The sequence below is a fragment of the Rhineura floridana genome, chromosome 3, assembly GCF_030035675.1.
Source record: "Rhineura floridana isolate rRhiFlo1 chromosome 3, rRhiFlo1.hap2, whole genome shotgun sequence".
In the NCBI taxonomy this organism is placed as follows: Eukaryota; Metazoa; Chordata; class Lepidosauria; order Squamata; family Rhineuridae; genus Rhineura; species Rhineura floridana.
The window spans coordinates 73,188,696-73,260,380 of NC_084482.1; the positions used below are offsets into that span (position 1 = coordinate 73,188,696).

General features: G+C 43.0%; 2 protein-coding genes across 11 annotated transcripts; both read right to left on the reverse strand.

Annotated features, from left to right (window-relative positions):
* Positions 1–8,419: 8,419 nt before the first annotated feature.
* Positions 8,420–43,218, reverse strand: ELAC2 (elaC ribonuclease Z 2). Of its 3 annotated transcripts, XM_061616533.1 has the most exons (25): positions 42,881–42,970; positions 42,316–42,390; positions 42,008–42,058; positions 41,837–41,907; positions 40,384–40,448; positions 39,239–39,296; positions 38,775–38,843; positions 37,870–38,022; positions 37,159–37,217; positions 31,663–31,721; positions 31,494–31,566; positions 30,844–30,956; positions 28,605–28,703; positions 23,380–23,518; positions 23,208–23,293; positions 22,103–22,221; positions 20,005–20,101; positions 17,190–17,328; positions 16,456–16,494; positions 16,193–16,302; positions 14,029–14,128; positions 13,830–13,950; positions 13,610–13,688; positions 9,911–10,055; positions 8,420–9,229 (listed from the first exon to the last, which is right to left on the reverse strand). In XM_061616533.1, the coding sequence occupies exons 3-25, from the start codon at positions 42,031–42,033 to the stop codon at positions 8,987–8,989; spliced, it is 2,262 nt and encodes a 753-aa protein (XP_061472517.1). In that variant the 5' UTR covers positions 42,034–42,058; positions 42,316–42,390; positions 42,881–42,970; the 3' UTR covers positions 8,420–8,986. The 3 variants fall into 3 exon arrangements, with proteins under 3 accessions (XP_061472517.1, XP_061472515.1, XP_061472516.1); XM_061616531.1 differs by lacking the exon at positions 42,316–42,390 and having other exon boundaries at positions 42,881–43,218; XM_061616532.1 differs by lacking the exon at positions 42,316–42,390 and having other exon boundaries at positions 9,018–9,165; positions 42,881–43,218.
* Positions 43,219–58,512: 15,294 nt separating this feature from the next.
* FN3KRP (fructosamine 3 kinase related protein) lies at positions 58,513–70,824 on the reverse strand. Of its 8 annotated transcripts, XM_061616535.1 has the most exons (9): positions 70,577–70,633; positions 69,953–70,331; positions 69,503–69,523; positions 68,926–68,999; positions 68,031–68,182; positions 65,582–65,673; positions 64,461–64,543; positions 63,740–63,862; positions 58,513–60,206 (listed from the first exon to the last, which is right to left on the reverse strand). In XM_061616535.1, the coding sequence occupies exons 2-9, from the start codon at positions 69,975–69,977 to the stop codon at positions 59,868–59,870; spliced, it is 909 nt and encodes a 302-aa protein (XP_061472519.1). In that variant the 5' UTR covers positions 69,978–70,331; positions 70,577–70,633; the 3' UTR covers positions 58,513–59,867. The 8 variants fall into 8 exon arrangements, with proteins under 8 accessions (XP_061472519.1, XP_061472521.1, XP_061472522.1 ...); XM_061616538.1 differs by lacking the exon at positions 69,503–69,523 and having other exon boundaries at positions 58,514–60,206; positions 70,577–70,632; XM_061616537.1 differs by lacking the exons at positions 69,503–69,523; positions 69,953–70,331; positions 70,577–70,633 and adding an exon at positions 69,297–69,354.
* Positions 70,825–71,685: the final 861 nt, after the last annotated feature.

Here is a 71,685-nt window from a genome sequence, read left to right on the forward strand (position 1 = left end):
TAAAAGCACTTTAAAACATCATAAAAACAGACTTTAAAATATATTAAAACATCTTTGAAAATATTTTTTAAAAGCTTTAAAAAAGTTTTTTTTAAAAAAAGAAAAGGCTTAAAAACATATTAAAAAGCAATTCCAACATAGACTCAGACTGGGATAAGGTCTCAACTTAAAAGAACAAGTTGAAAGAACAAGTTCCTTATCACTTGAGGCTGTAGTTCTCTGCACACTTCCAAGTTTGAGTAAGCCCCATTGAATACATTGGGACTTGCTTCTGAGTAAACAAACATCGGATTGCACTATAAATATATTTACAGATTGTGTAATTCATAAACATATTTGAGAGTCATGTTTATATAAATATTTCTTCATACTGTGTCCCAATAAGTATTTGATTTCACACTATGGTTGTAGATGATTTTTCCCTCTACATTTTAAGTGTGCCCTTCTCCATTGTTTTCATCCTGAGGGGAAGATAGGCTGAGAGATGGTGAGTAGCACATTTAAGGTCTCTTCACCTCCCCCCCCCTTTTTAATTTGTATTTATTTTATATTTCTCCAATATCTTCCCCTGGCTGTTTTTATGTATTTTAAATATTTTTAGATTAAATAAATAGGAAATCATAATTTTGAAGCTCCCTAAAAGCAATTTACCTATCCTTATGTTTTGGCAAAGTGATGGTGTGAAGGCATGCTAGTAGAACAAGAGACCATGTTTGAGGCATGTTATAAGGTGTTTGAGGACTTTGTCACACATTACTTTTTGAGACCTGTAGATTCATGTTGGAAAGAACATGTGCACGTATTGAATGGTGGCTTGGGTGCTGTTTTTTCAGTCTACGCTGCATCCGTAGGGAAGGTGATACATCATCTGGCAGCTAGCTTCATAACGTGAGAATGAAAAACATTTGGATCACCATTTACTTGTTTACTTTTCTCACTGTTGAGACCACTTCATATATTACTTTTTCATACACAGAAATTTAATCTTTGTATAGGAAAAAGTATTTTGTAAAACATGAAGGACACTGGCTGCCCAGTCAGTATAACCACTGTACAAGATCTACTCAGCCACTGTAATTACCTTTTTGTTTTGAGTGCCCTGTTGTCTGGGTCTTGGTTCAGGTGTGTATCCAACTTTGATGTGCTTATGGGAGGGGTGTGCAAGTAGTACCCCCCCAAGTGTGGAGGCTTGGACAAACATTGTGTTATGGAAAACCAGTCTGTGTGAAAGTACATATTTGGGAATGCCATCAGTGTAATCCTAAACACACTTAATAAATAATATTGAACTTGCATGTCACAAAATATATTACGGTCATGTCCATAAGCACCAGGAGGGCAGTCACCCAGGGGATCTTAGTCCCTCTGCTTTTTTGGGAGCAGGGTCCCTATGTCTCCAAGCATCCTACAGTCAACATGAAAAGGGAGTGTGTTAGTCACTGAGGAGAGTCTTCTAATATGCTTCCTTGCCTTTCCCGCTGATTGGAGCCAATCAGAGTGAAAGGAGGTGAGTCAGCCACTGAGAAGACTCTTCTCAGTTGCTAACGCTCTCCACTTACATGCTGATTGGCTCCTAGACATGTTTGTTGTTGTGAGAGAATGCATTAACAAAGATCTCATTTTTAATCCAGGAGTAAAAAAGGGTGTATGTGGCTGCAACTATCATGAAGGGACTCTGCACTTCTGAATTTTCTACTAAACAACTGATAAATACCTATGTAACTTTGTGTCTGGAGACTTATTATAAAGAATCACTTTCTATAACTGTAAGGAGGTATGTCCACATGCATGCATCCCAGGAACCTAAATGAGGGGTGAGAGCAGCATAGGGACATAAGCAGATGTCTTATACCAGGGATTCCCAAACTTTTCTTCTACATAGACCACTTGAAAATTGCTGAGGGTCTGAAAGTATCTGAAAATTTACTATGGGCATATGCAAGATAATTAACTCCCATTAGTGATAAGAGCAAGAATTTGGGCTGTGCGTATGATATTGTAATTTAAAGGTGTAATTTTAATTTTGCTAGTTGTTTATGTCACTACTATTGCCATTACATTCAGTGATATACGGGAATTACAATTTACGAGTAACATTAGTACAAAAAACATTACTAAGGATTCTGTATGGTCTGGTACAGGAGGAGGTCCATGGGGGTGACACCATGAGTTACTGCACCAGGTGACACCAACCCTAGTGACGCCACTGCCTGAATATTCAATAAAGCTGAATGTTGGAAGATTCGGGACAGACAAAAGAAAGCAATTCACACAGCACATGGTTAAACTCAGGAGCCTAGCTTGATCATTTTCATTGGGGGGGGCAGAGACAAAAATTGGGGGCAGAAGGGTTGGGGCATTGGTCACTATAGAAGAGGTTTGGGGAGAAGTTTTCATAGATAATAACAAGAAAACAAAACCCCAGTTTGTGAATTTTAATTAGGAACTATTACTTGTGAAGTTTACAAAAAAGCAAATCAATTTAAATACAATATTTTCCACGTGCAAAATAGCTGTAAACTAAATAACAGTGCCTAGGAAGTAAATGTATATTGTGCAAGTTATCATACCATAACGAACTGAACTGTTAATAAAGTCTAATGTGCCGTGATTTCTCTCCATACTTGCAGAGGAACTGTTCACTTGAAATTCCTTCAAATAAGTTACTTTCAAAGGCCAGTATTACTATGTTTGCTTTTCTCTGATGAAACATTGAACACCTGTATGGTGTAAACAGATGTCAATTAATTTTTACACACAGCTCTAGATTCACCAAAGATGAGTCCTGCAGCATACAAAGTTCACATGTATGGAAGGCTTCCTTGTGCAGGTACAATGTTTTAGTAAGCTTGTGAACTGGGAGTTCAGTTCTCTTGAGGCAGCTGCTTCCCAGAACTAACTACCCTGGTCTCCATTGCCATGCCACGAAAGCAATTAAGAGATGTTTCACTTTCAAAATTAAATTAATAACTATAAGCATCACTTTTCATAAGGAAATGCTTGACAGCATGTCACATAGGAACTATATGGCTTTCTGAACTACAGGTGCTAGAATTAACTGTACAAGCACACAATCTCTGTTCTACAGAAAGGTCCTGGGCCGGCCAGCTAACACTGCTTCTGATAGCTCTACCAGCAAATGTCACACCCTATTTTGCTAGTACATCAGTTCACCTGAGAAAAGTTAAATAAGGTAAATTATTTATAATGATTTGGACAGTTGGGTAGAGATCTAAAGCTGTTGCAACTAAAGGATTATACAACATTATACTCTTCAAAACCATTTTGAAATTGAACCAGCTTGAAAAGATTAAAATATCTTTTTCTCACCTTTTTTTTTTAACAAACAAGGGAATGTCTCCCAGACATGCATGCACACAGGACTGGTTCTAAAGGGCGGCCCATGGAGCAACAGGGGGCACCTCAGCCACCCCTCTGCTCCCCTTCTGCAATCCATGGCCCCCCACACACCACACCTACTTGTCTGCTGTCTTTTACCATTGCCCTTAACAAAGATGGCAACCGTGGTTTCCCTAAGGTACTGAAGCCCCTGCTGCCATCTTAGTTGATGGTAGAGATGCACGTGCATAGCACGCACGCCGCGTGCCATCAACAAAGATGGCGGTGGAAGCATCATCCCCTTAGGGAAACCACGGCCGCCATCTTCATTAAGGGCAATGGTAAAAGACAGCAGACAGGTAGGTGGGGAGGCCGCGTGCATGCACGTGCAGTCGTGCACGCACACGCACGCACACACACACACACACCAGGGCCCAGGGCAAGCTGATGCTCAAGGGCCCCGGCATTTCTGGAGCTGGCCCTGCATGCACACATAATATTTCAGCTCCCCATTGCCTGGTCTAAGTTAGTAAGGTCTCATTAGGCTTCCTAGATCTTGGAGAGCCAGCTCACTCTCCTCTCTGCTTCTTCTTGGGACCTGTCCTGGACTAGGCCCGGCTGCTGTACAGTCTAGGCCCAAAAACCTAAGCACACCCATGAGATGCACTAATAGCACCCACCAGTTTCAGAGGCTGCCTGAGCACTAGAGGGAATGGGGATATCAGTGTGGACAATAAGAATTTCCCCCCCACTAGACCCATGTCCCAAATCCACCAAAATCTGACCTTAACCCACTAACACCATGTTTGATAACATTTTTGTGTTATTGTGAAATACTGTTATGAGGAATTGCTTACCAAGGTGGATAATAGAATTTAAAAGTACTAGCAACCATTGGTGTATTGCAGATGTAAATATGTGTGTATGCCTTTTAGATCCAAGTATGGAGGTTTTGCATTCCTATTTTTATAAGGTTTAAAAATGCTGTGTGTGTGTGTGTGTGTGTGTGTGTGTGTGTGTGTGTGTGTGTGTGTGTGTGTGTGTGTGTGTGTGTGTGTGTGTGTGTGTGTGTGTGTGTGTGTGTGTGTGTGTGTGTGTGTGTGTGTGTGTGTGTGTGTGTGTGTGTGTGTGTGTGTGTGTGTGTGTGTGTGTGTGTGTGTGTGTGTGTGTGTGTGTGTGTGTGTGTGTGTGTGTGTGTGTGTGTGTGTGTGTGTGTGTGTGTTGATACAAAGGATACCCCTTGTGGAGTCACCTTATTAAATACAAGCAGAGGTTCCTCATTGGTGAGGCAGGTGCATTCTGTGCATGATCAAGCCATTTTTTCCTGTGGATTATAGTTCCTAGTCATCATGTCTCCTTCGTGGTGCTTAGGCTGCAACACACTTTAATTAGGTACAATATTGCCTGTACATTTTCCTTCTCAGTCAGCCAATTTAGAACTTCCTTCTCTTTATACCTTTAAAAAAACAAGCTCACCAGAGGATCTGGAGACTTGACTTAAATATCCTTCTCTCTGTCACTGGCTCATTGTGTTGTGTTGTATAAAACACTCGGGTAGCCAACTAGCCATGATGGCTTCAGCAGAAGTGAAACAATAATCAAGTAGCACTTTAGAGACTGTACTTAGGAAAGGAAATGCAAGCAATAAAAGCTACAAGAAAATATCCCAAAGTAGATTTTTTTTTAAAGGCTAGACAGTTTCATGAAATACATAAAGGGGGGGGGGGATGAAATTGGAAGTATTTGTAAAAAAAACATCAGATTCTGACCACAAAATGTTTGACATCCACTTGATTTCCCACTAGGCAGGAAAATTCACCACCAGATATGCACCTAAAAACACTAGATTTTAATGGGGAAATCGTTACATTGGCAACAATGGGAGAGATGCTCTGCAGTGCGTAACAATACTGTCCTTCCTGCCTTGCCTTCCTCCAATTGCAAACCCTTAGATTTACCAACTCCCAACTCCATCCATCAAGATTTGTGCTCACTCCACTCTCACTTTCAACTCTTATATTTGCTGTGTTTGGTATCTATCCCCTTTTATCCATGAGACAAAGATACTGTGGATTCTTTAGGAAAACTTTATTGATCACATCCAGTCACATTCTTGGCCTAATCCCTCCTACCCCTTTTTCCTCCCCTCCCAGCTCCTCCCCTCAACTACTGGGGCCTGCTCAAGACAAGCTTCTTAAACTCAAACTTATTAACAACAGAATATGACACTGTGCTCCCATTCCCTTGGTAACTTTGCCCTGCCCCTCTCTTTGGATGCCTAAACTGTGTTTCTAAAAGCTCAAATGAAATTTTAAGTTACTGCAATGCTAGAAATTTGGGGACTGAAGGAAAATGTCATTGGGCAGGCAATGCCCTCATTCCCCTTCCCCCATCACTACACCCCTGGTTACACTGGAATTCACTCCCACAAGAGACAATGATGGCCACCAACTTGGATGGCTATAAAAGAGCATTAGACAAACATGGATAAGGCTATCAACAGTTACTAGCCATGATGGCTATAGTCTGCCTCAAGGTTGGAAGCAGCATGCTTCTAAATACCAGATGCTGGAAACCACGTGAGGGGAGAGTGCTCTTGCACTCAGATCCTGCTTGTAGACCTCACATAGGCATCTGGTTGGCCACTGTGAGAACAGGATGCTAGACTAGATTGGCCATTGGCCTGATCCAGCAGGCTCTTCTTAATCTTGAATATACTTGAGAACAGGCACTTCAGGCTTCCTTCAGACTCTGGCTTCCCTACAACAGGCCTGTTATTAGGGAGTACACCATTACAGGTGCTTTGCTAATTTTCAGTTAAAGTTAAGAATATGGGCATGAACGATACAGACAGCAACAAGCCTTTCACTTACTTAGAAACAGAACTGGGGGGTGGCTGTTAACCCTATCTTACCTGATTTTCTCTCCCACACACACACCACCACCAAAGTTATAGTACCCAACTGACATTTGTGTAGCATAATCCTAAATATATTGACTCAGAAATCATCAGTACTAAATCTTATTGTATAGTAAGCACACTTATGAGTGCAACCTTCAGCTCAGCAGAGATGACTCAACTGCAGATGGTGTCTTTAAGCTGCAGCTCACCCAATGTATCTGTCACTTCCCAAAGTACTGCAAACAGTACCCAAGAGGTTAGCTGAGGAAGGAAAGTAGCAACTTGCAGCAGCCTGCTCCAATTCTGTGGTTATTTTGTGCAACACTTCTAAAACTGAACTGGAATGAAGGGAAATCTGTATTTCTTATTCAACATGTAGAAACAGACCAGCACAGGAAGAAAACCAGATTTCCTTTTACCAACAGTAGGCTATGGCTGATTTTTCAAAATCTCTCTCATAGCTGCAGTCCAGACCCAATAGGAACACCTTTCATGCAGAATACCTCAATTGCTCCTACATGCTGTTTAGGAGCATGCTCTCATGTAGATCAAGGAGGTAGCCTTCCTGATGTTGCAAGACTGACTCCCAGCATCCCTGTTTGGCCATGCTACCTGAAAATGATGGAAGTTGAAGCCCATCAACATCTAGAAGACCACATCTAGAATTCCCAATACAGGGCAGGAAATCTTTGGCCCTCCAGGTGTTACTGGACTACAAGGACCCATCAATCCCTGCCCGTTGGCCATGCTAACTAGAGCTGCAGTCCAGCAATACCTGAAGATGTGAACAGGTTCCCTCTGCTTGACCTAGATCAGGTGATGGGAACCTCTGGCTCTCCAGATGTTGCTCAACTTCCATCATCCCTGGCCATTGACCATGCTTGCTGGTGCTGCTGGGAGTTGTAGTTCAGCAACATCTAAAGGGCCAAAGGTTTCCTGCTCCTAACCTAGATAAATGGCTACTGTTAACACTATTTTAAAGTCAACATACCTGCTTTAGTATAGGTATCCGAGTTTTCATATTTTTGCATAGCTGATGAGAATGAAAAGGGACTTTCTCTACAGTCAGTCAGTGCAGGGAGGTTACATCTATAGCAACAGACTAGGTCTTTCAGCCCATTGCAGTTATTGTGGACTTGACTTGGTAACAGAAACCATGATTCAGCTTCTCCATATTTCCCACAACACATCTCAACCTTTCTTTATAAAGTCTCTCTTCATAAAAATGCAACCAAATTTGGTGTACAGGAGAAGTTTATGTCATTGTGATTTTTTCCCTTACTGCAGACCTGTCAATAAGGATAGCTCTCTCATTAAATTACATAATCAACAATGGGGCCTTTCAAGGACAAGCTTTTTCAGAAATGCTACCATGACTACAGCTCTACTGCAATTGAAACTAGATGCCTGGAAACCTTGCCTCCCTAACGTTTTCTATCCTAGCTAACGAGGAAGGCATGATGTGGTGGAAAGACACCTCACAAAGAATAATGTACAGCTGGAAAAAGTGCAGGAAAGGGCAACCCAAACAATCAGGGGGCTAGAACAAGTCCCCTATAAGGAAAGGCTACAGTATTTGGGCTATTTAGTCTACAGATAAAATAAGGGAGGACACGGTAAAAGTATATAAAATTATGTATGCTGTGGAAGAATAAAGTTTCTCTCATAATCCTGGAACCAGGAGTCATTCACTGAAGCTGGATGAAGATTCAGGACAGCAGAAGGTAGTAGTTCTTCACCCAGGGCAGTTAAACTATGAACTCTCTACCACAAGGTGTGGTGATGCCTACCTACATACTTTAAAAAAGAATTAGACAAATTGGAAGATAAAGCTATCAATGGCTGTTTCCATGACGACCATATAGTTACTACTTCCAAAATAGCCAATAACATGTCTCTGAATACCAGTTACTGCAGAATATTAGCAAAAGATGGCTATTGCCTTAATGTCCCATGTCTGCATTTTGCAGAGGCATCTAATTGGCCAGCATCCTAGCTGGAAACAAGATGCTGGACAAGATGGACTTTTGTCTGACTCCTCTTCTAACATGTTTACTCTGTAATGAACTAGCAAGAAAGCTGCGTAGACTACCATAGTCCCACATCCAAAATCTTGTTCTACTTTGCAGTGACAAGACCTGAAATAGTAGTCTGGGACAACATGCACACACATCCATGTAATTAGTAAATTCCATTTACTGGTTCCCTGAACTTAAAAAAAACACAAGTAAAAAGTACCCACAGCATTAATGCTGCAAATACCAAAAGCAATGAGGAGTTCTGCAAGATTAATCCTAGATATCTGGTATTACTGCTGGAGGCATGCATGGCTACAATACAACACATCCTCTTCTACTGTGAAGTGGTCACCCCCTAACATTTATAAATATTTATTGCAGAGATCCTATCCCCAAAATAGCCTGATTTACCTTGGTCTAATTCATACTTTTTGCCATGTGCCTCAAATTTAAAAAAAAGGGGGGGGAATATTTCTAGCAAACAATCAAGTGTACCATTAGAACAGATCATGTTTCTGATACATTGTAGCCAGGAAGCATGTTTTGCTAGCTGTGCTAGTAATGTGTCCAGCAGGAATTGCACCTGTAGAAGCAGAGGCCAGCCAAGTTTGGCTAAGTTCAGGTGTGTGGATGTCTCCTAGAATCTTCAGTGCTGTGCACATCACATGTTATGCATAAGTTATTCTTCCTGGTTAAAAGGCACAAAGGCAGCTATTTGCTGCTTTGCTCAGTTGACAGTTTTTAGTTTTTTGTTCGGTACTCCATGGGAATCTTCTGTGTGTCCCAATTTCATTTTGGCTGGTGCCTTGTTTGCAACAACAGTCTGGGCCTCAGAAGCTCTAATTGCCTCTTTCAGAAGACGCAGCTCGCGTTTCTCCCTTCGTTCTTCCATCTCCTCAATCTCATCTGCAAACAAGGCTTTCAATGGCAGGATCAGTTTTGGAATGGCAGCAAAATCACCAAAACACACCTGATAATGAAGAGTGACATTAGAGTAGCAGTAATTGTGCAGAATCTCCACCCACCCACCGCCAACAAACCAGCAATAGCTACCCTGTAGCCCTCCAGATGTTACTGAACTACAACTCCTGTCATCCCCAACAGTTGGCCATGCTGGCTTGGGCTGATGGGAGTTGGGAGTCCAACAATATTTAGAGGGCTACAGATTCTCTTTCTCTGTAATACACTCTTGTAATAGAGGAGATGGATGTACAACATGTGCTGTAACATCCTCGGTGCTGGATGATCACTGAGTTTCTTTTCCAACTTTCAGCTCCCCTTGACCTGTGTAAGGCACATAAATGGACAGTTCAGTGCAAACCAGAGGACTGCCACTGTGCTTGACAGTTTCTAGTGCTACCACCTATTTCTCCCCAACATAAAGAAACTGGGACCACCAGCAAGGAACATCCCACAAAAGCTGCAGTATGACTAGGGCATGCTAAGGATCAGTCAGATGTAGGTTTGACAAGGGAAGTCTTGGGCTCCAAAAAGGAAAGTGAAGCAATCCCACATACTCCTTTTCAGCATACAATTCCCGTTTTGCAGTTGCTAAAAGTATGACTTAGAAAACTTTTTCAAGGGGAAAAAATTCCTCAAAGTGCATGTAAATGTGGAGCCCTCTTACTTTAAGCTCAAGTTCGTAACTCACCTGCATGTGATCAAATGCAATTCCAACCCTCTCACTGAAATCCTCACTGAAGAGAGGGATTTTAGCATAACGCTGGCTGAAGTGATTGAGCATAATGAATTCTGCATTCATCTTCATCCCAACTTCAATTGCTTGGGAGGTAGTGCTATAGGAAGGAAGAATAGTAAAGTAAATAACTACACAATATGAACTGAAGAGAGGGTTCCCTCAGTTCAGACTAACTGATATCCTGCATAAAAGAAAATAGTAAAGGGGAGAGGGAAACACATTATAACCCTCAGGAACAATATTTTGTGATCCAAAGCTTCCTCTGAAGTTTAATTATTTCAGCATATATCAAAGGCAAACAGAAACAACTGCATCAACATGCAATTAAATAAGTTTAGCTCCTGGGAGCCCATAATTTCTCTCTAACCCTACCATATTTATTTCTGAAAAAGAATGCTTGGCCTCAGTTTGTGGACATTCTGCCAAAACGCTGAAGCTACCTTCTGTTAGAGACTGAGAAAGTCTGTGAGTTTTTGCTGCATATAATTCTTTAATTCTTGGCAGAATTAGCACATAAAATTTATTTAGTAATTTAATACAACAGGGCAGTCAGGGAGGTTACAATAAAATAGCGCACATATATAATAAAATACACAATAAAAACACAAATATTACAGTAAATTAAAATGCATAAAATTCGATTAAAATACATAAAATGCATTATGCATACACATACACACCCATACAAACATACAGACATGTATATATGTGCATACACATATAAGAGAGTGAGAATAAAAACTTAAAAGATAAAAATAAAAGATAAAAAAATTAAAACAGTGTCAGGCTGACCCATCAGTCCCAACCAAAGGCTCTCCAGAACAAAATAGTTTTTACTAGTTTCCAGGAGACCATCAGGGAGGGAGCAAAGCGGGCTTCTTGGGGCAGGGAATTCCAAAGTCTGGGAGCCACAATTGAAAAGGCTCTCTCCCGCATGCCTGTCAATCTAACTTCTTTCATTCCAGGCATGCAGAGAAGACCGGAGGTAGATGATCTTAGATACAGGCTAGGAACACATGGACGTAAGCGGTCCCTTAAGTACACTGGTCCAAGGCCGTTTAGGGCTTTAAAGGTCAAAACCAGCACTTTGAATTGGGCTCAGAAACAAATTGGGAGCCAGTGGAGTCGATAAAGCACAGGAGTGATATGCTCCCTGCGCCATGCTCCAGTTAACATTCTGGCTGCTGCATTTTAGACCAACTGTAGTTTCCGAATCGTTTTCAAAGGCAGCCCCCCATGTAGAGTGCGTTACAGTAATCAAGCCTCAATGTCACTAATGCATGTGTCACTGTGGCCAAGTCAGCTGCTTCCGGGAACGGACGCAGCTGGTAGACCATTTTGAGATGGCCAAAAGCACTCCTGGCTACCTCAGCCACCTGATATTCCAGCAGCAGGGCAGGATCCAGAAGAACTCCCAAACTGCGGACCTATTCCTTCAAGGGGAATGCAACCCCGTCCAGAACAGGTTGCAACCTTATCCCTGGTGCAGTTTTCCCTTTGGCCAGCAACACTTCCGTGTTGCCTGGATTAAGTTTCAGTTTGTTAGCCCACATCCAGCCCTTCACAGCCTCCAGGCACTGGTTTAGGACGAGCACTCCCACCCTGCCATCAGATGGAAGGAAGAGATAGTGTTGGGTGTCATCAGCATATTGATGACATTGTACTCCAAATCTCCAGATGACCTCTCCCAGCGGTTTCATATAAATGTTAAAGTGCATGGGAGACAGAATGGAACCCTGCAGTACCCCACAGGCCAACAGCCAAGGGGTCGAGCAGTAGTCTCCCAGCACCACTCTCTGGGTCCTGTCCATCAGGTAGGAATGGAGCCACTGTAAAACAGTGCCTCCTAGACCCACAGGGATGCGCTCCCCCTGTCTGATGTCTGGTGTAGGTTATCAAGCAGGGCAACCAAGGCAGTCTCTGTCCCATGACCAGGCCTGAAGCCTGATTGAAAAATGTCTAGATAATCCGATTCATCCAGGAAAAGTTGGAGTTGAGCCGCCGCCACCCTCTCAATCATCTTGCCAAGAAAGGGGAGATTAGAGACTGGGTGGAAGTTATTAAGATCCGCAGGATCTAATGGAGGCTTTTTTTTTTAACAAAGGTCTAATCACAGCCTCCTTCAACAATGTTGGCAGAGTCTTCCCTTAGGGAGGTGTTAATCAGATATGTCAACCAACCAGCCACTGCCAATCTGGCGGATTTAATTAGCCAGGGTGGGCAGGGATCAAGCGAGCAGGTAGCGGCCCTCATATCTCCCAGAATCCTGTCCGCATCCTCAGGCTTTACAAGCTGAAAAGTATCCATAGAAAAATGACCAGAGGGAGCAACGGGGACTTCTGGCGCAACTGTAATTAACGAGGAGTCCAAGTCAATCCAAATGCGAGCAATTTTATCTGCGAAGTGCCTCGCAAACATTTCACAGCGAGCAACTGATGGTTCAGAGTCTGCTGTCAGGCCAGAGCCAAAAGACCCTAGACCACCCAAAAAAGCATTGCCGGACGGCCCTGGGCATACGCAGTGGTGGCAGAGAAGTAAGCATTTTTCACTGCCATCACTGCCACATTGTAGGCTCGAAAATGAGCTCTAATCAGTGTTTGGTCAAAGACAGATTGAGTTTTTCTCCATCGTCGCTCTAGCTGCCATCCCTGCTGTTTCATCAGGCCCAAGGTTCAAGTAAACCAAGGTGTATTACGGGCCTTTCCTGGTGGGAGAGGGCACTTTGGAGCGATAGTGTCCACCGCCCAGGTCACCTCTGTATTCCAGAGGTTGTCCAGGGCTTTGGCAGTAGCAACAGCCATGTTGGGAACATCCCCCAGAGCATTCAGGAAACCATCAGGATCCGTAAGTCTCTGGGGGCGGACCATCTTAATCGGCCCATCAACCCTGCAGAGGTTATCAGGGGCACAAAGTCTAAACCTAATCAGGTGGTGATCTGACCATGACAACGGAGTCACCGAGAACCCCTCCACCCTCAGATCACCAGCTTCCTGTCCCAAACAAAACACAAGATTAAGTGTGCGTCCTGCCACATGAGTTGGTCCAGAATATATTAAGGACAGCCCCATGGTTGTCATGGCAGCCATGAAGTCATGAGCTGGACCTATGAGACTAACCTCAGCATGTATGTTGAAATCACCCAGGACCATCAGCCTGGGAAACCACAACACCAAGACCAGCTCCACCTGCTCAGGGAGGGAGACTGTTGGGCAGCAGGGTGGACAGTACTCCAACAGAATCCCAACTCTGTCACCCTGAGCCAACGCCAGGCACACACACTCAAAGCTAGAGGAGTTAGGGACAGGATATCTGACAGGGGAGATAGATTCCCTACAGACAATTGCGACCCCACCTCCCCGTCCCCTGGATATGGACTGCTGGAATGCCAGAAAAAAGTTAATTATCGGATTAACTTTTAGGATAAAAATGGACTTCACTGAATTTGAGAGAATCAGACTTAAACCACTAAAGTACCAAAGGTACAAAGAGCCAGCTGATATCCAAATCAATCTTACACAACTATTAGAGAAAGACAAGGTATCTCATGATGATTTCCATTCCTAGTTAGATTCAAGGGAACACTGCATTGTCATTTCATTTACGCCACTCTGAGAAAATGGCAGTACTACCAACCCCCACAGAAACGTTTACCTGTGTGTCTTCTCTATAGCTTCCTCTTCTAATCCATCTTCCAGTGTAGCTTCATGAATCAACAGAGAAGCATTTTTCCCTGTTAAAACAATTTTTCACATTTTAAGGGTGAGATAAGGAATTTACAAAAAATACCATTAAACAAAGAGACACTTGGTTTTCCACACAGCATTTCCTACATTTGTTAGATAATCTGGGACCTTATACGAAACACACTTACCCATGTCAACTAAAGCCTCACATGGCATCGTGTCACCAGAATATACTATTTTCCACCCAGATTTGTGAACCATGGAACAAGCAAAAGCATTCTTACAGTGCCGGACCTCACATGTCTGAAACTGAAAAGCACAACATGCTAGTCACTGGAGGTCTCCATCTGCTTCTTTCTATCCCTCCTCGCCCCATACCTGCCTTACCTTGGCAAAGTCATATTTCTCCATAAGCAGACTAATGAATGCCTTTGCTTTAGGTTTAAAGACATCACACCCTTCTATTAAGAACCGCGCCGGAATCATGCTGCAAGGAAACAAAGACACAACATGGTTATGCCAAGAACTTCTCTTTCCCCACCCCGCAAGAGTTACCAAGCAGAATAAGAGCAGTGCTACCTTCTGCAGTCACGGGGTAGCAATTAACCTCTGGAACAAGCACCCTCCCCATCTTCCCTTCCAAACCTCCATCTGCCACTTGCTCCCAAATTTTGTAAAGGTGGCAGTAATTGGGACGTCACATAATGTTTTCTCGTTTGCTACTTGGAGTTTTTTTTAATACAGACATTCAGAAAATTGCTGCAAAACTGAACCAAACATAAAAGTGCCTCTCTGCTATACAAATTAAGGCCACAATAGAAAATGAGATGCTCTGACTCTACAGGGTTAAAATTTTCAAGGATGTTTTCCAGTAGTTATTTGTTTTAGTAGAGTTATCATCCATAGATTCTTTTGTCCCAGTTCACTAACATCTTTAAGTTTATGGCTGATCTGAGTGGCAGTGTGCTGTTGTGGGGAGAGTGTCAGACTAGGACTAGAGACCCCCAGATTCAAATCTCCACTTAGTCGGGAAGCTCACCAGGCCACCTTGGGCCATTCACAATCTCTCAGCCCCTCTAGTCGCATGTTTGTTATGAAAGTAAAACTAAAAGGGGGGAAGGGACCCATGTACACCACCCTGAGGAGAGGTAGGATAGAAATGTAATAAATAATCTATACTGATTAGAGACCGATACAACCTACACATGGCAAATGATTTGTGCTCAGATCTTTTAACGTCCAAACCCATCATCACACAGATGGAGACTAAAGTCTCAAAATTAACTCTTTTTGCCTTTAGCTTTAGTTTCTAGAGCAGTTTATGACATGAAACCTCACCATCACATGGAGTCTTCATTCTGCTGCCAGTTGTCTTCAGGAACATCAAGAGACAGACTCCCCAAGCAGTGATGATGGTCCATGCCTAAACTAGTATAGATACTAAGCAGGAGTGGGGAACCTTTTTGGCCCTTTGGGTCCACTCACCTGTCAATCATCTGATATTATCACATCACGTGACTGACAGGCAGGTTTTCCTGATGACCTGTCAGAGCTGGGCCACAGGCCAGGGGGAGGGGTAATAGCCAAACTAAGCAGGACTTTGCCCATCAGCCAATAGGCAGTGAGATAAAGCCTGCTTTCCCAGGCATCGGTTCTTTGTGCAAGCTCCCTCCCCTCCGAGGGGACTTGCTCATGCAGCTGAATCAAACAGGACTGAATTCTGTGCCCATCAGCTGATAGGCTGGGGGTTCAATTCTGCTTTCTGCAGGGATAAAAAATGCATGAACAAATTCCCTATGAAGAAAGACACACAGCTCTTCTTCTCCTTTAAATCTGCAGTTGTGGCAGTGGATGTGCTAGATTGGTGTCTTGCCTTGGTAATGGATTGGATGAGAGCCAACAAGCGAAAAGTTAATCCAGATAAAACTGAGGCACTGTTGTTTCCCTAGATTGGATGGATGGGATCTGGCCTGCTCTGAATGGGTTACATTCCTTCTGAAGGAACAGGCATGTAGCTTGGTGGAACCCCTGGTTTCATTGCTGTCACTTGCGGCTCAAGGGGCGTCAGTGGTGCACAGTGCCTTCCATCAGCTTTGGCTGGTGGCCCAGCTGCACCCCTATCTGGACAGGGATAGCCTAACTTCTGTTGTCTATGCTCTAGGTTAAACTATGGCAATGTGCTTTTGAAGATGGTTTCAAAACTGCAGAATTGGGCAGCCAGATTGTTGTCTGGGGTAAGTCGGTCTGAACATATAACAGCAATTCTAGCAGAACTAAGTTGGCTACCAATTAATTTCTGGGCTCAATTCAAAGTGTGGGTTTTGACCCCAATACCTCAAGGACAGTCTCTCCCCATATGAACCAACCTGGACCCTACAATCATCATTGGAGGTCCTCCTTCATGTGCCCCCACCATGGGAGGTTCAGAAGTGACACAAGAAAGGTGGTGCACTCTATGCACTGTAGTAAAATGTGGCAGCAGGTGCATATGACAAGAGCAGGATACTGCAGTATTTCAAATTAAAGCAAGCCACTTGGAGTATCTACTTACTTGATGTGCCCCAGGATTTCTTGGCAATGGTCGTGGTATTGGTGCAGCCATGTCATGAGCAGTGTGGGTGCAACAAGTAACAACGGACTGGAGGACTGACCCAGGGTCATCTGAGAGCAGAAAGGAGCAAAAGTAGGAGGCGATGTTGCATCAGAACAGATGCAAGGCAAGAACTGATCCTGGTGCATGCTATTGCTGCTCCCAATCACTGCCAGAACACCCTCACAAAGCTTGAACTCTAGATTTAACACTGGAATACTTACAAATGCACGATGTCTCTGTAACAAGATATTCAACAAGCCCTAGGACAGAGGAGATCAGCCCATTGTAAATACATGACAGTTTCTTGTACACATCTCCACAAGCAACCCTAACACAAAGTGAAACGAAGTACTACACTGATCCAGTAATTTGCTTTTAAAAGGAGAGGGGGTTACACAGATCCTTCTATAAAGTTTCAAAATCACAACTACTGCTTGCACAATGAAAAGAAAGGTGTGCTGCCATGCAATGTGCTTCCAAAAGTATAAAGACTGCACATAGGAGAGAAATAACTGGCCTCATCTACAGACTATCGCTTAATTGCTTTGAAATGGAAGACAAAGCAGCTTTGCCCAACTTTAACTGTCAAGTAAGTTTTGTTTTCTGCTTTTTTAAATCGAAGTGCACTTACTCATTATAAAGTGTTCTGATTTATTTCAGCCCCTTGAGACAAGGACCTACTTTCAAACATTTAACCTTTGGTAAGACAAAGGTCCCTAACGCATTTCAGACATGTCAACAAATTGGGTTAGCTATTCAGTCACTCAATATTATGGTCATTTCATAGTGGCTTGCAACCAAGAATAATTTAGCTACACCAAGCAACATTTTAAAAGTTTTAATGGAAAGAATGGAAGCAAGGCAGAGATATAGTAAAAACCAGACATTTCCCTGAGGACATTAACTTTTAGTGAAAAAAATTAAGCTACAGTGCCCATCACTATACAATACTCACTGTATGATGATCAGCATGTATGTGAGACACAAACACAGCTGCAATGTTACACAGGATTTGGTCAATTTCATCTCCATAATGGCGGCAAAGCTGGCCAAATGTTCCTTCACCACAATCCAGAAGCAAAGACTGGGTGGAGCTAACAAGAGAGTGGGTAAAGGTTTGAATGACATGTACAAGAGTCAGTATGTTGCTGTCTGTCCAGTGTCCAAGCTGTCAAAGGACTGCAAAAGCTTGAGAACCTGACAGGATACAGTTTCCCATGATACTAATCCACAGAAGAGTGCTAAGAGATCAGCTGAGAAGCCCCTGCTGCGGGTTCTGCCACCATCCAATCTGTAGGAGAGCACAGAAGGGCTCTCTCCATTGTTATGCCAAAGCTGCAAAACTCCATTCCCTGGAGGGTCCATCTGGCCCCCTCCTTCCTCATAGCTTTTCACTGTAAACTGAAGACTGTCTTTATTTCAGCAGGCCTTTACCTCAGCACAGGCCTGACTGTATGATGCCTGGCTCCTGTTGCATTTGTCTTGCTTGTCTTTGTTTTTATTTTTAGCTTACAATAAAAAATATTTGTGAGTGAAGCTGCTTGAGCATTTCAATTTGATACAGAAAGGCAGGATTTTAAATTAAAATAATAAAATGCTTCACACATACACGTTGCCAAAAACAGAACAAGCAGCATGAGTTATAGTGGAAAGATTAAAGGGAAATCTTACAATAAGCAAATTTTTGTTGCATACTAAAGAGCCATCTGCTACTAACATTTTCCCTTGGGCAACAGGAGTAAGGTCAACTGCAGAGAAGGAATGCGGTAGTAAGGCTACAGTGTAACAGCTGGCACATAAGCCAGATACATCCATGTGTTACCACCCAGACCTTTATCTAGTGGATGCACAGGGATGAGGGTTCTACATTCTTTCCAGGTTTTTATCTAAACAGAGTTGTATACGTCAAACTTCATCCTCAGCTAAGTGAGTCTTCTTACTGACAGCAGGCGACTGGCTAGGTAAACTTAGAACAAGAAATCCTACCCAAGTTCCCCTTGGGAATGAGGATGTATCAGGAAATATAATAATAGTGTTCCACAGTGGAAAATATAAATATATTTCTTTATTTCTATACTGTCTAGTTAAGACTAGAAATACAAGTAGGTGCTGTCCTCATCTAGTGCAGAAATTGTGTATACATAATTATAGAAAAAGTTTGGTCTTAGCTAGTAAGAGACTGGATAGAAAAAGTTTGGTCTTAGCTAGTAACAGACTGGAAGGGGTCACGATAATCTATTTCATCCAAGAGTACTTGCAACTGCTGTGCCACAACCCTCTCAATCACCTTCCCTAAAAAGGGGGTATTTGCAACCAGGCGGTAGTTGTCACAAACCAATGGGTCCAAGGTGGACTTACATAATATTCAGCTTCAGCCACTTCCCCTCCTGCCGCCCTCGGCCACTGGCTTACCCCTGCCAGCTTCCAGCGCCGCCCCTACCCCACTGCTGCCCGCAGCCAAGGCCGAGCCCGAGAGCAAGTTCTTGCCTGAACTCAAGGCCGAGGACAACCTGGACCCTTCCTCCATCCACGCCATGCAGCTGCTGGAAGCGGCACTAAGATTTCAACAGCACTATCAGAAGACTCCCTGTAATTCATGCTGATTCCAACTAAATGTGCCAGCAACTCCTAACAACTTCAATGACTCTGTCCTATCTATTTCTGATGTCACTCATGGCATAGGTGACTGTTCACTGTTTCTCAGGTTCCATTTGTGGGAATAGGTGACAATGCATACCTCCAATCCAGCCCAGCAGCATCTGCAGGGGTATAATTTGTATTTTTTTTAAAAAAAAATAATGTTGTAATTGCTGGTTTTTTTAATAATGATATTTGTTATTTAATTTTTGTAAATTGTATTGCCTTCAATGATGTATTTTTATGCTTGTGCCTATTTTTTTTTGTAAGCTGCCTTGAGGGCCTTTGGCCGAAAGGCGGGATAGAAGAAATCATCATCATCATCATCATCATCATCATCTCTTTTGGGCTTCAGAAAAAGTCTGAAAATTTACTTAATGTTCCCTCTTTAGTATCTGCTAAATGGTTTTAAAGTTCATATAATACTATATGTTGGGATATATCTATAGTTCCTACACTTTTTGCAGTGTTAAATACCTGCTGAACATCAAATACAAACGTTCACTTCTGGAAAAGTGGGGTTCTAAGCAGCCATTGGTCAGTGTCAGACAATGTCTTTGCTTCAGTCTCAAGGCCAGGCTTATCTTATCTTCAGCCATCATTAGCAGTCTTGCTTCAATATTCTTCGTTCAGCAGCCTTTGTTCCAGCAATTCCCAGTACAGCCATTAGGACTGGCTTTGTACCTTTTCGCTTCTCTTTGGCTCAGTCACAAAGACTGGCTTCGTGCCTCTTCCCTTGGGGGTTGCCACTTGTGGCTATGACCCGCAATATGACTGTTTAACTATTAAGTTACTAGCTAAGGCCAAACGTTTTCTATAATCATGCATATACAACTTCTGCACTGTCTGAGGCCAGCACCTACTTGGATTTCTAGTCTGAACCATACCTTAGTATAGAAATAAAGAACATACACCTGTAAAGAACACTTATCCCTGTGCATCCACTAGATAAGGGTCTGACCAGTAACCCACACTACCTTCTGCAGCAGAGGGACTGCAGGATAGCGCTTTATTATGCCAAGGAACAATGCTAAAATGCTCTTTTAGCCATCATCGCTTCCATGGGACGTTATCTGTCAAATGCTTCCTTATAAGAGAACCTGCCCCCCAGTACACCACGGGTCAGTACCTACCTAATGTTTATCAGGGTGGAGCTAACATTCCGGAGTTTCATTGGGACTGCTGAGCCTGTTCCTAAGAATACAACTTCTGGGTAACAGCCTGCGTTTCCTAGAAATAGACAGAAAAACATTTGAATCTTGCAGAGCAGACTCCTGCATTTGTTCTCACTTGTTGTTATGTGCCTTGAAGTTGATTACAACTTATGGCGACCCTATGAATCAGTGACCTCCAAGAGCATCTGTCATGAACCACCCTGTTCAGATCTTGTAAGTTCAGGTCTGTGGCTTCCTTTATGGACTCAATCCATCTCTTGATTGGCCTTCCTCTTTTTCTACTCCCTTCTGTTTTTCCCAGCATTATCATCTTTTCTAATGAATCATGTCTTCTCATTATGTGTCCAAAGTATGATAACCTCAGTTTCATCATTTTACCTTCTAGTGAGAGTTCTGGTTTAATTTTTTGTAACACCCAATTATTTGTCTTTTTCGCAGTCCATGGTACGCGCAAAGCTCTCCTCCAGCACCACATTTCAAATGAGTTGATTTTTCTCTTATCCGCCTTTTTCACTGTCCAACTTTCACATCCATACATAGAGATTGGGAATACCATGGTCTGAATGATCCTGACTTGGATGTTCAGTGATACATCTTTGCATTTGAGGACCTTTTCTAGTTCTCTCATAGCTTCCCTCCCCAGTCCTAGCCTTCTTCTGATTTCTCACTTACTAACCTTAAAAAGTAACTTTTCATCTAAGGGGGGGGAATATAAAGCAGGCAAATTCTATCAGATTCTATCTCCATATCCACCTTATAATTAAGCACAGAGTATAGCAACTGTAAATGTTACAAACGTTGTGGGAAACTAACACTAGTGGTTCCTCCAAATATACTGTATAGTTCTGCCCTATGTCTCTCTCACATGTTGCACAAATCCTAGCAATAAAAGAAAATTCAGCAACAGAATATCATCCTGCTCATATCCTCTCTCTTTGGGTGTCACAAGGAGAAAGTTCTACTGGCATTTAAACTTATATTTAATGCTTTTCTTGGAGAGTGCATTGTGGAGATTCAGAAATTCAAACTGAAAAGTAAAATGTATGGTGGTGGGGTTCATTGGTTTATGTTTTATAGCATGCTACTTGGCCAAAGGGTATTCCACTGAAAGGAATCCAAACCATAATCTCCAACTATATTTCTACCTCTGTCTGCTTCACCTGGAAAGCAAAACACAGCACTCTGGAAGAAACAAGCAATGAATCAGACACTAGTTAAGATCCAGCATTGTCAAATGGACTGATCTCTGGTTACTTTCAGCTCAAGAAGAGTAACCTTCTAGTGAATAAACTGTGAGATTTTTAATTTATTTTTAAACTTTCCCATGAAGTTCCCCTGTAAACTGAAAAAACACAAAACATATCAGAAAACACAATGGCAATTGATGCAGTGCATAGTAAATAGTGAGGTGTGTGTGTGGGTCCATTCTATACCCTAATAACCAGAGGCCAGCATACCACACATTACATCTTGAATAAAGTTCCACAGTTTGTTCACAGTGGGTCTTCTGGCATAACTTAGCGCTGCATTCCCCAACCATGCTCATTCACTAGTTTATTTTGAATATTTATCCTCTGCTTTTTAATTCAAATTAATTCTCAGGATGGCTTACAAAAGACTGTATTAAAAAAGAATATCCACACATACACACAGTCTAGCAGCCCTTAGTACCCTGGCTGATGGATGAGGTCATTTGCTACTAACTAAGTAGTGGACTTTTCAAGCACAACTCAACAGGAGGAATCAGGCAGAAAAACTACAGAAGCTTAGGAGGCGAGGGGAAGAGACAGAGAGACAACATCTCTGATTACAAATGACAGTTCTCAAGGGATGTAAATGTTACAAAAAGGCAAGGAAGTGGGAATCTTATTTCTAACATCCCTTCAAACACAATGACTTACTTTTCAAACATTTAAAAAGTCTTACTTGAAAAGTTAAACTGCCTTATTAGTATCTTACAGATAGCCCTCAAAACACATCACGAAGAAAGGCTGCATGTTGCCTACACAGCTAACTTGCTAGCCCTTTCCAAGTACTCTACAGGCAACGTAATCACCTGATGAGGCAGGTCTGACAGGTAACATCTCTTTGCACTTCTGCACACAATCCTGGAAGTGAGGAAGCTCCAAGGCTTCAGTTACAAATTCAGCAGAATTACAAGCAGTAATAGCCTCCCTGAAAGAACACAGTCAGAATTGGTGCAAGGGAGGGGGAAAGAGAAAAATAAAAGTTGTTAATTTCCACATCAAAATACCTCATCACCTTTCCCCAGCATCCTGATGCTCCTTCCATTCAGCAGAACCAGCCCTAAGGAAGCATTAATCCTTTCCACCTGAAACTTTGGTTCAGTTACCCTAAAAAACCAAATCCCTTGGAAGTCAACTCAACAGACAAGCAACAGCTTGAAAAGGGTACCTTTGTATATTCACCCACTTACCTGCAGTTCAATGCTATGTGAACCCCTCCTCTCAACCAGCCTACCTCAAAAGCCACTATTCTCCACTTCTCTGGCAAAGAGTTTTGAAAGCAACCTATGGTCTGAGTTTTCAAGCAACACTGGGGGCAGAAATAGATATCAGGTGATGTGGAGCTGCCACACATCTCTTCTACCCACTCGTCTCATAATGTCAGGGAACAGCCAATATGGTACCCTCCAGATGTTGTAGACCATCAGCTCTGATTATTGGCCATGTTGGCTGGGTTTGATGGGAACTGTAGTCTACAACATCTGGAGGGCACCACATTGGCTACCCCTGCTCTAGCTTAATATGTGACATTACACTATCATATCATCCCTTCTCCACTAGCCAAAGACGTGAAACAGAGTGGGGTAACTCACCACAAAATAATGTCATGTTCTGGGTCAAAACTTATTTTTTAAATATTATTTTAATATTAAAATTAACTAGACATTATTGGGAATAAGAGAGAAAGACACAGAAAACCAGCAGTTCCATATCTTTCACAGCATCTACTACCTTTAGGTAACAGTAAAGGAGAGGCAAGATCTTTATTTTATTTATTAAAATGTTTAGAAAAATGTATAAACCACTTAATCATAAGTAATTTCTGAGCAGTGTACATAATATAAAACAATTATTTGAAGGAATATTTGTATGCCTTCCATCTCCATCTAATAAGGACAAGTTTTAAGAGCTTACCTCTGCCATTCTAATTTGGGTCTCAGCTGGTACTTGAGGAGGCACTCTCCTCGTGTAACAGGCACATTGAATGTGGCTTCTTCTTCCTGGGGGACAGACAGAAAAATATCAAAAGAGTGTGCTAACTGTTGTGAGAAAGAAAAACAAACCCTCCAAATCAAGCAGACTTTACCTTGCTTTGGTAGTTGGTAAGCATTGGAAAGATCTCTGGATGGATGAGGTTCAGCTGGGTTTGAATTTTGTGGCTACGGAGATGATGCACTGAGTGGCACTTCTCATTGAGTATCAAATGCTGAGTATTGGCTCCAAATCTGGTGGGATAAGCGAAACCAAGCACACATTTACAGAGCCAGAATTGTGCCTTCTAGATAGAGTCCCTCAGTTATTCCATGCAGTAAGATGATTCACATTACTTGCAATGTATTTGCCTAGCTTGGTCTGCTCCTTACTATGTTCCCAGTTTTAAAACACACATTTCTTCTAGGTTCAGCTCTGCTAGGGTACTTGGCCTGTCACTCAAGATACAAGGACAGAATTTGTTTAGTATGCTTGTTAGCCACCCAGAAACTTAAAAAAAACAAAAAACCTCTCCTATGCCTTGTTTTACTGACCATGTACACAACAACAGGGGAACAGCTGCAGCACTAGGTGACTGAAGAAAACCTGCCCTAGGAGTGAATATCTGAGCATCTGGGTGCTTGCTGATCACTCCTTTGGGTTGCTGTCTCTTGAGACAGCTGAAGTCCCTGGTAAGTGCGGCAAGGACTGGGACGCCCTGCCTGACCCTTGCTCCAGAGAGAGGCTGCAGTTAATCTTGCAGCCTCTTGCATCAGCTGCTGGCTGGGTCAGGAGACATAAAAGCCCAGCTGCCCTTGGGCAGTGGGTCTGCCACCAGCGGGGTTGCCACCGAAGGGACAACACCAAAGGGCCTTGCCCCTTGGGGAGCCCCTTAAAGAGTCCCAAGGGTGAAGGCACTACCCCCCTTCTATTCCTTTTTTTAAAAAATTGTTTTCTGTTAAACCAATCTAGAGGAGATTGGTGGTGGGGAGGGCGTGTGGTGCAAGTTCCTGCACAGGGTGAGAGCCCGTGTAGTGAACTGAATGATATGAGAAAGTCACCATATGCCTTCAGAGTGAGAGTCTGTAACTGGCAGAAGGCTGGCCCTCCCTGGGCGTGAGACAGGAAGGGGAGTAGATGGGCCCTGTGTGAAAAAGTTTAAATGGGTATGACTGTTCTCAATTCTCGCAGAGGCCTACTTGGATAATTGGCTCTGGCAGGTTTTGTTGGTGGGCTCACGTTGGGTCCATATCAGGTGTTTAAGAGGAGTCTTAGTACAGAGGAACATGGGTGATGCCACCCCAATTTCAGTGATCACGGGTAGAGGGAAATATAGCCATGGAGATGTGGTGAATTACCATAGAAGACAAGGGCAAGGCTATCTGCACCTTGTTCCTTGCTGCCACTGCTCTCATGGAGGGGTTCCTCGTTGCTCATCTGCTATGTCCACTGGCCTGTGTGTGTTGTTGTTTAACGCCAGATCAGGACACAATAAGACCACTCTGATCCATCATTTGATTGTGGATGAAGGTGCCGATTTGGTATGCATTACCGAGACCTGAGGGTGAGCTGGAAGGAGTTGATCTGACCCAGCTTTGCCCACCTGGATACTCGGTGCAACACCAGCACAGGCTGCAGGAAAAAGGGGGAGGAGTTGCTGTGGTACTGAACTTCCATCTCTGTCAACAGGAAAGCACTCTGTCTTGGAGCTGGCTGTGAGGGCCTGCACCTGGTATCAGGCTAAGCCGCTAAGGAGTCAGAAAACTAGGGTTGCTGCTGGTGTATCGTCCACCCTGCTGCCTGGCACCTTCTCTGACTGAGCTGGCGGATGCCATCTTGGCTGTGGTGTTGGAGGAGCCAGAACAATAGAGCTGGGTGATTTCAATGTCCATGCGGAGGCTGCCTCTAGTGTTCTGGCCCTGGACTTCATGGCCTCCATGACGACCATGGGGCTGTCTCAAGTTGTCACTGGCCCAACACATAGGACAGGGCACCCCCTCGACTTGGTTTTTGCTCCTGATGGAGGGTGGTCTGGAGATTTGGGAGGGGTGGATCTCACCCCACTGTCATGGTCAGATCACTTCCTGGTGAAGTTTAGACTTATGGCTCTGATCCTTCCCTGCAGGGGTGGTGGACAAATTAAGATGTTCCACCCCTGGAGACTAATGGAATCCACAGGATTCCTGAATGCCCTGGGGGAGTTCCCAGTAGATAGAGCAGGTGACTCTGTTAAAGCCCTTGTCACGCTGTGGAAGAGCGAGGCATGTTGGGCTCTTGACACAGTTGCCCCTGAGCACCCTCTCTGGAATTGTGGAGCCCGGTTTGCACCTTGGTACACCAATGAGCTAAGGGCAATGAAACAGGCTGGACAACGGCTAGAGCGCAAGTGGTGAAAGACGTGCTGTGAGGCTGATCGGGCATGAGTAAAACATCATAACAGTGCCTACTGTGTGGCAGTGAGGGCAGAGAAGGCGGCCCACTTTTCTGCCTCCATCGCATCCTCAAGTAGCCATCCAGTGCAGCTTTTCTGTATTGTCAGGGGCCTGTTGACATCAACTCCAGGAAATGGAGTTTTAGACCCTTTAGAGGCCCACTGTGAATTGCTTGCAAGGCACTTTGAGGGTAAAGTTGCTCGCCTCCATAGCAGTCTTGATGCCCCATCCACATCTACTGTAGTACCCAATGAGGTGTCCAGTGCAACGTCTGCTGCAACTTCTTGGGAACGGTTTCAGTCGATGCAGCCCGACGACATAGACAAGGTGCTTGTGATGATGTGGCCAGCAATGTGTCCTCTCAACTCTTGCCCTTCTTGGCTTATTAAAGTTTGCTGAGGGGGTTTGACCGAGTGGATCCAGGGTGTGGTCAATGCATCATTGCGGGAGAATGGTTCCAGCTGCCTTAAAAGAGGCAGTGATCCGACCACTCCTGAAAAAGCCCACCCTGGACCATTGGTTTGTGACAGCTACGGACTAGTTACAAATACCCCCTTCTTAGGGAAGGTGATTGAGAGGGTTGTGGCGCAGCAATTGCAGGTACTCTTGGATGAAACAGATTATCTTGACCCATCCCAGTCTGGGTTCAGGCCTGGTCATGAGACAGAATCAGCCTTGGTTGCCCTGATGGATGAGCTTTATCGGGAGAAGGACAGGGGGAGTGCGACCCTGTTATTCTTACTTGATCTCTCAGTGGCTTTTGATACCATTGACCATGGTATCCTTCTGGGCAGACTTGGTGAGATGGGTATCGGAGGCACTGTATTACACTGGTTCTGATCCTATCTCCAAGGTTGCTCTCAGAATAGAATCAGGTGACTGTCTTTCGGCCCCGTGCAGTTGTGCTGTGGGGTACCATCTTGTCCCCTATGCTGTTTAACATCTATATGAAGCCCTTGGGAGTGGTCATCAGGAGATTTGGGGCAAGGTGTCAGCAGTATGCTGACAATACCCACCTCTATTTCTCTGTAACATCTGAATCAGGAGAGGCTGTGCAAGCCCTGGACCGGTATCTGGACTTGGTGGTGGGCTGGATGAGGGCCAATAAACTGAGTCTGAATCCTAGCAAGACAAGAGGCACTGTGGGTTGGTGGTTCCCGAGTTCAGATAACTGGTCAGTTGCCTGCTCTGGATGGGGCCGTACTCCCTCTGAAAGAGCAGGTTTGTAGTCTGGGGGTGCTCCTGGATCCATCTTTGTTGCTAGAGGCCCAGGTGACCTTTGTGGCTAAGAGTACCTTTTACCAGCTTCGGCTGATAAGACAGCTGGGTCTGTTTCTGGATCGGGATAGCCTGACCACTGTTGTCCACGCACTGGTAACCACCAGACTGGATTACTGTAATGCGCTCTATGTGGGGCTGCTCTTGAGGTTGGTCCGGAAGTTGCAGCTGGTGCAAAATGCAGTGGCGAGACTGCTCACTGGGGCAGGGTATCGCCAACATGTCACCCCGTTGCTACTGAAAGAATTGCGCTGGCTGTCCATTTACTACCAGGCCAAGTTCAAGGTTTTAGTTTTGGTGTACAGAGCCCTATACAGCTTGGGACCAGGATACCTGAAAGAATGTCTTACCCTTATATACCCAGTTGATCACTGCGCTCTGCAGGTGAGGGCCTCCTGCAGATACCATCTTATCAGGAGGTCTGTTCTGTGCAACATAGGAAATGGACCTTTAGTGTGATGGCACCTACCCTGTGGAATTCCCTCCCGTTAAATATTAGGCAGGCACCATCTCTCATTTGAAATGTGGTGTTGGAGGAGAGCTCTGCGCATACCATGGACTGCGAAAAAGATAAATAATTGGGTGTTGGAACAAATCAAACCAGAACTGTCACTAGAAGCTAAAATGATGAAACTGAGGTTATCATACTTTGGACACATCATGAGAAGACATGATTCACTAGAAAATACCATAATGCTGGGAAAAACAGAAGGGAGTAGAAAAAGAGGAAGGCCAAACAAGAGATGGATTGATTCCATAAAGGAAGCCACAGACCTAAACTTACAAGATCTGAACAGGGTGGTTCATGACAGATGCTCTTGGAGGTCACTGATTCATAGGGTTGCCATAAGTCGTAATCGACTTGAAGGCACATAACAATAACAAACCATCTGTTATCTTTTCGGTGCCTATTGAAGACTTTCCTCTTTCAACAAGCCTTTTAAGTTGAGAGCTATCCCATTCTGCGTTGGAATTGCTTTTTAATATATATATATTTTAAACTTTTTTTCCTAATCAATATTTTTTAACCCTTTTTGTTTAAGATGTTTTTAAAGCTTGTTTTAAAAATGTTTTTAAAGTTGTTTTGTTTTAATGTATTTTAAGGTCTGTTTTTATGATGTTTTAAAGTGTTTTTAGTGCTTTTGTTTGCCGTCCTGGGCTCCTGCTGGGAGGAAGGGCAGGATATAAATCAAACAAACAAACAAACAAACAGGACAATTATGTCAGCAAGAAAAAAAGCAAACTGAGCAAAGGAGTGCTGAAGGATATGAAAGACCCTGCTTGAAGGCAACAGCAGCCGATTCACAGGATTTCTATCTGCAGATTTGTATGAGGACTAGGTTGAAACAGGAAAATTTTAGAACCGGCGCAGTGCAGTAACTTCAAGGCGATGAAGTCCTGTGGACTTGCAAGGCAGCTTACCTTCCTCAGTTTAAGACCACCCTCATGGAGGGAACCACATGTACATAGGCCCTCTTCAGACTGATAATCATGCATCAGCTATGGGGATGCGATTTTCATGTGTGCCAGCATTTGGAAAGTGGGGCTACCCCCACATGGTTAGTACTCACAGGTACCAAACATTTGAACAGAGCTACAGACAGCAAGCAGTTCTAGTCAACACACAAACCTTTCTAGCCATTGCTTATACCGACTGTCCCGCAGAATAGGGTCTGGAGTTATATGAACAACTAAAGCCACAGGATTCTCCTGTTTTCCTTCTTGATACCTGCAAACAAAACATGCAATAAAAAGCAAATGTTTTCAAATGGAGGACAGATTAACTGACACACATGGGGGTTCAAAGAGCAGGGGGAAGGGGGGAAGTTTCAGGGAGGGATAGGCTCCCACGGTAGGTGGATAACAAGGTTCCCTGGTTCATTCCCGGATTTCTGCACCAAATGTTAAGAGCAGTCCTGCTGGATCAGGCCAAAGGCCTATCTAATCCAGCATCATGTTCACATGATGCCCAACCAGATGCTTCATCATCAGGTAAGACAGACCTGACTAAATACCCCCTGGCAGTGGGTCCTTGACAGGGTTCCTGGGATGGCTGCACTCTTACTGCCATATCATGCTAGTGTGCTTTGGGACAAAGGGTGTTCAGAGAAAGGTGCTGTCTTATTCTTGTGTTTCCTTGTGCATGACTCCAGAAGGAAAACAGAGATTCTGTTGTATTCCAATGCCAACATGAGATTAGTACCCCAGTTTACAGATCCTTGTATGCACGTAACTGCATGCAAGGATCTCTGAATTCACCTGTGGACCAGATGGCTGGTGTTATATTGAGACACTAGACTAGATGGATTAAATTTAAAGCACACACACCCAGATCTGGGAATTCAAATAATTAAAAAGGGACCAATATAAAGCACCAACTCTAACATATTTATTTCTTTTCTTTCTACATTATTTTTTCTAGGAACAGCAATAATAATAATAATAATAATAATAATAATAATTTCTGTGTCACTTATCTGGCCAAAGGCCACTCTAGGCGACGTACAAAACAGTTAAAACACAATGAGATAAAATACAATAATACAATAAAAACAGTATGAGAACAATACAGCAGCAACAATATTAAAACAGGGTAGGAGGCATTTCAATATGAATCAAATGAATTCTAGACACAAGCTCTATGGAAGCCTTTGTCATGCTGCTTTAAACTGGATCAACTACTTCTGCCCAGACAGTAGAATACTTCCATATATCAGTTCTGAGATGACCAAACCCATAATATGGAATAACCCCAGGAAGCCCCAGGCATTTGCATGAAATGCAGTAAGCCCTTAGCTGCAGAGATATTTTCAGCAGGCATAGTATCGAACTAAAATTATGCTTGTATGGAAAGATCCTTCAGTTACCTAATAACAGTGTGGCTAGACTCCTCTGACCTTACCAGAAGTCCCTTTCGGTAGGACCACCTGCCATATAGGAGAACAGTAGCCTTCTTCTTAGCAGTCCTGCCTTGCCAACTCCCATACAGTATTGGTTTCTAGACAGTTGTCCACTATACCATTCATGTGCATTTCATCTTTCACACCTACACGAAAAAAATCTTTTTTCCTGCTAGATCTCTTGCAACTCATACAGCAATTTCAATAGTTTCGTAAATGAAATAGAAGCGAAAACACTGATTATTCCTAGTGGTTCCAAGTGCTCTGCATGTGACTGTGTTCATATTGGGATGCTGACCACTTTCTGAAAAACTGACCTAAATAGATCCAAGTGCCAGGCTTGCTGGGCTCCTAAAAATTTGAACATTTTATATAGTTCTATGCCAGGCTGGCACCAAAGAATCCAATGCTGGCTTCAACAAGGGAGGGTAGCACCAAAGAATCAAATATTTTTTCCAACTATGCCTCCCCAAACTTCACACTGACTGCTGCAAGACTTTGTAACGCTATTGGTGCCTTCTTCAGTTTAGAATGCTAATTTGAAAATGCTCCCAGTGGTTTTGGATAACCCGTGCATTCAATGAAAGAAATCAATCTTAATATAGCCTCACTACCTCTACTGATAATCATGCTACACCTACTGATGCTGCAATGCAGTTTTATATGCCAATGGTATCTGCTACAGACTGTCACTATACATGGCCTAACCCAGGAATGGGAAATCCATGGCCCTCCTGATATTGTTAAGCTCCCACCCCTATCAGCCACAGTCAGCATGGCCAAAGATCAGACATGATGGGAGTTGGAGTCCAGTAACATCTGGAAGGCCACAAGTTCCCCATGCCTGGCCAAACCAGTATCATAAAAAAGAAGTTCCAATGCATAGGTGGCAGGAAATGCAAACTCATAGGAAGGCAGAACCCATTTCAGAATCCTGAATATGAAGTTAGAAACACCCATTAGCCATACCTTTGCAGTGTGCTGTTTTCACAGATTGCATCTACAAAGCCTTCATGAGGACACTCCACAATGATGAAAACTGCCCCTGGGTCTGTGGGAGTGCAAACTTCTTCAGCCAAGATCTGCAATAAGGTACACATCTGAGCATACACTACTTAATAGGTATGGGCGGACTATTAGATTTTGCTGGAAAATTGCAGAGTCCAAAGATTATATATCTGGTGTCCCAGGCTGAAAATTTGAGATCTACCCTTAAATAGGCAAGGGATGCAAGGCATGAAGAATTCTTGTCATCTGTGCAAATACTTGACAGAACATCTTGGCCTCAGAAAGTCAGTCACTTCCATCCACTATGGTGAAGAAATCCAGTTTTCTCCCTTCCAATTTGTGAGGCCATTTCAGGTTACAAGAACAAATCAATACACCAATAACCAGCACAGCCTCATCTACCATTCAGAGATTCCCAGTGATAAAGGCACTATAAATATTTTAGATTGTGCTCCCTCCTGCCAAACAACTCCTGCTCAGTTACATTCACAAGGTAGTGACTCACAACTAGGAGCATGGCCAGACAACCCGGAGTGAAAAAATTGTTTATTAAAACCTACATATCACTTGATTGCAAAAAATCTCTAAGCAGTTTTTCCTAAGAGTCATACCTCTCTGCCTTCAAATGTGATGTTCTTCCCATCTTTCACAGCTGCTATGATGGGAGCAATTGCTGCAGTGCCACTTAAAAAAAGATATATAAAGTTAGCAAACCACAGAGGGATCACTATTTGGAAAGCCCCCACCCATAGAGGGTCATTGGAAACCTTCTGTACTTACACAGGCAAGCCAAGCTCCTTTGCTTTGAGGACCAAGAAGTTCCCTTTCTTTGGATGGAGCTGCAGTTAGATAAAGCTCATTTTAGTCACCTGCTCTTGGCAATGCTTTACATTACTTCAAGTGGTAAAGGACAAGTTGATGTTATATCAGAAAATTCCCTAGGAGTCATCTATCTACAAAAAGACCAAGAACAAAGAGAGAGAGAGAGGCTGGTCTGACATGTCTCGAGGCAAGACTGGAAGGTCTTACTTGGAATAAAGACAACACCTGGAGCACAAAGCGAAGCACATCTAACAATATTGAATCCTCCCAATAGACAGCTAACTCCACAAAAAAGCAACCTAAGTCAGTAATCCTAAAACCCCCACTGAACGCAGTAGGACTCACTTCTAAGCAAGCATGGGTAGGATTGTGCTGCACATATTTTAATGAATATCACTTTTAGGCATTTCAGCCAAAATTTTCATTAGTCAATGTGAAACATTTCCAAGGAAGCCAAGGACATGTATGGCATTTTTAGCATTTGTGCATATATGTTTTATACATGTATATATATTAAGCCATGATACAATGCAATCTTAAGGATGTCTCCTCAGAACTGTGCTTAAGCTTCCAATATTAAACAAGTAAGAAAAGGCAAATGATCTCTTACTTTAATTTGGCCCCTCCTAACAGCAAAGCACCAGGCTCATAATCAGCTTTAATTGTTCTCCACCTATGAGCTTTTAATAAAGCAGTGACGTGAAGTCTTTCTCCAGGAAAACCAATGTTCCTGGGAAGCATCATTCTATACATCAGACGTAGTGAGCCTACAAAGCAGCTTCTGGTAGTCCAGCAGCCCTCTCCATCTTCCTCTTGCAAGGAAACAAAGGAGAGCTTCTTGTGATGGCAACTTGCCAGAGGGAGAAGAGGCACCTTCCCAAGACAAGTGGAGGACTGGCTTCCCCATGCTAGCACTGGGTTAGGAAGAGAGGGTTCTCTTTTTCTAGCCCAGCACTGTGGCGGGGAGAAAAAGTGTTTGTGTGTGCGCGTGCATGTGTGTGTACGTACACACATGTGGCTGACTGGGTGAGTACTGAGAGTATTCTATGCATGCAGTGCTCTATGGGTGTGTATACACACAGCCATAAAGTGCTTCTGGTACCTTCTGCAGATGCATGTTTTCATTAGCATGCACTCCTCATCTTCCTCTTGGCGGTATTCTTCCTCTCATTGCTTTTAATGTACCTTTCAGTATACTGGTTATAATACATCTGACATTTGAGAACGTATTCTGAATTGCTAGGTGCCTTGTGTGGAAGCAGAGAGTGTCTTCTCTGGGAACCTCCTATTAGGAGGTCTCTTGTTGGGCCGCACTTGAGTAGCTGCTCCCCCTCACTTCAATGGAGATTCACCAAGGGATGCCTGAGCCGTGTGGTGTTCCAGTCTACCTAAGAGAACTGCTAAACAGTGATACTGAAATGGAGAGTAACAGTACCAGAAAGTGGGGTATTTCCTGGCAATCCAAAGAAACCCTTGATCTTCTGGACATTTGTGGCGAAGGGAAGTTTCTGGAGATTTTAAGAAGCAGCCAACACAACTTTGAAACTTTTATTCAAATTGCAAGAGAAATGGTTGCTCTAGGTCATACTAGGACCACGAAAGAATACAGAAATAAAACAATGGCTTTGTGCCTAAAATATAAGCAAATAATGGCTCGCAGTGCAATGTCAGGTAGTAACCAGGCAACCTGCCCATTTAATGAGCAACTATACTGGATCTTGAGAGGAGATGCAAGTATTTGTAGCCTCTACTCCCAGTATCCCCCTTTAGGATGCACACCTTAACGTGGTGAGGGGGTTTGAGAGTGTTGAAGAAGCTGAGAGCAATGTCATCAGGAGTCTAGACCAAGAGGATAGACTTCTAGCAGGGGCACCCATGGTGGAATGGTCAAAGCTGAGACACCAGACTAAGATAAATCCAAACTCAGAGGAAGGCAATGGTAAACCACCTCTGAATATCTCTTACCACGAAAACCCTATGAACAGAGTATCCAAAATGCAACACGAGATAGTGCTGGAAGATGAGACCCCCAGGTCAGAAGGCACTCTCCGAGCTACTGGGGAAGAACAAAGGACAAGTACGAGTAGTGCTGTGACTAATGACGCAGCTGGGTCAAAGCCAAAAGGAAGCCCAGAGGCTGATGCGCACAGATGCGAAAGTCCGGAGTTGTATGGCGCACACAATAGGAACATGGAATGTGAGAAGCATGGACCAGGGAAAGTTAGAAATTGTCAAGCAAGAAATGGAGCGTATCAACATTACAATACTTGGCATGAGTGAATTAAAATGGACTGGAGTGGGACATTTTCAATCAGGCAACTACAAAATATTTTATGCAGGAAATGAGAAATCAAGAAGAAATGGAGTTACTTTAATAGTGAGAAGTGATGTAGAAAAAGCAATTAAGAGCTACAACGCAAGGTCTGAGCAAGTTATATCAATGAGATTAAACGGGAAACCTATTAACATAACCATCATCCGAGTCTACGCTCCAACATCAAACGCAGAAGAAGAATTGGAGAGATTTTACGTAGAAGTACAGGAGAAAATTGATCACACACCAAAACAAGATATGATGATAATCATGGGGGACTGGAATGCAAAAGTAGGGAACAGAGAAGAACTAGGAATTGTGGGGACATGGGGCTTAGGTGACAGAAATGAAGCAGGAGAAAGACTTATTGAATTCTGTGAAGCCAGTGATTTGTTTCTTGCCAACACATTTTTTGAGCAACCAAAAAGATGACTGTACATGTGGACATCACCAGATGGTCAATATAGGAATCAAATTGATTATATAATTGGAAACAGAAGATGGAGAAGTTCCATACTTTCTGCAAAAACAAGACCAGGAGCAGACTGTGGTACAGATCATGAACTGATCATATCGAAAATCAGAGTAAAGCTAAAGAAGAACAACAAAGCACTCATAATGCTAAAATACAATTTAAATAACATCCCAGAAGAATATAAAGATCAAATAAGGAACAGATTTGAGGCTTTCAACTTTGCTGACAGAGAACCAGAAGAACTATGGACTGAAGTCAGGGACATTATCAGGGAAGAATTAAAAAAGACAATACCTCTACTTAAAAAGAGAGAAAGACCTCAATGGATGACTGAAGAAACTCTTAAAATGGTTAAAAAGAGAAGGAAAGCAAAAGCAAAAGGAGATAGAAACACGGTCAGAACCCTAAATGCAACTATACAATGACTAGTACGTAGGGACAAAGAAAACTATTACAACAGTTATTGTATAGAAGTAGAAAAGGACAACAAAATGGGAAGAACAAGAGCCCTATTCCAAAAGATTAGAGAAATGAAAGGGAAATTTAAACCATGAGTAGGAATATTGAATAATCAACAGGGGAACACACTGACTGACTGAGATGAAATAAAAGGAAGATGGAAGCAATACACTGAAGAACTCTATAAAAGAGATGCCAGGATGACAGATTCGTTCACGGAGGAACCATATGATGAAGCACCAGAAATTTTAAAATGTGAGGTGAAAGCTGCTCTTAAAATTCTTGGAAGAACAAATCACCAGGAATAGATGGCATACCAATAGAGTTGCTACAAGCTACTGAGACTGAATCTGTACAAATGTTGACAAAAATTTGTCAAGAAATATGGAAAACTAAACAATGGCCCACAGACTGGAAGCTTTCAATATATATCCCAATTTGAAAGAAAGGGGATTCCCAGAGAATGCAGTAATTACAAAACTATTGCCTTAATATCCCATACAAGTAAAGTAATGCTCAAGATTCTACAACAAAGGCTCTTACCATATATGGAGCGAGAAATGCCAGACGTCCAAGCTGGATTTAGAAAGGGAAGAGGCACCAGAGATCATATCGGAAACATATGTTGGATAATGGAATGGACCAAGGCATTTCAGAAGAAAATCACCCTGTGCTTTATAGACTACAGCAAAGCCTTTGACTGTGTAGATCATGAAAAACTATGGAATGCTTTAAAAGAAATGAGGGTGACACAGCATCTGATTGGCCTGATGCGCAACCTATACTCTGCACAAGAGGCTACTGTAAGGACAGAATATGGAGAAACCGATTGGTTCCCCATTGGAAAGGGTGAGAGACAGGGGTGTATTTTATCACCCTATTTATTTAATTTATATGCAGAACATATCATACGGAAAGCAGGATTGGACCAAGATGAAGGAGGTGTGAAAATTGGAGGGAGAAACATCAATAATTTAAGATATGCAGACAATACCATACTTCTAGCAGAAACCAGTAATGATTTGAAATGAATGCTGATGAAAGTTAAAGAGGAAAGCACAAAAGCAGGACTACAGCTGAACGTCAAGAAGACTAAAGTAATGACAACAGAAGATTTATGTAACTTTAAAGTTGACAATGAGGACATTAAACTTGTCAAGGATTATCAATACCTCGGCACAGTCATTAACCAAAATGGAGACAATACTCAAGAAATCAGAAGAAGGCTAGGTCTGTGGAGGGCAGCTGTGAGATAACTAGAAAAGGTCCTCAAATGCAAAGATGTATCACTGAACACCAAAGTCAGGATCATTCAGGCCATGGTATTCCCAAACTCTATGTATGCATGTGAAAGTTGGACAGTGAAAAAGGCAGATAAGAGAAAAATCAACTCATTTGAAATGCGGTGCTGGAGGAGAGCTTTGCGCATACCATGGACTGCGAAAAAGACAAATAATTGGGTGTTAGAACAAATTAAACCAGAACTGTCACTAGAAGCTAAAATGATGAAACTGAGGTTATCCTACTTTGGACACATCATGAGAAGAAATGATTCACTAGAAAAGACAATAATGCTGGGGAAAACAGCAGGGAGTAGAAAAAGAGGAAGGCCAAACAAGAGATGGATTGATTCCATAAAGGAAGCCACAGACCTGAACTTACAAGATCTGAACAGGGTGGTTCGTGAGAGATGCTCTTGGAGGTCGCTGATTCATAGGGTCGCCATAAGTCGTAATCGACTAGAGGGCACATAACAACAACAACAACTCCCAGTATATCAGTATACCAGTACACCAATAAACTCGTGAAGGGAAAAAGTAATAAAAAGATGGGGGACAGTGACAAGGGATGACATCTTTCCGCTTGCATTAAGGGGTACTGAAGGGGAAGGGAGCAAACACACTGATACACACTAGCTACAAAGGACACCATTTGAACAGATGGCTACAATTTACCAACAGTTTGAACTATCTGCATAGCATACAGGTATGGATACTTGCAAAGCGAGTCTACAAAAGTGCCTTTAGAAAATTCTAAACCTCAGCACTTCAAATGCTTAAGTATGTACACACCCTATGCATGGCCTGTGTTACATGCGCAAGTGAGTGTGGCCTTGAAGGGTTAGACAATCCTCAATGCTTAATGTTGTACATAGATGGATGTAAAAGAGCTACTGAGATACCTCATTCTTCAGGGTGGTTCTTACCTTACAAATAAATGCAACAACAAGAGATGGGTCCCTCTGACCAATACGCCAGCTTCCATCTTAAAAACAACAGAAACCCTGCATTTTAGATTCAAGTCGTTTATAATTTTAAAGTTGTGCAAACATCAATTCTCTGCCAAAATAAACAAGTCAACATGCCAAACAATCACCATGGAGATGGATCCCATGTACTGAGTTGCAATCACCTCCGAATACTACAAGCGCAGCTACCTTGTTCACCTCTGAGGAATCAAAGGCCCAGGTGCTGCCCCTGGCTCTTCCCTCTCTGCTGGAGGGGAAAGAAGCCGCCCCAATGTTATTGTAGTCCATTCTTCTCAAATCTGGTGCTCTCCAGATATTTTGGACTACAACTGCCATCAGTCCAACCAGCACGGCCAGTGATTAGGAATGATAGGAGTTTTAGCCCTAAACATCTGGAAGATACCAGGCTGGAAAAGGCTATTGTAGTGTATTCTTTTGTGTAGGCCACCCAGGGTACCTTTCTGACTCCACCTTAATCTAATTTAATGTTAGGTACGCCAGAAATTCTTTATTATTTTGCTCATAACTGAAGCCGGGCAAAAGAGAAAGTTTTTAAACTCAGTGCTGCATTACCTCCTAACTTCCAGGCAACTCTCCTTCAATACATTTATAACCAACTGGTAGGTCCCAACACATTTTTGGAATCAATGAGAAGCAAGTCTTTCTCACCATTTTTATCAGGGGATTCTTTACTTCTGCCACCCTGTGGGAACTGTTGCTCCATAGATGGAGATCCCTGTCCTGAGATATGCTTTTGGTCAGCCTTGCCAGCTGGTGATTCAGAACTCAGATGTAGCCTTTGCTCACCTGCTGGCTTTTTACCTATTTCAGAAAAAAATAGGGGTGGATAGGGGTAAGATTAGCACACATACACTCATACACCCCTCTACCCTCGGGACACTACTCAAACTGGAAATAAGGAAGACTTTAACTGTTTTTATGTCCTTTTGTGAACATCTTTACATGGAAACATGGTATTTAACCTGTTAGCTGCTGCAAAGTGTTATCAAATCTCTTTACTGGTATCTAGCAATTATCCTACTGTTGGTCCTAAAATATCTGCATTCTCAATTACTCACCACAGCTGCGAATTTTAATGTGGATATTAGAGTAAAATGACATGAGTGTAGTACGGAACCTACATATAGATGGTATAGGTAAAGGACAATGGTAAAGTACATTTTCAGTGGGTTAGTCTTTACTATTTGGAGTAAATAATCTCCGTTCAGACATAATATTCTGTGTGGTCTGGGCAAGTCTGTTTTAGCTAGCCTAACCTTCTAAGGAAGTTTGTGAAAAAATGAGAAGTCATACAGCACTCAGTAAGCTGCAGAAGCTGGAAGGAAAAGTTGTGGAATCAATCAAAAAGAGCATCAGAAAAATCCCACATAACCAAATCAAGTGCCAAGACCATTCTTAGCTCATGTTCAGCTTCAGCAGCTCTGGTACAATCCAGAATTTCACCTTCAGTGTCAGAAGTCATAGATCCACCAGAGTGCTTATATCACAAAGGTAGAATCCACTGAGCATCACCCATCCTTCCTGACTGTTAAAATGATGGTACCTTTACTCACCTACCAGGGGAACTTGATAGACAGTCATTGTCTCATCCTGATATTCTGGATCAGAATAGGGCCGCACAGCTAGTTAACAAAACAGATCAAATACTCTTAATTAAGGTGACCCTCTTAGTGCATATCTTTCTTTTTTTTAAAAAGGGAATATCCTAAACAAGTTTATAGCACGTTTGGATAAAACAAGCCCAAATCAAAACCCACAGAACACAAATCAAATCCTCATACAGCAATACTTAAAACTGGGGGCGAGATGTGTCTGAAGGAAGTGGTACAGTCAGCAACCATGAAGTAAGCTGCTACAGAAGAATTCAGCATCAACACATAAAAGACAATAGCAACGATATGGAGCAGACCTCTAGTCTAGTTAGACAAATCTGCCATCCAATCAATAGGAATGCAGCAACAGACCACAGTGATTATGATTATGTGATTTTAAGCACATACTGACCTGCAGTACCTACCTAAGTCTATTCCTTTTAATGGACCAGAAAATACTTTGATTGCCTCCAAGTAGTTTTGCTAGAATATGTACAGGAAAGAAAGGGAATGTGTCAAAAACACAGCATCGCACAAGTTTTTCCTCTAGCAAGGTAGTAGCATGAATTACTCTACTGGTCAGCTAACAGAGTATAATTCATAGTAAGTTACATTTGTACAGTGCTTTCAAGTGTTCAAAGCACTTAATCTGCATTATCAAATTGCAATGTTTACAACAGCCCTATTAGGATAGTCCATATTGTAGATGGGGGAACTAGAGCTAAGAGGAAGAGCGGCTTTCCTAAGGTCACCTAGCAGGTTCTTGGCACAGGAATGATTCATACCAGGGACTTCCTGATTCACAGCTCAGTCTCTTAGCTACTATGCTGTACTGGATCATATTTTCTACAAACCCATATTCACCTCACAGGGTACACACAGTCTTTAGCAGTTCAAAGAATGTAAGGGGAGAGAGGCAGATGGCAACAATTTAGACTGGTATTATCTTAGTTCAAGTTGCAGAACTTAGGAAGCCATATTTCCTAAATAAGGAACAGGCCTTAAGCCCTCAAAGTCTACCTTTCTCTATCAGTAGATACAGTGCCACAGAGGCTTAGGCTGCAATGTTATACACACTTTTTTGGGAGTAAGTCACACTGATCATAGTGGGACCTACATCTGAGTAAACATATATAGAATTAGACATCTCCAGAGCTCTTCAACCCTTGCTGTTCTCTGCTGCAGAACACAAAAATATTCAGTATACCAAAAGGGCATAAACTGGATTAGACTCTACAGATTTGGACATCTCACAGGTATGATGTCAACCATGCATATCTAATCCTACCACCATCACCAAGACAACCAGGGAACCAGAGGGGCAGCACTTGTTAGATCTGTTAATCACTTAATGCCATATTATTTGTAGATAAAGAATAACCAAATAATAGCACTAGCGCAATGGGACTCCTCCACACCTGGAGCAGATTTGGGGACAGTGCAAGGTGCACACAGAGGGAGGAGAGGGGAGAAAGTCCCACTGCACTAATCCTTGTGCTAGGGCTATTACTTAGTTGAATACCGTCCTAAGTGTCCCATGGGTGAGCACTGTAGAAAAAAATACACTCACCAGCTGTGGTGGCCCAGATAGCACACACTTTGGAACCCCTGTTTCTTTTAAGGTAAGAATCATTCCTGGAAGAGAGAACAAGAAATTGCTTTCATTCTGAAACTACAGAAGGTTTTAAAAATTTTAAACCCAAATAAAGCCTACTACAACTATGGCACAAAGAAGAAAAAACCACAGTTACAAAAATTATCATTTACTGATTTATTCAATTTAATTATACAACTCTTGGCACTTTGTATTCTTCATTGGGTACAAGGTAAAAACGCAGTAATACAAAAGAAGAACTAGTTCAATATATTGAATACAGCATTGGAACTTGGATGGGGGGGAGACTTAGGTTTAAATCTCCACCTAGTCTTGAAACTCAGTGGGTGATATTGACTGTGATTTTCGGTCAGCTTAGTCAACCTCATGGGGCTGTTGTGCTGGAAAAAATGGGGGAAACATGGCCAGGGCAGAGTGTAAATCTAAAAAAGTAATCATATTAAGTACTGCATTACATCTCAAAATTACTTGAAAAGCTTGAACAGTACTGATTCTGCTGTACAAGAAACAAAGGGATTGTTGAATGTCCTATACAGAACCTTCATCACAACTGGAGCTTCAGATAAAGAGCAATTCTATGCCTAATGACCCCAAAACTCCTCAGAGAGAGCACGCTGGGGAAAAGTTTCTTTTCATTTCTTCAGGCAGAAACAGATGTTGTTCCTGATGCAATGCAAACAAATTAGCCTCTAAGCTACTCAAAATGACATTTCTACCCAATTATCATGGACAACAAGGAGCTTGTTGCACTTTCTTGTGAGTTTTGTTTTTGTTTTTTAAATGGCCCTTCATTTGAAGAGCTGGTTAAGTGGCAAAACAGTTGCTGCATGGCTGGCAATCCTTCAGTTATAAGTGAAGCTGTGCCAAATTTTCACTGAAGTTTCTGAGGGGAGAAGTGTGTTTTCAAGAGATGGAAAAAGGACCCTGAAAAAAAAATCCTGCTTTCCACTTTTAGTACTGTCTTTCATCTTGTTTTCAGTCTTGCTCCTCTAATCTATTACAGTGGTACCATGTTTATAAAAAATTGCTACATGATCGCAGCCAATCCAGAATCACATCACAAACATGATGATGTCATGGAGCCAACCAAACCAAAAACAGTTTCAGCCTCAGAAACTGATAATGTACGGTAGTCGGCATATATACATAAAATCCAAATAAATACATATACAAAAAAAGGAAAAAAACTTATAACACTAAGTAAATTTTAAAAAATTAAAAGGGATTCCACCCCTATATTCTACAACAGTTATATAACAGCCACTAGTAGGCAACAGTATCCTTGTCAGACAAGAGCTTTTAAGAATTGCTTACAATCTAACCCTCTTTAAAATCAGCATTATTGTTGTGTTAGAGAACTCAAAATAGCCCAGTTAGAACACAGAATGTATTAGTTAGTTGAACTCACCAGACAAACCACCAACATTTGCCCAGTTCATTCTGGTGATGAATATATTGTCTAAGCGAGCTACTTTTAACCTGTGGTGAGAACAAGATTTCTGAAGTTAGAAAAATTTGCCTACTTGGCTTTTGCCCACCTATGCACCCAAGCTCAACCCTAATGCCCAATTATGCTTACTTGTGCTCTTGCATAAGGCGCTGCATTCCTTCTCCACAATTAAAAAGATACCTGCAACAAAATATTTTAGTTTGAGCAATTTCCAGACGTATAGCTGTTATATTACTTAAGACTTTCACTCAGTCACTCATGAGAAAAAGAGACTAGCAACAGCGTTAAGATGTTTGCAAGTGCCACCAGAAGCACAGGAGTTTTAAAAACAACTAGAGTGTCCAAGGTTGGCCTACCATATTTCTCTGTCTGATGCAGGACAAGATGCCCTCCCTATTCCACAAACAGAAACCAAATAATTGGCAGTTGAATCTTACCTTCAACTATGGTGATGAGATAACATCTTCCATTGCACCTGAGGCAGTGGGTCAGATTAGGGTGCCCAAGGCAGGCTGTGGGATAATAGAGGGTAATGGGGGGATGTTTCAGAAAGAACAGCCAGGGAATACCCCCAACATCTACCCGGATTGCCTCACTGTCACTAACGATAAGGCCCAGCCCTGAAACTGTCTGAATCCAGAATAGATTTCTAGAGCTCACTGCACTTCTTGTCCATTAGAGCTCAGTGAGCTGGTTTGTGCATACAGTACCTCAGTCACTGGTTATATACGGCAGACTGGAGAGCTGGGAAAAAACATTAAGGAGCCTGGGTATGTTCAGACTGCCTGCTCCACCACTGCGAAACTGAGTCTGTGGAATGCCTGAATGCCAGCCATAATACTGGGAACGATGGAGAGTTCCTGCCAGATACGTTAGCTGGTGGGACATCTGCCTTAACAAAACCGAAATCAGTAAGAACGGGGGTGCTCTTAAGAACGACGCCGCGCAGAGAAGAAAACACCATTATCTACGAGAGAGTCAAGGCCTCCGAATACCACTGACCGGTTATACTCAGAGAAAACGTAGACGGCGGCTCCCGCATCTCGCGTCCCCGCCGCGGCCACTTGCACGAAAACGGTCCTGGGTCCTTCGGCCTGCAAGGTCCCCGTGGCTCCCAGGCGCTTCTCCCGCGAGCGCAGGTGCCGCAACGGGTCCTTCGGCGGACGCTGACGGCGAGACACTCCTTCAGACATGGCCCTGGCTGTCACCCACACCAATCGCCTCCACATTCAGTCACCGCACTCTGCTGCTGTCAGGGGGACGCGCGTGGGGACCCACACTACAGCAACTGACTACACGCTACTCACCCTTTTCGCCCATTTGGCCGCTCACAGACCAATCCCGCCCTTACTTTACGAGTGTGGGCGTCATCCTAACTCCGAATATCCAATAGCCAGAAAAAGAAACTTGGCGCACGTGACACAACCTGGCCAGTAGATAACTGTAACTCTTATTTCCTCTTTTCACGTGACAAAATCGGGGCCATAGAGACTTTTCATATCTTGGTAAGACAGGAAACCATCGAGACTTTTTTCCCTCCCCGGTTGCTATCTCATTGGCAGAGCTTGGAAAAGTTACTTTTTTGAACTACAGCTCCCATCAGCCCAATCCAGTGGCCATGGGGCTGATGGGAGTTGTAGTTTAAAAAAGTAACTTTTCCAAGCTCTGCTCATTGGTCTAGGCGGGCTTGGCCATAGAGGGAAACTAGTTACACTACCGCAGTTTTTATTGCACAGCCGGTCTAAATTTGAGCGATCTCCGCTCTCACTTCCGAAGTATGTAGAATAGGGATCCCACTCAGCACCACTGAGAATTACGGCCAATGAGCGCTCAGTTTAAAACCAGACAGTGGCAGGGCACTTTGATCATTTTCTTTCTCTTTAAGAGTGCGACATGCCTAATTTTCGTAAATGCGATCCCCCACCCAAAAAAAGTATGTTGATTTTCAGCCATATAATAAAAGAACCTCTTTTTCCTCATTTTTTTAAAAAAACTTCCTAAACAGTTGTATTTTGTTTTCAAAAATTTGTCACATTACCTAACCTTTTCAACAGGTACAGACATTTCTTTGACTCAGGCGAGCAAAGTAATTGTTTTAAGGATAAAGCATTCTGATCACATTAAGCATCTTTTTTTGGGGAGAAGGGAATATTTAATAGGATTTGCAGCACAGAAAGTTTAATTAAAGTTTAGCCTATAATGGTCGCCCAGTTCTGTGCCAATAAAAAGCATCTTTGAGAGTCATAGATAGGGGACAACCTTAGCAAAAGGGATTTTTTTATTCTTTTCCTATTTCAGTTTAACTAAACACAGAGGCAAGTTGCCTCTTTGCATCTTTAATAGCACAGAAACAATTTTAGCAAAACTGTTATGCTGTTCTCTTTTGGTTTAACAGACAAAGTTAGAAATTCAGTGGAGCCCACTTGTGAACATAAGAACATAAGAAGAGCCTGCTGGATCAGGCCAGTGGCCCATCTAGTCCAGCATCCTGTTCTCACAGTGGCCAACCAGTTGCCTGGGGGCAATGCTGTGGAATGCTTTGGAGTTATAATCTAGTCCAGATGTAGCCAACGAAGTATCTTCCAGATGTTGTTGGACTACAACTTCCACCACCCACGCCAATTTGCTATGCTGGCCGGTGCTGATGGGAGGTGGAGTCCAATGTCATCTGGAGGGCACTATGGTGGTTGCTCTTTGTCTAGTCCTTTGAAAGCAATCAAAGCAATGGTACAACTCATTGTAGCACCAAGCACTTAGGAAGCTGTATTTCATAAACAGGCACAACACAAGTATTTTAGTGGCAACAACTTATTACCCAATACACACTCATCCGGCACCAGAACAAATGAGGAAAGGAGAAGGGCAGGTGGAATATGAGAAAGAGTTCAATTTGTCCAGCTCACAAGAGGAAAATGCAGTGGTGGTAGATAGGTGATTGCAACCTTCTTGGTTGGAACTGTGCAAGTTGAAACTTGTTTTTCAGAATTCACAGAGTGCTCTTGGCAGAAGATATACATGACACCAGGTTCCAAGAATATTTCTCTATTCTCTTGATGCTTAATTGTTTCATGGTATTTACCAAGTAGAGTTACTTGAAAGGTTTTGAAGGGAGAGTATAATTTTTTAATCTAGACTATATAATTAGTGCTAGACATACATGGCAGGAAGAACCTAGAAAGATACAGGAAAAAAAGGAGCAAGGGCCAGCAAATTGGAAAGAAGCTGGGCCTCTGAAGGACACAACAGAAATAGGCAAGAGATCTACAACATGCAAACAAATTACTTTAGGTGGCTTAACATCAAGGAACATGTTTTAATTTTATTTATGATACAATACAGTATGCATTAGATATTTATAATGGTTGTTCACAATATGTGCAACATTGCAAATATCTGGCGTTCACAATATTTGGAATTTACCATTCCAGATAGAAAACAAAAAAGGATAAAAATCCAAAGAAAACAAATCAGTCAGGAAAATATTTTATTTAAAACAACCCAGAAAGATTAACAATTATACTCATGAGCAATGCTTTTCTTCAAACCCAGAACAGCCAGTGACACGATTACTAAAATATAAGGAGAAAGCACACATCCACACTCTATTGAAATTAATAAATTAGTTGTTTTTAGCGTAAAAACCAACTCAGAATTTTCAGGAAACAGAGCAATGTTAAAAGCCAACAGAAAGCATTCCAAGTTCCATATGAACATGCATTCTCTGAATCATGCCTCTCACCTACCTGGTGATATTGGTTATAGTGTTCTCATATGTGTAATTCCATCCTAGTCCCATTATTACTACTAATTTCTAAGGAGCTCTGTATCTGCTTACTACAGTTTGCACAATCTGTGGATCCACAAACACTTTAAAAATGCTGTAAATGAGTAATTAATGTAAAGGAAAAAAGGACACCAACCAACTTATGCATGACGATCACTTAGGGATGCCAGGTCTCCGGCATTCTGCCGGAGACTCAGGGAAAAGAGGGCCTTCTCCGGCCTCCGGCTGTACTTCAGTTAAAAAGGTGGATCTCCAGCTTTTTATTGGCCCCCTCAGCCACGCATGCGTGATTGACCACACATACGTTGGGCTGTGGCTGGCCGACTTCCGCTCTTTATCATTCAGGCAGGCAGGCAGGACTGAGGGACTCCTCCAGCAGCAGCCCCGCCCCCTGCCCGCTCCCGCCACACCGGCACCCACAGAACAGATACAGGTGAGGCGCGTGAGGGTGATGATGATCTGATGGCCCATGGGTGGGTGGAGGCGAGCGGTGGCAGCGGAGGCTAGGCTGGGCCAGCCTGGCTCAGCCTGGCTCCCTCAGTCCCTCTTAGCCCCGCCCGGAGCCAGTTCCCCTGGGGCTCAGGCTGTAGTCTCTGGTTGGGGGGGGCATCGCGGCCGCTGCCATGGGTGGAGGCGAGTGGTGGCAGTGGACTGGAGCCCAGGCTGGGCCGGCTCCGGAACCAGAGCCAGTTCCCCTGGAGCTCAGGCTGCAGTCTCTGGTGGGGGGGCCATCACGGCTGCTGCTGTGCCCAGCATCTCAAGATGGGGCCCACGCGGCCTGCCTGGCAGCCTCAGCAGGAGCCGTGGAGGGCCGGCCGGGCCGGCTCCTTCTTAGTCCAGCCGGTTCTCCTGCTCCAGAAAGGTCGGCCAGCCGCTTCACCCCTCCTGCTGTTGGTGCCGCTGGGGGGCCCATTGCGGCCGCTGCCGCCCAGCGGCGCCCACAGCAGGAGGGGTGAAGCCGGCGGCCGTCCTTTCCGGAGCAGGGGAACCGGCTCTGGGGCTAAAAAGGAGCCGGCCCGGCCTGCCCTCCACGGCTCCTGCTGAGGCTGACAAGCCGCGTCGGACCCGTCTCCTAGCAACCGCTGCCTGCAGGCTCAGCAGGAGGCTCCGGAAAGGACGGCCGCCGGCTTCACCCCTCCTGCTGTGGGTGCCGCTGGGCAACAGCGGCCGCGATGGGGCTCAGGGGGAGTTTTGTGATGCTTTAATTATGAAAGCAAATTCCAGTTAATTTTTGACAATCCATCCTTCTCCCTCAGGCCCGCCCCGTGACGTCACTAGGGCCCGCCCCGTGACGTCACTAGGGCCCGCCCCGTGACGTCACTAGGGCCCGCCCCGTGACGTCACTAGGGCCCGCCCCGTGACGTCACTAGGGCCCGCCCCGTGACGTCACTAGGGCCCGCCCCGTGACGTCACTAGGGCCCGCCCCGTGACGTCACTAGGGCCCGCCCCGTGACGTCACTAGGGCCCGCCCCGTGACGTCACTAGGGCCCGCCCCCATTTTCTCAGGTTTTTGGATGGCTCTGACCTGGCAACCATACAATCACTACAAGGAGGAACCATTTCCCAAATGCATTTTTAAGGAACTTCCAGGAGAAGAGTTTTGAAAGTGGCTGCAAACACATCATACTTTTAAAGCACATTCAAAACACAATCCCCAGAAAAAGAATCCTGGCAACTGTACTTTGTTAAGGGTGCTGGGAATCATTTCTCTGTGAGGGGTAAACTACAGTTCCCAGGATTCTTTAGAGGGGTGAATGTGCTTTAAATGTATGGCATATCCTAACAGTCACAAGCCAGAAAAGGACTGCAACAATACCTCCAGTGAACTATTTACCAATCCGAATCAACAGGAACAACGCTAGAAAAAAAGGCAGTAACTTTTACATGCTACTGTCTACACACCTTTTCCCCCCACTTCCAGTTTAGCACATCACACCACCAATATGGGGGAAGCTGCCACCTCGACAAAATAATAAATAATAATAATAATTTAATTTGTGGGTCGCCTATCTGGCCAATGGCCACTCTAGGCGACGTACAATTTAACAACAATACATTACATCATAATAAAATACATCATAAAATACAATATAACAATAAAACAATAAAAAAAAGAATTAATGCTAGATGTAAGCTCTTTAATATCATTTAAGCATGGTAAGTCTCTGTCTGGCTGCTGAAAAAACCGAATTTTAAGAAATAAAACATTACTTTGGGGAGGATGTGCTGCAACAGCATTTAGAAACAAAGCTGCCATCTTCTTTTCTGGCTGGGCTCTTGTACCTTAACAGCTGTATGGCAGGCAAAAGATCCACAAGTGAAGTTTTTTCCTGCAGGAAGAAGCTATATGTAGAAAAGATTCACCAACTTTTTTGCCTGTAGTTCAGTGTGACGCCCTTCCCTGGCTCTCCCTGTCAGGTTCCTACCTGCTCGTGGTTACTGCCTGTCTCTAGGCACCACCAGGGACTCCACCAGTCCGGACTGTCCTTTTATATGGTTTCTCTCCCCACTCTAGCACAGATCTCAACAGATCCCCCTGCTAGGCAACCACCAGTCACGTCCTAATACTAGTATTCCCAGAGACTCTGAATACTGGTATTGTTATTCTCTTCACCGCTGCCACCATTTGTTACAGTTTCCCTTCAGCCTTGGTCATTACCTTACCCTCCCTTCTGGTCTGTGAAACCCCAGCCAAGGATCAGGCCTTTGGTAAACCAAATTAAGTATTAATTAAAGATAACAAAGCTAACAAGATTAACAAGATTTCTTCTTAAGGCACATAAGCATATGGTTTTACTCAATACTAATCCGAACTCCACCCCCCTCCTTCTCCACGCTCTCCTGACAAACCACTCTCTCAAACCCACCAAACAACCCACTCTTTCTCTTCTTCCCCCAGATTCCACTCTCACTCTTCCTTTTATACTGTCAGCCATTTTAAACATTCAGCCAATCATCCAGCATTCTACTGCCCATTCACTCCCACTCCTCTTTCACTCCACTTACCATGTATCTTCTAAACAACCAACACTTACCATATATACATTAATATAGGAACATCACATTTCCCCCCCCCCCCTTAAAACAACGGCAGAGTATTATTCCTGTTCCAGGATTTATACGTCGCGTTAACAAATAAAAGTCTCTATGGGGAAAATGTCTTTTTTTTTTCCGTCTGGTCACGTCACTGCAGTCCCGGCCACTTGCCTGGAAAGTCCATCGGCCAGTACATTGTCCTTGCCTTTTATGAACTGGAAGTCCACTTGATAGTCCTGTAGGGCCCAGGACCACCTCTGCAGCATAGTGTTATGGTTTTTCATAGTCTGCAACCATAACAAGGCCCGATGATCCGTAGTCACTGTGAATCTTCGTCCCCACACGTATGGGCGCAACTTGTTCAGTCCCCACACGACCGCTAGGCACTCCTTCTGGACCGACGAATAGTTTTTCTCCCTCGGCGTCAGCTTGTGACTCAGGTACGCCACTGGATGTCTGGTGCCTTCTCCCTCCTGTAGCAAGACGACTCCCAGCGCCAGGTCCGACCCATCTGTAGCCACGATGAATGGTTTCTCATAGTCTGGTGCTATTAATATGGGTCGTTGGCACAAGGCTTGCTTCAGTAGATCAAAAGCCTTCTGACATTCATCCGTCCATACCACACGCTCAGAACACTTCTTCTTTGTTAATTCATGCAAGGGGGTTGCTATTTCCCCAAAATTTCTCACAAACTTCCTATAAAATCCAGCCACACCCAGAAATGCCCTTACTTGTTTTTTGGTTAAGGGGATCGGCCACGCTTGTATTGCCTCCACCTTGCTCCATAAGGGGGTGATTTTCCCACTCCCCACCTTATGTCCTAAATAGATTACTTCCTTTAGTCCAAACTGGCATTTCTTAGCTTTTATTGTGAGGCCTGCTTTTCTTAAGGCCTCCAATACTGTTGTCAGGTGTTGGACATGCTCAGGCACCGACTTGCTAAAAATGGCCACGTCATCGATATAGGCCACTGCAAAATCTGACATGCCTCGCAACACAGTATTGATTAGCCTCTGAAATGAACTTGGTGAGTTCCTTAGTCCCATGGGTAAGGGTAAGGTCACAAACTCATATAACCCATCTGGTGTACTGAAGGCAGTTTTGGCTCTGGATTGCTTGTCTAGTTCCATTTGCCAAAATCCTTTACAGAGATCTAGTGTAGAGATAATGGTTGCTGCCCCCAATAACTCTAACATTGCGTCTACCCTAGGCATAGGATACGCATCTGGGACAGTAATTTTATTGATTAGCCGATAATCAATGCAAAACCTGGTCGTTCCATCTTTTTTCGGAACCAGGACAATACTTGAGGCCCAGGGACTGATGGATTCCCTGATCACTCCTAATTCCAGCATATCTTCCACCTCCCTTTTGATCTCATTCAAAACTTTCCCATTCACACGGTACGGAACAGATCTGATTGGGGCATGATCTCCAGTATCAATGGAATGTATAACTATACTGGCTCGGCCAGGTTTGTTGCTAAAGAGATTCCTATAGGTTTTCAAAACTCTCAGAATCTCTTCTTTTACTTCCTCCACCTCCTCTGACCATTCCACTTGATCTACCCCTCCTTTGTCTTTGCTTTCCTGTACCAAATCTGGAAGTTCAGGCCCACTTCCCTCAGGGAATAAGGTAACTTGCAACACCTGTTTTTTTTCAATAATTTATTTCAGTCATTGACCAGATACATAGAATACAAAAAATAAAAACCAATAAAATGTAATACAATTTAGAAATAGTACATCCAATCAAGATTTTACAAGCATTTGACCTGTACCTTCCTACAAGAAATAGAAGCCGCAATATATTTGGTGACTTTATATGTAACTTGTGGAGAGTAATCTCCCAATAAATAATCAGCATAAAAGGATTCTGGTCTACCTGGGAAGGAAATTAAAATAGGGGAAATTAGCTGTTGCCTTAGATCACGATAAAAAGGGCATCTCAATAGAACATGCACATTGGTTTCAGTTTCACCTTCGCCACAAGGGCAAATTCTATCACTGTATGGGACTTTATTAAACTCGCCCTCTAAAAGGGCAGAGGGGAGAGTATTCGTCCTCACCAGAGTAAAAGCCCTTCGATACTTAGGGAGTGTCAGATCCATTAGATAGGGCATGGGAGAAAAACATCTAGGATTGTACCTATGTTTTCTTACAAGCATCAAATGGTGTTGGAAATCTATGTCTTTGATGCGTTGCCGGATGACCACTCGGGCTTTGTCAAGGCCCATTTTTAGAATTATCGGGACAGAGAAGCCCAAATTAGCTATTTTATCTAAAATCTGCTTTTCCCATATTGAATTAAAATCATCGATTAAAATAAAAGGGGAAAGACCTTTTGGCTCAAAAATCAGTTTTAACCTCGCATTTATTTTAAGGGCCGAAATGCGTGATTCAACAGATTGCAATCCCGTTTCTAGTCTCAAAATAAAACTAGGTATACAGGTAGAAACAGCTAAAACAGCTCTCAAAAAAGTGTTTTGAATAGATTCCAGAGCCGAAAATTTCTCAGAGATGAAAATTTGATAACCGTATAGCAATTGGGGAATAATTTTCGCCATAAATATTTTAACAACTGATGGGAAGGATTGGCCACCTCTCTGATAGAAAAAGGTCATTAATGCCTTCATAGATCTTTTTGCATTTAAAGCAGCTACACCAGTCTGCAGCCGAAAGGATCCCGAGGCTTGAAAAGTTATGCCTAGATATTTATAATTATTTACCTGCTCAACTGCCTGGCCATTAATACGCCAGAGATGTTTTGTTTTCTTTTTGGAGAAGACTATAACTTTCGTTTTTGCATGATTTATGGTTAAAAATTCTGAAGAACAGAAAGATGTTAATGCGGCTAGTAAACGCTTTAAGCCGATGGGAGTCCTAGACATTAAAGCTATGTCGTCCGCATATAATAATAGAAAGCACGGAGTTCTAGCTAACCTTGGAGGGTGCGACACAATAGGAGCTAGCTTGGATACAACATTGTTAATGTAAATATCAAATATCAGGGGCGCTAAAGGGCAACCCTGTTTTACACCTTTAAAGGTGTAAATAGGGTTTGAAAGATGTCCCTTGTTGGAACATCTAACTTGGAGTGATGTATTTTCATATAGGCCCCTTATTAATGCTAGAAGACATTTATCAATACCTAGATTGTTTAATTTCTCCCAAAGTCTTATTCTGGATACGGAATCAAATGCCATTTTTAGATCAATGAACGCAACATATAGGGTGTTACCTTTTCTGGTGGTGTATTTAGTTATAAGATGGTGCAGTACAAGAGCATGATCCGTTGTGGAGCGACCACTGCGGAAATCAGCTTGCTCTTGTGCTAAGATGTCATTTTGATCTATCCAGGTTATAAGCTTCTTGTAAAGATGTGCAGCATAGAGCTTGCTGATTATGTTAAGCAGGCTAATAGGCCTATAGTTGGCCGGGTCAGAAAAGGAGCCTTTTTTATGAATAGGAATAATAATAGCTGATTTCCAATCATTAGGGATCTGCAACGAAGCATCAATGTTTGTAAAAAGGGTTGCAAGAATAGGAGCCCACCAAGCTGCGTTGGATTTATATATTTCGGCGGGAATATTATCAGGCCCAGGTGCTTTGTTTGATTTTAACGCAGCTAGAAGCTCAAGTATTTCTTCAGTTGAAACTGGAGGCCAGTTCGGAATTTCATCTACCGGACCGAAAGGTATGGTGTTTAAACCATGTCCTTTCTGATATAGTTCCCCAAAGAATTTTTCCCAAACCGTTGATGAAATGCAACAGTCGGGTTTAGCATAAGGCTTTGGCCAATGATGTGCTATAAGGTGCCAGAAAGTAGGATTTTTCAGTTTAGAGGCCTGTAGCAGATGCTGCCAAATGACTCTTTGTTCTAAACTCTTTTTCCTTCTTATTAGTTGTTTATATTGTTTTTTCGCTATACAATATTCCTGTAAGGAATCTGGAGATCTGTTTGCTTTATAAACCTGGTGAATAGCAATAAGTTGTCTTTTGGATGCGACACATTCATGGTCGAACCAGGATCTAGATTTATAGACTTGACTAGTTGGTTGTTGTTTGGAGTTGGTTAAAAGGACCGTTTGGAGCATAAGAATTAGTTGGTGGAAACGACAAACAAGAACATCTGTCTGAGAGGATAGCACAATTTGTTCCTTGATAGTTTGAAATTCAGATGAATTTAATCTGACTGCTATATCTTTTTCCAATTTAGGAGCCCATTTAATCCTACCTGGTTGTGTCAACATATCTTTTACTGCGCGAATTTGTTGCCTCAAGTGTAAGGAACAGTCGTCGGAGGAAAATACAATAGTTATTAAAGAGTGGTCGCTATCTAATCAATGTATTACTTTACAATTTGCCACCCGATGGAATAATTCTAAGGAGACAAATACTAGGTCGATCATGGACGCTCCCCTGGGGGATAGGAAGGTGAATTCACCATCCAAATCACCCTCAGTACGCCCATTTAGGAGTATTAGGTTTAGCTTTACTGCTAGCTCGGTTAAAAGGAGCCCTGCATAATTCATACCTTTATCTTGAGATTGCCTAGGAGGGATATTGGGCAAAAGATCTAAAGGACAAATCTCCATTTGATATTTATTGTATATAGTTTCATCCGACGGGCCTACTCTCGCATTAAAGTCGCCTGCTAAGAGTATCAGCGAGTCAGGGTAAGTAAATGATAAATTAACTAAATAGGACTCGAGTGATTCTATTTTCTTTATGGCACTGTTTTTGTCACGACTGGGGGGTATATAGATATTAACCAACAATAATGAAAAATAGGCAAATTTTAAAATTGTAGCAACTGCCAACTCGGGCAGCAGTACCATATTAATGGTTGCTGCCTTAATTGTAGTTGTTATTAGTGTACAAATGCCTCCTTTAGGACGACCACCCCTATTACTAGGGGTAGCATCCATATGGTGTGTTAAATAACCGTCTAGGATTATATCCCCTTCCGTCCAAGTTTCCTGTAAGAAGATGATGTCAAATTGAGATAAGGAACTCATAATATTAGGGTCAGTAGCCTTAGTTTTCCAACCCGCCACATTCCAGGAAGTAAACTTCAATTGGGCGGAATTAGATACAGATCCTTGTCAGGTGGGCATAGAATAATGACCATTAATGTCAACATTTCTTGCAAGTCGAGATAAAGGATCAAGGTTCAGAGTATCAACCTCCATTTTGTATGAGTCGATTGTCAGGACATTAGATATGTTCCAAAGTTCAACATTAGTTGACCTGTCCAGTATTGGTTCGTTAATTTCCAAAGTCTTTGTTTTTTCTTTTAGCTCAGTCAATAGGTTTTCCAATCTATTAGTGATTTCCAATTGAGCCCCCTTCGATAAGTGTGTAAAAGTCTCTAGAAGATGGCATTCTTCTGGTATGAAGTCATTGACCACATAATTGGTGTCAGTCTCTAGACATTGAATGGTATGATGATCAAGGAAATTTGTGGTAGATATTTTTGACTCATTAACAGGTGATAATACGACCTCCTGGCGGATGGTATCTCGGAGAGTTGCTTGATCCTGTCTTTTTAAAGTTGGAGTGTTCGTTGTTTTGTTTTGAGATGGAATAAGGCTCAAAGGGGGAGCGGCGTTCTCAAAAACTCTTGAAATCAGTAGATCATAGTTTAAGAACAATTGTCTATTTTTATACAAATTTCTTACGAGGTTTTTATTATGAAAAGTAACTATGGCTCTCGCCTTTGTATAGTTGTAAAATAGATATTGAACCTGGGCAACATCCTCTATCTTGAATAGATTGGGCTTAATGTTTTCCATGGGATCTTTGTTCTTGTTGAGTTAGATAACCTTTGGGTTTCGGAAAATTTATTATTGCTATTTTAGCCGGATTAAGAATCAGTTTCCAGGCTTTATAACTTTGATTGACTTGGAATGTGCTTTTTTCTAGCATTGCTTCTTCATGTTGAGTTATAATTTCTGGACAAGTCTGACTCATTTTTTCCTTGTTACTAGAAATCTGGTCCATCTCAGGCATTTGAACAGCAGACATCAGACTAATGGAATTAGCCTCCTTGATTTTTCTATTCTTGTTCTTCGTTTTCTTCTTCAATTTTTTATTTTTGAGATTTGAAGGGTCTGCTAAATTAAACAGCCTTTTGAAATTCATGTGACTTTTGTGTCGGGTTTTTGACGATTTTAGGTTTTTAGGTTTCTTAACTTGATTGGTGATAGGAGATCTCTTCTTCTTCCTCCTTCTCCCCACTAAGTGGCAGAAATCTTTGCGTTTTGTCTGGGTTGCTTGAGTTATTGTCTTGGGTGTTTGCAACACCTGTGCATCCCTGGTATGGTAAGGCTTCAACATATTTACATGAAACACTTTGCTTTTGTCCAATTGGTCTGTGGTGATTACATACGTCACTGTGTCAAGCCTTTCTCTGATGGTATATGGTCCTTCCCAGTTAGCCTGTAATTTGTCATGTTTCCTGGGTATGAACGCCATAACCATATCTCCCACATCATACACACGTTCCCTGGCTGTTCTGTCATACCAGTAACTTTGCTTCTGCTGAGCTTGACTGAGATTCTCTTTCACAACTTCCATCATTGATGTTAATTTATTGCGGAATTCCAATACAAAATCTACTACAGATGTTTTGTACTCTCCCAGGGTTCCTTCCCATGAATTTTTTAATAGTTCCAAAGGTCCCCTCACTTTTCTAGTGAACATAAATTCAAAGGGTGAGAAGCCTGTTAACTCTTGAGGGACTTCTCTGTATGCAAATAAGAAGCATCCCAAACGTTCATCCCAGTCTTGTGGGTGATCTTGAACATAGCTTCTGATCATGCCCTTCAAAACGCCATTGAATCTCTCTGTTAACCCATTAGTGGCGGGATGGTAAGTAGTGGTCTTTAGATGTTTTAGACCACAACATTTCCACATACATTGCATAACTTTTCCCATGAATACACTGCCTTGATCTGTCAGCACTTCGTGAGGGAAACCCAGCCTCATAAAGATTTTTAATAAAGCCTCTGCCACTACAGGGGCTTCTACAGATCTTAGTGCTTCTGCGTCTGGGTACCTGGTGGCAAAATCCACCACCACCAATAGATATTTCTTGCCATGCCTTGTGGGTTTGGAAAAAGGGCCCACCAAATCTATTCCCACTCTATAAAAGGGTTGTCCAATTATAGGAAGGGGCTTTAAGGGTGCCTTAGTCTTTACTCCACTTTTTCCCACCTTTTGGCATATTCCACAAGATAGACAATGTTGTTTTACATCTCTGGAGATGTTTGGCCAATAATAGTGTGCCGCCAATCTCCTCTTGGTCTTTTTTATTCCCAGATGTCCTGCACATGGGACATCGTGGGCTACCTCTAGCAATCTGGTTCTGTATTTGCTAGGTACTATCAATTGCTTCACTGGTTCACATTCATCCTTTCTCTCAGCGGGCATCCACAGTCTATATAAAATCCCATTCTCACACACAACTTGATTCCTCAGTTTGTCAGTGAAAGGAATCTGTTGGGTCAGAGCTTGTTCCTTTATCTGCTTCAAACTTATATCTTTATGCAGCTCTTCCCTGAATTGCTCAGCTTCTTTCTTATCAGAGACCACTTGATACAGTTTGTCTCCTTCAGCAGGCCTGCTAGTGGTTGCTATGGGGACCTGAGGCTGGTTAACAGATTCCACCCTGTTTGTTTCAGCCCCCCTTAATATGGCTTCTTTTTCTCTGCCAATTTGCTGTCTGGTCACTACATAGATCTTTTCTTGGGCCCCCATTACATCTCTTCCCAGTATTACTGGTTCTTGTTGCTGGGCATTAATGCCTACTTTATATCGGCCCTCTCGGCCTCTCCAAGTCATTTCCACCAGGGCCACAGGCAAACTTTCTGGTTGACCCCTCACTCCTTGGATAGTCAGTTTCCTGAGGTAATATTACCTCAGATTTTATTAAATCTGGCCTCAGTAATGTCTGAGCGGCACCAGTATCAAGCAATGCCCAATAATTTGCCCCTTGCACACTCACTTCCTCTCTCAGACTTGAATCAAGGTCTGTTACTTCTGTCCACTTTATCTGGCAGAACTGAACCTTTTTCGCTGTTTCTAAAGCCTTGGGCTCTGTTTTCACTGCCCTTGTCTGAGCAGGATTACTAATGGGGTTGGCAACCTCACATTGAAAACGTAGGTGCACCGGTCTACCACATTTGTAGCATAATTTCTCCTCACTTTTAGGGTACACAGATCCACTCTGGGGTGTCCTGTGCCCTTCAGATTTTACTGGAGGACTCACTCTCTGTGGTACCACATCCCTTCTGCCAGCGTTATATGGTCTGGGTTTAAAATCTCTTGATGTTTTCCCCACCCAGCCAGTTCTGTTGGAGGCGAAGTGATCCGCCATCTCTGCGGCCTCCTGCACCGATGTAGGGGAACGGTCTTTGACCAGGAGCCTTATTTCTGGTGGTAACTGATGGTATAATTGATCCAATATCATGAGGTTTTTCACCTCCTCCACAGACTGAGCTTTTGCACTTGTCAGCCATTTCCCAAATATGTCCATCAGTTTTGCCCCCAGCTCCACGAAAGACCTCCCCGTCTGTATCTGGCAGTTTCTGAAAAGCTTTCTAAAATAATCAGGCCCCAGTCTGAATCTTTTAAACACTGCTTCTTTGAATTCAGCATAGGTGACGGGCCTGTCTGAGGGGAAATATTGGTATACCTCAGCCAATTCCCCTTTGATCAGGTTTGATAAATACTGCATGTATTTATCTTCAGGTAGCCCCCACAACTGAGCTGCCTTTTCAAAGGTTGTGAGATAAATTTGAGGATCTTGACCAGGCTCATAGACAGCAAAGTCCTTTGGAGTAATTTTTATTTTTGCTCCATCTCTGTCTTTTCTTGTCTCATCAGAATGAAACTTCTCTCTTTCAAATTTTAACTTTTCTACTTGTAATTCAGCATCCAATGCTCGTTGCTTCTCCCTCTCCTCAAACCCCCTTCTCATTCTCTCAGTTTCCAACTCCCTCTGTTTGTCTTTTTCCTCAGCCTCCATCCTTAACTTCTCTCTCAAATACTCTATATAAGCGGGATTGCTTAAATATCCTTCTGGGGTCTCTTCCCTGACAGGTTGTTTTTGCTGGGCAGTTGCAAATCCTATAAGTGCTACCCTCAATTCATCTACCCCTTTACCCTCGTGAGGTAAATTGAATGTTATGCACTTCTTCACCAGCTCCTCTCTTTTCATTTTTATGTATTCAGCCATGGTGTTTGACTTCACTCACTCTTTGCCACACACTCTTTGCCAGTCACTCTCACAAGAAATCTTGTTTTGTTATTTCTGTTTGCCACACCACTGTTCTGGATTCTCTAGTATTCGTATCTGGATTCTCTGTTGTTCGTATCCCACCGCTACTGCCACCACATGTGACGCCCTTCCCTGGCTCTCCCTGTCAGGTTCCTACCTGCTCGTGGTTACTGCCTGTCTCTAGGCACCACCAGGGACTCCACCAGTCCGGACTGTCCTTTTATACTCTCCCCGCTCTAGCACAGATCTCAACAGATCCCCCTGCTAGGCAACCACCAGTCACGTCCTAATACTAGTATTCCCAGAGACTCTGAATACTGGTATTGTTATTCTCTTCACCGCTGCCACCATTTGTTACAGTTTCCCTTCAGCCTTGGTCATTACCTTACCCTCCCTTCTGGTCTGTGAAACCCCAGCCAAGGATCAGGCCTTTGGTAAACCAAATTAAGTATTTATTAAAGATAACAAAGCTAACAAGATTAACAAGATTTCTTCTTAAGGCACATAAGCATATGGTTTTACTCAATACTAATCCGAACTCCACCCCCCTCCTTCTCCACTCTCTCCTGGTAAACCACTCTCTCAAACCCACCAAACAACCCACTCTTTCTCTTCTTCCCCCAGATTCCACTCTCACTCTTCCTTTTATACTGTCAGCCATTTTAAACATTCAGCCAATCATCCAGCATTCTACTGCCCATTCACTCCCCCTCCTCTTTCACTCCACTTACCATGTATCTTCTAAACAACCAACACTTACCATATATACATTAATATAGGAACATCACATTCAGCACTTAAAATTTTGCCATGAGAGCCCTGTTGGAAAAAGAGTTGGCAATCCTAGGCAAACATTACATGATAGTGTGACCCTAAAACAGAGAGCAGCTTTCTTAATTGAGTGTTGTGATACTGTGCATGGCATCCCCAAACCAGGGTGGTGATGGGAATACTTTAATGATGATGAAATTTTCCTGCATTACTATGTCAGCAGGCATTTTACTTCATTTTATCAATAGGAATTCAGTGTTCAACAGAGGAATCTTTTAAGGAATTAATTCAAGGCATGGATTCCAGCATGCTGCCATAAGAAAATAAGTCTGCAACAGCCACATATGCCTATAAATACAGCTAGTCCACCAGGGACAGAAAACACATTAGAAGTCAGCAGTTTAATCTGGAAGGCAAGATTGTGCTGACCAGCAAGGGGCTCTAGCCTGGAGGTTTATAGATGACACCTCACAACATGGAAGCAAATCACCATTAATTGTGGTAATACAAATAATCCAGGTAGAGTCCACCTGTTACAGATGTGGACTTCAGCCATTAGAGCCTTACTGAGAATGCTCACTGAAAAAGAACCACTGAAGTGTATACTCTTACTTGGAATTAAGCCCCCTGAGACTCAGGCATGCTTCCAATTAAATCTAAATAGAATAGTGCTGCTATATTCCTTTAGTACGTGTTACCAAACTACGAAGGTGAAAGCCATCTAGTTGAATGTGTATGTATGAACAATGTGTGACCCAATGCCCTATTTGGATTTTTCTTTTCCTTTGGCACCTGCAAAGATTTATTCCAATCTAGTTCCACAGGAGGAATTTTCTCTAGTTTAATCCACCAAGACAGATCTATGGTACCACCTCAGCAGCAAAAAGCCTTTCATTCACATCTAATGTTTGTTACCCTCTTGGACGGCTCTTTGATAAACTGCAATAATGGGACATCAAGCCTAGGGCACAGCACAACTTGATCTTTAGCTATGGAAAGAAGGTACAAGCTCAGGTTCTAATGTAGCCTATACACATTAGTGTAGCTGAAACACCAAAGTGTGAGTATATGCATTTTTTTCATCACAAGGAAATAGAAGCTACACGTGGGAAATCAGTTTACCAAATTTCTCATTATATTGATAGATGAGCCTCTGTACCCTCCTCCAAAGTGATTCCAATGATTCATATAGTGAAATAGTTGGTACAGCTTGAGCCGTTTATCAAACCCTGGTGCTTTGGGGATTTTACTGTGGTAGGCAGAATAAAATGAACCACTGAAGCCACCAAACATCCCAGCAATTGCTAACTCATACTCAGAGTGACCGTAAAAAGATGCAGGGTCAAAGATAACAGGCCCAGAGTCAACCTCGGCTACATTTCCTCCCCACAGATCCCCATGAAGAAGAGCAGGAACTATGTCCATATCACCAAACAAACTAGGTATCTTCAGCTGAAAAAGAAAGCAAAAATTGCCAATGTTAATTGAAAAAGGAGGAAAGTAAAAGACTAATTTCTCACTTTAAGCACTAGATATCCAACATTCTGATCTTGTGCAGGCATACCTAAGCTCAATTATTTCAGTGGATGTAGGCTACCTAACTGCACAGGCTCAAGATGCAAGGCACATGAACAGCAGAGGGCACCTTACATTAAAACAATTAAGTAACAGAACTTGCAAAACCTTGTTAGCATTTAAACCAGATCTCTCAGGGTAAATCAGTACCAATGTTAATCAATAAAAAAACTTTTGTGTTTTTGAGTCTACTACAGTGGCGTACCTAGTGTATTTGACACCCGGAGCGGATCATTTTTTAACACCCCCTCCTCTATACGACAAAATTATTTTCAGTAATAATCATGAAATGAAACAAATAGGCCAGATGTGACACAGAAGTAGACTGCCACTGGCTGTGGGGGCTCCACAGAAGCTGAGCGGGAGGCCCTCACCGTATCTGCTGGTACAGGCAGGCTGCAGTGGCTGCAGGAGGAGCCCTCTGAGGAGTGGCTGCGAGCAGGCGAGGCTAGGGGTGTGCCAGGGAAACGGTGACGAGGGCAGGGCAGCGAGTGGTGGCCGCGCTGTTGAGGTCACCCCACTTGCTTGCCGGGAGTGCGAAAGAGCCCTGCAGCCGGATCAGGCCAGCGGCACCACCTAGCCTGCCCCGCTGTTGTCTCATGGCCAACCAGATGCCCACAGGGACGTTCGCAAGCATGGCCAGGGAGCAGCGCAATGGCCCTTTTGTCTGGCGGCCGGGGGCGCTGCTGAGCAGACAGGCAAGCAGGTGGCGAACAAATCTGGCCGCTGAAGCACCTGCCTGGCCAGAGGGAGGGGCCTGGTGTGTTCCCGCTCTCCCCGCCCCAGCACGGAGCCTGGTGCTCGCCTTGCTCTGCTGGCCCGAGGGCTGCCTCTCTTGGGGCAGGCAGGAAAGGGGAGAAGGAGGCGGCGGAGGAGGAGGGCAACAACGAGCACTGCTACCAGGTGGCCAACGGAGGGAGCCAGCCAGCCATGGGGCCACCAGAGAGGCGTTCCCGCTTCTGCCACTGAAAAGAGCCACGGGAGCCCCGAGGGAGCCCCTCCGTTGTTTGCTGCCACCCCCTTATTGCCTGCACCCGGAGCGGACCACTCCCACCGCCCCGCCCTTGATACGCCACTGGTCTACTGGCAAATTTTACTTACAACATTTCTTCTCACATTACCTAGTTACAAGATATCAGGGTTTTTTTTCAACTTCAGTGAAGATAATGCCTGTGTTAGTCATTACTTTTTACAAAATGTACTCTCAATATCCAAATAGCTCCTCCGCTCCCTCCAAATAATTATTAGGTCCTTTCCACATTAGTGGTCTATAGTGCTGCTAAGGCATTGCTCTTCCACTATTAGAAGAGATCACATTGAGAGATTTGGGTGAAATGACTTCTGTCCCTTGGGGTCTAAGGAAAGGGCAATACCTGAAGGGATGTCACATAGAGAATTAAAACTTGTTTTCTGCTGCCCTAGCAAGCAGGACTAAATCTCAGGTGCTTAAGTTATAAAAGGGTAAATGCTGGTTGAACTTTAAAAGAAACCTTGATGGTAAACCTTCAGCAACAATGAAACCAACTTCTTGGACAGGTTGGGTGCCTCTTCCTAAGTGAGATGCTGGATAGCCACCTGTTAGGGATTCTCTAGCTCTGGATTTCCTGCACTAAACAGGGGTTGGTCTATGTGGCCTTAAGACTCTCTCCAACTATGATTCTACCAGATCACAATATATAATGTAGATATTGCCACCCAGGTTGATTTAAAACCCTATTAAATCTGCTTCCAGGGGTGGGAAACCTCAGGATCAGGGGGCAAATGTGATCTCTCTATCCGGCCCTTGGGACTCTGCCCAGGCCACACCTCTAGCTGGCCCTGCTCTGTGCTTTCAAGTGCTCTTGGGATAATGCCATGGGGGTGGGGGTGGGTTGGGGTGGTAGCCTCTGACTTTTGTGCGGCTGGAATGTAGCTTGCTGTACAACAATAGCAGTAATATCTGTTGCTCTACCCACTTCTTGTCTCTGGCTTCTCCTGATGGAAAAGCCCTTAAGGGATCCTGGCCCCAGGCAATTTGGGCCCTTGAAAACTGATAAAGGAGAAATGGATTTCTTTCCCTTAGTCACACACAGCAGGCATTAAAAGCAGGCCAGCATGTACGGAAAGCAGAAAAAGGGTTAAGCTCACTTTGCTGCAAATTCCTTAGCATCTTTGCTGTGCCAAGAATGGCTAAATGCGTGACCGCAGATCATTAATTTAGTATTGTTTAACCCAATGCCTAGAATCTCTTGATTAATATACCTCTTCTTTGTGATTTTGGAAATCAGGTTTCTGATATTATAGAGCAGCTAAGGAAAATCTTCATAATGGAATCAAAGTGGAAGACAAGATAAAATTTTAGTTTGATATTCAATTTTTATAATAGCATGATATGTATAATTTTATTCCATAAATGTAATAAGTGTGTGGGCCACCTTTCTGCTTCCCTCCGTGTTTGATGGAGAGCGGCTGGCTGCCATTTACCCCTTTTCCTTTACTGTGTTCCCTAACCATTCTTTATATTATATTCTTTATATTATGTGGCTTTTGGTTATAACATGGTGATTTAAAATTAATCTTTTTCTATAGCAAAGCAGTTATAAGCAGAATTTCACATAGAAACTGCCAGTCACTCTAGGGAGAGCCAGATTTGGCTTTGAAATCATGGTATCACTCAAAGAACATGTTGTAACGTCCTGAGATATTCTTGACCAGCCTGACTGGTCAGAAGCCATGATAGAATGGAATGTAATGGTACATATTGGTTTCAGAACAGTACAAGAACATCAGTAATATATGACAGTAGAATACTGGTAATATCGCCAAGGGGACAGATTGACATCAGTGAACACAATGGGGATGGGAGGTATCTGTTTGATTATGAATATCCATGAACTCCTTTTAATAAAGCTATCTGGTTGGTTGAAAATATTTCAAGAGGGAGGAAACTGTTATGTTACAAGGGGAAGAAACTTGGGGGATTGGTTAAATCATTGTCACATGCTGTAACTGTACTCTATAAAAGATATATGCATACCACACCTCTTTGCAGTCCCTTCCAGACTTTCTGGGGGACTGACCCTGCATATGCTTGTAGAAATAAAGGCCTACCTTTTTGCTTTAAGTCTGTGTCACTGATTACTTAAAGGACCCCCAGCAAAAGATCTCAAGGAGAAAGAATTCTCCAACACTCCTACCTCAGGCATATAGCTCCCAGAAGCTTGCCCATAGGCTGACAAAGGTTCCCCACCCCAGGATTAGAAGACAGAACTAAACTTAGCTAGACTGACTTGCTTTCTACCAGCCAAAGTAAATTTGTTTGGCAAGAGCTTTGTACAGACAGTACACATATCATGAAAACTCTATATTCATTTGAAAACACTTTTACAAATGCAAAAATGCCCTCTACAGCTCCCCTGGAACATCATTACCTGGAGCTTTGTCCAAAGTTCTCTTGCTTCCCTGTCTCCCGAGTTCTTCTCAATCATGTCCATCTGAGGTTGAATTCGCTGTCTAGCAAAGAAAGTCTTCCAGTCCTGTTGCCAGTCATTCACCTATAAACAAACACGTAAAGGTTTAGCCACAGTTTGATTCTGTAAGAAGACAATCATCTTGAAGTAGTCCCTTATGTGAAAACTGGAAATAGGAGGGCAATCCATAAACCAATCAAGTCACACCACTGGTACAAAAGCTCATCTAGTCCTACCAACTCCTATGACACTGAAACTGGTTTAAATGGTTTGTGATGAGTCTGTCAGACAATCACAGACCTTACAGTTTCTATAAAAAAAGACTCCTGCTCTTTTCAAAATATCAAACTCTGACTAAATGCAGTACAAAGAGATGCAGGCTCATTCCTATCGGACTCAGTAGGAGGCTGAAACCGAAACAACTTCAGATCACTTTGCTTGTAGTGCATTGTGCAAAGGCAACCCCCATCAACTGCTGCTCTTAGGAGTGTCAGAGGTTTACAAGCATCATCCAGAGTTTGACTAGTTATGCCAAGATGGTCAACTTTTATACCCAGTTACATATCTCCAAATGAAAATGTAGAACTCTTCCACCTCATACCTCCCCAATTATTAGCAAAAATATAACAGTAACAAAAAACTATGATACTTTCTCTTCAGATGTCCTTAGTGGAGTACATACCTGTGGAAGATAACCACAACATGTGACAGTGTCAAAGCCAAACTTTTCCACAAACTGCACATCTGTCTGTTCTTCCCCTTTACCTTCAGTTGAAAAAAAAGATGGTGACTGAATGCTCTGAACAGAATTTTTAGGAATTTTGCTGTCATTTTAAAACCTAAATGCTTGCTGCTGCCACTAGCATAAGAACCATGTATAAAAGTTGATCCACCAAACTTTAAAAAGCTACAGAAACCACAACGTTCAAATTAGCCTTCCACGCTTTCAGTTATCTGCTACAACAAAGTGAATGAACCTCCACATCCTGTTTGTTAAATTCCAAGAAATATGTGGTTGCTACCACTGGGAACACAACAATGAACTAAATTGATCTATAGTCTGATCCAGTAAAGCGGTTCTTAAATTCTTAAAAGCGCTCATCAAAATAGTGTGGAAAGAACAGTTTGAAATCACATTACCTGTCTTTTTACAACATAGTAAAGAAAACCAACCTTACGCAGTTAGCATTCTACATTATAAATCTGTGTCAAATACTTGTAGAGTAAATAGAACTTTCAAAAAGATGGGTGTACTTGTAGCTTAGTCAACTGTTGAGTAATCCATGGAATATTGGGACTGGTGTGAATATAACACTCCAGTTTCAGTGACCCATGTGTAACAAGAAAATGAGATGTCCAACACTAAGGAATACTGCATAATTAAAATCTTATTCTTACTGCAATGATTTAGGCATTCTCTCATGGGCAATCTTCTGGAAGCCACATACCAGTGGTGGCTGGAGCCAAAGCCATGCACACTCTATTCACACACATCCATGTATCCATTCTCTCTCTTCCCCTCCCCGTTCTCTCTTCCACTATCTGCCTACTGAGCTGTCTCTCCTCCTCACCCTCATCTACAGGGCAAAGGGGGGGGAGAGCTTCTATTGATACCAATGGGGAACAATTTTCAGGGAACATCATTTGGATTGTCTTATTGCCATTTGGACTATCTTTCTATACACATGATGGACATTTTCTAGGGGTTTTGCTATCGAGTAAGAGCAAAATGCATCAACTCAGTGTAATAGTCTTAAATTAATGGAATAGGATTTAGCAAGACATAAACAGCTGAACATTTACCAATGGTGTTCGCATCTTTCTTCAACTTCTCCCCAAGTTTTTGATTGTGAAGGTGAAGATCAGCCAACTGTGTTCCAAGTTTTTCTGCATGTCTATATAGTAAAAAACAAGTTACTTTTACTAGCAAGCAGTGAAGATCTGACTGTTTCAGCAAGAGTTCATTTTATGTTGATTGATCAATGTATGGACTGGTTTCTTGCTGGTTTTATGTTTTGTAGTCTGATATTCTACAGCTTAAACTCTTATGCAGTTACGATTTTATTACTGTATTGTTAGTAATATTGAGTCTTTGAACCAAAAGATGGGATAGAAATATTTTAATGAATTACTTGTTGAGAACTCAGGCTGCAGGCAAATCAAAGCATATGGTTTGTTTTTAAGACTTCTCTCAGTAAAACGAAGGCTTAAAGTATTGGCTGTGTTCAGACATCATACTAAACCATTGTTTAGTATGACAACAATGAGCTCCTCCTTCCCCCTCCAGCTTAGTGTGTTAACTATAGTTTAATAGTTAATGTTAATTATGGGTTTTTTTAAACAAACCAGTTTCACAAACCATGGTTTGAAATTATTTTGTTAAAGATTAGTTAAAGATTTAGTTAATGATTAACCAGTTTGTTAGATTTACATAATACAACAAGCTGTGTTTAATCTAACACCCAAAGTGAAAGCCTCAGAACTCCTCCCAACTGCGCTGGAAGAGAGGGGAGCTTGCAAGCCCAAGACTCACTGTGGCTTATTCTTGTCATCCTAAGTTATAATAATATAATAATAATAATAATAATATTTTATTTTTATGCCGCCTATCTGGCCGAGTGAACGGCCACTCTATGGTTTAGAGCAATGTCTGAACCAGGTCACTGAAAGATAAATTTACAAATAGGATACAGGCTGACCCCTACTGCCTTTTAGGCTGCATTCTACAAGTATCTTCAGACTAACTCTAACTTGCAGCCTCTAATGCCACCAATGACACAGGTTGGACAGGATGAGCAGACCCTATGGCATCAAGTCAGGTTATACACCTGCTGGCCTCTTCAGCAGTGTACTACCGCCTACTCCCTGACACAGTATCATGAAGAGGACAAGGCAGGAATGGAGAACCTGTGTCCCACCCAACAGACCCAGCCAGCATGGCCAATGGTCAGCAAATATGGGAGTCCAACAGTATCTGAAGGGCCACGGGCTCCTCATCCCCAACTTCAGGAATACTTGGCCGTAAAGGACAGGAAGAAGCTTGTGTTTTGAACACCTCATCATGTTTAGTCCATGTGAGCAAGACACTCTGTGATTACAGAGTTGCTTGGGATGCAAACCCAAATATGGAGTTGTTTACCACAAGGTGATGCATAAGGTCACTTTTTTAATAAAGTATCTGTCTTTGAAGTAATACAACTTCTATCCCAAAAGTGATGAATTTCTAACCAAACTTGTTTGTTGGATTACAATAAAAAATTATTTTATGTATCACATCACATCCCATATATCTTTCTACTCCAAAATAAACATCCCCCAAGAATGTCCCGTTGAGAAATTTCCAAAGGAAATTTTAACAGCACACTTTGGCACAGTAGCCAAAAAGGTTGTCCACTACTGATTTAAAGCTATGCATCTGAAGTCCATGAGGTCCTACACACACAAGTAAAAGCATACAGAATTATCTGATATTCAATGCTCACTAAATATCGTAAAAAGAACAAACACAAAGACTTGCTAACAGATTAAAACATTATCAATTCAGTTGCATAGTTCATAATGAAAAGTTCAATAAGACCAGGGTAATTTATTCTCCCATCTTATACCAAGTTATAACTGGGTTATTTAGAGTGAGGTGGGGAACTTCAGGCCCAGGGGCTAAATACAGCTCTCCAGGCCTCTCCCTAGGTCAAGCGCTCACTCCCAATCCACAACCCTCACTGAGGCCCTGCTCCACACTCTCAAGTGCTTTTGCCTGGCTGCAATGTGTCCCTGAACGGTTACGCCTCTTGTCCGCTGGGATGGAGAGATGGAGGGGGGGTTGACATTTGCATAGCTAGCACATACCCTACTATTCAAAGGTAAGTGTCACATCCATTGCTTTACCCACATTTGCTTCTGTTCCCACTGGCATGCCACCCCTAGAACATTGTCCACAATGAAAAGGAATGAAAAACGTTTCCCGTCATTATTTAGAGTATGTGGCGACATGACTGCTTCAGCTCAAATTGAAATGATTAGAAATTTAACTTTTTTTGAATGAAAGCTTGGATCCTCTGCATTTTGGTCAGAAGTCTTCATGAAAGTACTCAGGGGCCTAATATATTACCCAGTTTTACTTTATATCAACAAATAAATGAACACAACATTTAGTACTAGCCTATTTTCTACAAGGGTGAATTACATAATACTGATTTTCTTCCTCAGACAGGTGACTAAATCACAGCAAGAAATTAAGCCAACCAGACCTTACCTGTTCAAACCTCTCATATCCAAATGCTCCATCACAAACAGGGTACCATTATCTTGCAAATCAATAACTTTTATAGGTTTAGGAACTTTCACCGTCTGTGTTTGCAAAATAGCACTTAAACTTGCCATTTCTCCATCAAACATTCTCCTGGCCTGTCAGATAAAATAGGTAGAAAACTTGTAAACACTTAAATATAAAGTTTCTCCAATTCTCCTACCTAAGTCTCCCCCCCCCATCCCCTCTTCTGACACAGCCCTGGAAGGCCCCTTTTGGGGGCCTTCCACCAGGCTTGGCTTCCTAGCAGACCCCTGGCTGAGCAGGCAGAGTCCCAGCTCCACCACAGCTGAGCTGGGATGAGGGGCTTCTGCTAGTGGAGGTGTAACCCTGAGGGCTCAGCTAGAGGTTCACCATGTCTAACTCCCCTCAGCCCAGCATAAATAGCAGTTGGATTGTGCCCTTAGACAGTGTATTCACAGCAGGATGGCAAATTCAATAGGTATATTGCAAGTTGAATTGCATCTGCTTGTCAAGAACTATACACATCTCCACGTAAGAGACGAAAATCAATATACATAGAGTCAACCTAACACACAAAAGCTCAACTCTTTTTTATGCTTTCAATGAGCCTGCACTCATGTTGACCTACAATAAGTATGAGAGTCCAAAGGTGAGACTAATGTAATTTACAGCTATCTTTAGATCCTACTGTATAGTCCCTATGGAAGCCAGCAATACAATTTCAGCTCCTTCCATTAGGTTTGTGACTCAAGAGTGGCCAACTAGGAACTGGAACTCAGAGATTAGTCCAAGGGCTGCTTCGAGCACAGGAATTCACATTAGTTGACCCACTTCTTCCTTACTGACCAAACCAGTTGCCAAGATAATCTGAAGAGACCTTTTCCATGGTGCTGCATGTCCCTGAAATCTGTCTTGTGGCTACCTGGAGCAGGGTCTTTAACACAGCAGTACCTGCCAAGCAAAATATTCTTCCCTTAGATACAAGGAACGTGCTAACTTTATTTGTTTTCAGTGTAAGCTGTTGTTTTTGCCCAAGCATGTTCAAAGTAGTTGATGGTTATACATTTTATTGTGTTTTCTAGTCAAGTTGAACTGCATTTTATACTGCTTTTGTTGCTATTTTCTGTTTTGTTTCATGCTATTTTATGCCTTTTAATCTTGTGTACACTGCTTCAAAATTTAATACAGTTTAATACTAAATTTAAATGTAATATTAAGTTTATAAATATCTGAAATAATGGCAAATACTTATTTTTAAAGATGAAAGTGTGTGCCAGTGAACCATGCCCAATCAACAATTTGTCTAGTAATTTCAAAAGACACATTCTTCTTCCTCAGGTCTTATGTTTTTAGCAGGTACAATCTAAAAATAAGTAAAATATACATGAAGCAGCCCCAACTCAGAAACAGATAGAAGAATGGAAAGACAGACAAAAATGTAGGGTGCTACCTACCAAGTAGATAGAATATCCCACCTCCTCAACATACGCCAGATGTAAAAATAAAGAAGCCAGAAAAGGGAAGAAACAGAACCATAAGGATGTGCGTATAAGAAGCCAACAACACATCTGCCTTCTCAGCACTGAACCAGACACAATAGTGCATATACAAAACAACAGCTGACATTTAGCAAACTGCCAAGCTATCTCTGCTCATTCCTTATCGTAGCTCCCCCACCTCTGCCAATAGCTCCCCCACCCCATCCCGCAAGTGACCATTTTATACTAGGAGATGAACAGGAATAAAAAGAGTACAATTAAATCCTCACACTGGGAAGCCCTTATAAATCTCAGATCAATACAAGCTGGGAGGAGTGAAAACAAAGCACTCTGCAGGCCATTATTATTATTTGTTACAGTTATACTCCTTCTTTTATTTCAGGATAGAAACCCAAGGCGGCTTACATATGGTCCCCAGGCGGTCTCCCATCTAGGCACTGACCAGACCGGACGGGGCAGGGTGCTGTGCCTTCATACCATAGCCTGGGAGTAAAGGAACTCTCGTTTCGTATTTCACACGTTTCACCGCAGACAGAACCCCAGGATTATAAATGCGATCCCAAGGCCCGGCTGAAATTAAGCCGTCAAGATGTGGCGTAAACACTTTCTCAAAGAGAACCTTCACGTGCTGCGGCGGCGGGGCCTGCGGACACGGCAAAAAAACTACTCTCCAGCCCGCCAGCAACGCCTCCAGCAGGTCTACCAACAAACACACCGCAAGGCCACGGCACCACAACTCTTGTTCACCTGCTTTTTTCTGCCATCCCTCCTACACTTTTAAGACCTGTAGAGCAGAAGAAGCAAACAATTCAATAGCTACAGTTTTGGGAGGTGGGGAGAACCTCGCTCCCTGAATTTCTGCCTATGTCACAGGAGTCCTGTCCGGGGGCGAGGGCAGTGGCAAACAACAATTCCCTTTCCCTCTCCTTGTTACCTAAGTTTCGTAACAGGCTGACCCTTTGCTCATCACTCTCCCCCACCCTCGGTTCTCAACTGGAAGTTCTTCCCCCGTTCTTCTCCCTTCCCCACCTCCGCGCGGGAGTTCCTTTTCACGAAGACGAGCCCGTGGTCGGTGTGAAAACTCTCGCCATGGCTGATGCAGCCCCCACCCGAGTGGCCAGTAGGCCGCAGCACGGAAGTACCCAGCTCCCGCCGCAGACCGGCCTCCATCCTTCAAGGAGCGGAGGAAAGAAGACCTGGCCGTTAAGGAGCAACCTACCCCGCACCCCACGCAATTGATAGGACGGTTGGAGTCACAATCCCCTCCCCGGAAGGCCTCTGTGCTGGCTCAGCCAATTAAAATGACAGGGCAACGCCAAGCCCCCAAGAGGAGAAAGTGCGCTTATCTGTAAGACGATGTGTGCGATAGAGTAGGATGCTGTTTCTTCAGCTTTTGAGGAAAAGTTAATTGGTCCTTTTTCTTCTCTTCCGATTTACGTGTCCTGTCTAAGGGGACCGACTTATTTTAAAGGCGTGACCATCTTGAGGTCTCAGTATTTAACTTTTTTTCTTTGGTAGGTTAATAGAAAATAGAAATGTTTAAAAAACTACCGTTCAGTTTGTTTTTATTTTAATCAGAAGATTATATGTATGCGTGCCTCCCACCCACCATTAAATGGACTCCAGAATTCCTCAAAAGAATTTATTGCATGTTTGCTTGGCTCACCCTTGGCCTACCTACTTAACAGTAACAAATGGCCCACAAAAGTAACAGCTCCATGCCTCTGCCTTCTATCACTGTTAACAACATAAGAAGAGCCTGCTGGATCAGGCCAGTGGCCCATCTAGTCCAGCATCCTGTTCTCACAGTGGCCAACCAGGTGCCTGGGGGAAGCCCGCAAGCAGGACCCGAGTGCAAGAACACTCTCCCCTCCTGAGGCTTCCGGCAACTGGTTTTCAGAAGCATGCTGCCTCTGACTAGGGTGGCAGAGCACAGCCATCACGGCTAGTAGCCATTGATAGCCCTGTCCTCCATGAATTTGTCTAATCTTCTTTTAAAGCCATCCAAGCTGGTGGCCATTACTGCATCTTGTGGGAGCAAATTCCATAGTTTAACTATGAGCTGAGTAAAGAAGTACTTCCTTTTGTCTGTCCTGAATCTTCCAACATTCAGCTTCTTTGAATGTCCACGAGTTCTA

Coding starts and splice junctions, on each gene's coding strand:
- ELAC2 (XM_061616531.1), bottom strand. CDS start 43,107: ATGTGGAGGCGATTGGTGTGGGTGACAGCCAGGGCCATGTCTGAAGGA. Junction 23,519..28,604: donor TATAAGCAATGGCTAGAAAG/GTTTGTGTGTTG, acceptor TTATCCCACCAG/ATTTGGAGCCAATACTCAGC. Junction 9,230..9,910: donor TTGCATTTGATCACATGCAG/GTGAGTTACGAA, acceptor CTTCATTATCAG/GTGTGTTTTGGTGATTTTGC.
- FN3KRP (XM_061616534.1), bottom strand. CDS start 70,717: ATGGAGGCCGGTCTGCGGCGGGAGCTGGGTACTTCCGTGCTGCGGCCT. Junction 65,674..68,030: donor GATATGAGAGGTTTGAACAG/GTAAGGTCTGGT, acceptor TTTACTATATAG/ACATGCAGAAAAACTTGGAA. Junction 64,544..65,581: donor GAAAGATGCGAACACCATTG/GTAAATGTTCAG, acceptor TTTCAACTGAAG/GTAAAGGGGAAGAACAGACA.